Source organism: Zingiber officinale, chromosome 3B (assembly GCF_018446385.1).
Source record: "Zingiber officinale cultivar Zhangliang chromosome 3B, Zo_v1.1, whole genome shotgun sequence".
Lineage (NCBI taxonomy): Eukaryota > Viridiplantae > Streptophyta > Magnoliopsida > Zingiberales > Zingiberaceae > Zingiber > Zingiber officinale.
The window spans coordinates 37,098,836-37,170,924 of record NC_055991.1 but is presented as its reverse complement, the minus strand read 5'-3'; the positions used below and the strand labels follow the sequence as shown (position 1 = coordinate 37,170,924).

At 40.9% G+C, this 72,089-nt stretch overlaps 1 protein-coding gene across 2 annotated transcripts; it reads right to left on the bottom strand.

Annotated features, from left to right (window-relative positions):
* Positions 1-48,076: 48,076 nt before the first annotated feature.
* Positions 48,077-52,282, bottom strand: LOC122056384 (protein ACTIVITY OF BC1 COMPLEX KINASE 3, chloroplastic-like). 2 transcript variants are annotated; one of them, XM_042618311.1, is made up of 7 exons: positions 51,823-52,282; positions 51,524-51,751; positions 51,085-51,420; positions 50,422-50,977; positions 50,099-50,285; positions 49,622-49,988; positions 48,077-48,442 (listed from the first exon to the last, which is right to left on the bottom strand). In XM_042618311.1, the coding sequence occupies exons 1-7, from the start codon at positions 52,171-52,173 to the stop codon at positions 48,317-48,319; spliced, it is 2,151 nt and encodes a 716-aa protein (XP_042474245.1). In that variant the 5' UTR covers positions 52,174-52,282; the 3' UTR covers positions 48,077-48,316. The 2 variants fall into 2 exon arrangements, with proteins under 2 accessions (XP_042474245.1, XP_042474246.1); XM_042618312.1 differs by having other exon boundaries at positions 51,524-51,754; positions 51,823-51,963.
* Positions 52,283-72,089: the final 19,807 nt, after the last annotated feature.

The following is a 72,089-nucleotide window of genomic DNA, read 5'->3' as shown; positions in this document are numbered from 1 at the left end:
GGGATAATAATCTTTCGGGCAAGACTTGTTAAGATCACGGAAATCAATACATACTCGCCATTTGTTTCCTGGTTTAGAGACCATAACAACATTAGCTAACTAGCTAGAGAACTGCACCTCCCGGATGTATCCAGCTTCCATGAGTTTAGCCACTTCCTCCTTGATGATTTGATTTTGTTCGGTACTGAAATTTCTCTTTCTCTGCATGACAGGTCGAGCATCTGGGAAGACATGCAAGGAGTGCTCCATTACTGAAGGAGAAACGCCCGTGACTTCTTTAGGCGTCCAGGCAAAGACATCATTATTTTTCATTAGGCACTAAACCAGCTCGGTTTTCAGCATAGGATCAAGATCGGTCGTGACATAGGTAGTAGCTTCAGGTTGACCGGTATGTATCTGGACCTCCTCCTTTTCCTCATAGATAAGAACAGGTGGCTTCTCTTGAACGGCATTGCCCTCCATTCTTTGAATTTTTCGAGCTACACTAGCTTCAGTCCGGACGATCTCCACATAACATTTATGGGCTATCTTCTGATCACCCCGGACTTCCCCGACCTAGTCATCAATAGGAAATTTAATTTTTTGGCAGAAAGTAGAAACGACCGCCCTAAACTCATTTAGGGTCGGTCGACCCAGTATCACATTATAGGTAGATGGAGCATCCACCACCATGAAGTGAGATCTTCTTGTTCTCATTAGGGGATCTTCCCCTAAAGATATGGCCAACTTTATTTGTCCGAGTGGTTGTACCTCATTACCAGTAAATCCATATAAAGGAGTCACCATCTGTTGAAGTTCGCTCGGGTGAATCTGCAGTTGATCAAAAGCTTTTTTGAAGATAATATTTACAGAACTACCAGTATCTATAAAGGTACGAGAAATAGTATTATTGGCTATCACAGCCTTAATTATTAATGCATCATCATGGGGTATTTCTATTCCTTCAAGATCTTTGGGCCCAAAACTGATCTCTGGATCGGCTGCTCTCTCCATACTGCACCCTACAGTATGGATTTCGAGTCTTCGTGCGTGTGCTTTTCTGGCCCTGTTGGAGTCTCCATCAGTGGGCCCGCCCGCGATCATATTGATGTTTCCCCGGGCGGCATTGCTTCTATTCTCTTCTTGTCGGGCGGTCGTGGCCTCAGGCTGAGTCTTCTCAGGCACCTGAATCGTATCGACCGGGGTTGGTAATACACCTTGTTGAGGCTCGACCGGGCGATATTCTAACTTGAGCGGACTTTGCTGCCTGGGATATTGTTGCTGATAATAATTTTGTCTCTGATATCGATCCCTATTTGCTCTTTTATTTTTCAAAACAAAACAGTCTTCTGTGTGATGACTGCTAGTCTTGTGATAAGTGCACCATCTTCTTGGTGCCTCTTGCTGTATCTCCACATGTTGTACTGCTTGTGGACGATACTCTAGATGACGATGGGGAGGATGAACTACTCGAGGTCCCCTCGGTGGAGGAACAGGAGCGGGGGCCTTCTCCTTAACAGAGGCAGGAGAAGAAGTAGTACCTTCTTTTCTGCGCGTAGCCTGAGCTTCTTCAACATTAATAAACTCAGTGGCACGTTCAATTAAGGAGTCAAAATTGGCAGGGGGATTTCTCACCAGATCTTTAAAGAAATCATTATCATTTAAGCCTTGAGAGAAAGCACTTACTAATATTTCCGTGGTAGCATTGGGCACATCAATAGCTACTTGATTGAATCTTTTAATATAGGCTCTGATGGACTCCTTAGATGCTTGTTTAATTGAAAATAAGCTCCAAGGAGTTTTGTGATACCTCTTGTTGCTGGAAAAATGGTGTAGGAAAACCTTCTTGAAATCCTTAAACTTTCGAATAGATTTTTACGGCAATCTCTTGAACCAACGTTGCGCAGCTCCTCCGAGTGTTGTAAGGAACATCCGACACTTCACTCCATCAGAAAATTGTTAGAATAATGCTACATTCTCAAATTTCAACAAATGATCCTCTGGATCTGTAGTCCCAGTATACTCACCGATCTGTAGATTTTGATACCGCTTAGGAAGTGGATCATCCAGTACACTTTGGGAAAATGAAGAAATGACTCTTTCCGGTGAGCTATCACTAGCTACCATCATCTTAGCTTTGTGCTTTTCTTTGTCTGGCGCCTCGCCAGAGGATTCCTGAAATATAGGCCTTTGTCCTCCCTGCTCAAAAGGAGTACGAAGGAAAGCTCGAGGGCGCCTAGTCGGAGAAGTAGCAGCCGGAGGGAAATATACATGATCTTCTTCTTCCGGCTCCTTTCCCTTCCGATGCTCAGTAGTCGAAATCGCCGGGTTATGAGCTACTGGCAGAGTAGCTCCAGTATGAGCTACCCTTCTCAAGATGTACCCCCACTGGTATTAACCTATCTTTTCTTTAAGGTATTATCCCGGCTAGTGTTGGCCTATATTTTCTTAAGTGTGTTACCCCGTCCGGTATTTGCCTATATTTCCTTAAGCATGTTGTCCCGGACGATATTGTCCTATATTTTCTTAAGCCCGATATCCCGGCCGATATTTACATTGCTTAATTCTGCTATCTCTTTTCTTTCCCCTTTTCACCGGGGACCTACTAAACCTAACCCATATCATCCAAGATAGTATAATTTTTATTTGCCTTGGACTAACCTTTTCTTGCAGAAAAACAATTTGCTAGAAAATGAGCATAGTCTTCCAGATCTTTGAGAGGTTGTTGGTATACTTGTTTACTTCTGCACTTAAGATTATATATTCATTGTATTACTTTTGTAAAAGATTTGCAAACTATTAGTGAATTGCCCACCAAAAGCACTCTCACGTGTGGGCTGTAACGCCCGCCCTTCTTACCCAACCCAAAGGCGGCGCTACGTTCTTATACTACTTACGTACATGCTTTGGTTATACTATAGCAGCGGAAGAAAATTTTTTTAAGAATTTAATTTATTAAAATAAGCATGATATCACAGATTAAATTGCATATATTGAAATCATATTAATCTGTCCGGATCGTTCTTTGCCGAGCCACCACCACACACATCATTATCCGCTCCTCCTGTTGCTCCTCTAGTTCATCCAGTTCTTTTATCTGCGGTACAAGGAAAGTAAGCTGTGAGCACTCATGGCTCAGTAAGTTCCTTTCCTACTCACTAAAACCGAAAATCATCGTATATTAACATCATGCGTAATATCATAATCATACAACAAAGGTATCATATTCATATCATCATGGCATCATATCAAATCATTAGCTAATTCAAGCACATATGCAGGCAATGCATCATGAATTTGAAAACTTATACTTGTAAATACTTGAAATTAATATCATCATCATTGGGATCCCGGTTTGTACCACATACATCATACGTAGGTCCAAGGTAGCAAGTCTTGAATCCTACCATACATACATACTAGGCCCGAGTCTTACTCCATCGACCTAGGGCATCAGAAGCCCATTACTGACGAGGCCCGAGTCTTATTCCATCGACCCCGGGGCGTTTACGGAGCCCACCCTTGGTACAAACCATACAAAGTAATTTATCATGCATAACTATCATATCATATCCCTAACAATCTTTCATGCATTTCATTTTTCATTCTTCTCATTATGTATAGCATTTCATATGCTATCACATATCATGGCATTAACATAATTTCATTCTTCTCATTATGTATAGCATTTCATATGCTATCACATATCATGGCATTTACATACATTTCATTCTTCTCATTATGTATAGCATTTCATATGCTATCACATATCATGGCATTTACATAAATTTCATTCTTCTCATTATGTATAGCATTTCATATGCTATCACATATCATGGCATTTACATACATTTCATTCTTCTCATTATGTATAGCATTTCATATGCTATCACATATCATGGCATTAATCAATCTTTCATATCATGACACCACAAAGGTCTTGAACATATTAACATTTTGTCTAAGCTTTTCTAAGCTATCCATTCCATCATGGCCGAAAACCCTAAGAAAGAATTCATGAAGTTCTAACAATATTCAATGTACGAATCTTTTAAGATCTTTGTATTCTATCACATGAGCATGTTTATTTAAATTTAAGGGTCTTCCTAACCCTAAACCCTTCCTTGGCCGAAATATAGGAGTGGGTTTTCTTTTAGTTCAAACATCTTCTAAGCAAGAAAACTAATTACATGGTCCCTAACATTTTATACGAAGAACCTTGTACTAGTTGAGTAAAACAATGTATTTCTCTAGCCTCTTAAAATATTTTTGGCCGAAATTCTAGGGTTGAGTGCTCTTCTTATCAAGCATCATATAGGTATAAAAACATGAAGAAGAATCCTTTTCCATGGCATAGAAAATCTATCATTTAGTGAAGACTAGTTAAACATCACTAGATTTCGAAAGCTCTTCTTAACCGAATTTTTCTCATACTTGTTTCTAGGTTTTAAAATCCTCATAAAATCATAAAAACATGTAAAAAGCCTTGTACCACAGGTGAGGGGAAACTTACCTTCTTCGCTTAAGTTTCCTAAAATTGAGAACTTGCTTGGACCTTTCTTCTTGCTTGCTAGGTTCGGCACCAATGGAGGGAAAGGAGTGGCTAGGTCTTTTGGTGGAGAGGGGAGGAAGAAGAAGCTTCTTCTTCTTGTGTTGCTCGGCAACAACAAGGAAGAAAGAAGAGGGAGGGAGTGAGGAGGAAGAGGAGCTTCCTTCCTCTTGTGTTGCTTGGCAACAAGAAGAAGAGGAGAGGAAGAGGGGGTCTCGGCACAAGAGGGAGGAGGAGAGGGAGAGGAGTGGAGGATGAATTTGAAGTCACCCCTCCATGCCTATTTATACTAAAATGAGGGGAGGAAATTTGACTTGATTCATCCTCCCCATTTATTCCTCTTCTTTATGATAGGAATATTCTAGAGATATGCCTTGTGAGTTCTCTCTTAATCTCTCTCTTTTCTCTCCTTTAATAAAATTTTCTATCTCTCCTCTTACAATATCCTCTCTTATCCCACTTGGTTAATACATGCATGCATCCACAAGAGAACCAAGGTTCAAAACTTGGTTATGTATATTTTTATTTTTTTTTTTTACTTCCTTTTTATTTTAAGTAAAAAGAATCCTTTCTTATTCTTAACTACTTAATCCTTTCTCTCCTTATCAATAATTCTCCTATCCCCTTTGGTATCCTATACATGTTCCTTACAAGAGATCCAAGGTTCAATCTCTCTTCTAACATTTTATTTTCTTTTGTACATAATAACTCATATATTACAATATTATGCATTATGCATAAATATTTCATACATGTATATATTATCTCATATTTCTTCCTTTTTGTCTACATTAATTCCATACATTATAAATCATGCATAGATGATTTATATTCTCAATTTTATTTTCTTTCATAAAGTTTTAATCATCTAAATCCTTCCCATCTTAATATTCAACGTAGACTATCTACACATTCTTTTCATTACATTCGTACTCTCATTGCCCTTACTTTATCTAGGCTTTCTAGGGGTGTTACAAACTCCCCTACTTATTGAAAGTTCGTCCCCGAACTTAGAATAACAATTTCTGCTCTTCATCTTCATTATTGTCCGAATTCCCTTCCTCGATTTCCTCGAGATCTTCCTCTCCGAACTCGCCGTGTTCCGGAGATTCCGAGTCGCTCTCATAGTTGTCGAAGTATTCCAGCATATCGGGTTCATCCGCGAACTCGAGGTATTCGCCAAAATATTCTACATCCTCGGGATCGTATTCGAATGGGATATAGTCCATTTCTAAAGATTCATTATTCCTCTTATGTTATAGCCTAAGGTTCTTGTATCTAGGCTACCATTCATGCATCCTACTTATCATCATGCACCATTCTCTAGGGTATAGTTTAAGGTATCCTTCCTAGGCTACCATTCATGCATCCTAGAGTATCATACAAACATATAAATAAATTAAGCAACTGTACTTACTTGGAGCGACAGGAAGGAGCTTGATGTGTGTGTAGTGAGCTGGCAAAACTTCGCTCTGATACCATCTGTAACGCCCGCCCTTCTTACCCAACCCAAAGGCGGCGCTACGTTCTTATACTACTTACGTACATGCTTTGGTTATACTATAGCAGCGGAAGAAAATTTTTTTAAGAATTTAATTTATTAAAATAAGCATGATATCACAGATTAAATTGCATATATTGAAATCATATTAATCTGTCCGGATCGTTCTTTGCCGAGCCACCACCACACACATCATTATCCGCTCCTCCTGTTGCTCCTCTAGTTCATCCAGTTCTTTTATCTGCGGTACAAGGAAAGTAAGCTGTGAGCACTCATGGCTCAGTAAGTTCCTTTCCTACTCACTAAAACCGAAAATCATCGTATATTAACATCATGCGTAATATCATAATCATACAACAAAGGTATCATATTCATATCATCATGGCATCATATCAAATCATTAGCTAATTCAAGCACATATGCAGGCAATGCATCATGAATTTGAAAACTTATACTTGTAAATACTTGAAATTAATATCATCATCATTGGGATCCCGGTTTGTACCACATACATCATACGTAGGTCCAAGGTAGCAAGTCTTGAATCCTACCATACATACATACTAGGCCCGAGTCTTACTCCATCGACCTAGGGCATCAGAAGCCTACGAGGCCCGAGTCTTATTCCATCGACCCCGGGGCGTTTACGGAGCCCACCCTTGGTACAAACCATACAAAGTAATTTATCATGCATAACTATCATATCATATCCCTAACAATCTTTCATGCATTTCATTTTTCATTCTTCTCATTATGTATAGCATTTCATATGCTATCACATATCATGGCATTAACATAATTTCATTCTTCTCATTATGTATAGCATTTCATATGCTATCACATATCATGGCATTTACATACATTTCATTCTTCTCATTATGTATAGCATTTCATATGCTATCACATATCATGGCATTTACATAAATTTCATTCTTCTCATTATGTATAGCATTTCATATGCTATCACATATCATGGCATTTACATACATTTCATTCTTCTCATTATGTATAGCATTTCATATGCTATCACATATCATGGCATTAATCAATCTTTCATATCATGACACCACAAAGGTCTTGAACATATTAACATTTTGTCTAAGCTTTTCTAAGCTATCCATTCCATCATGGCCGAAAACCCTAAGAAAGAATTCATGAAGTTCTAACAATATTCAATGTACGAATCTTTTAAGATCTTTGTATTCTATCACATGAGCATGTTTATTTAAATTTAAGGGTCTTCCTAACCCTAAACCCTTCCTTGGCCGAAATATAGGAGTGGGTTTTCTTTTAGTTCAAACATCTTCTAAGCAAGAAAACTAATTACATGGTCCCTAACATTTTATACGAAGAACCTTGTACTAGTTGAGTAAAACAATGTATTTCTCTAGCCTCTTAAAATATTTTTGGCCGAAATTCTAGGGTTGAGTGCTCTTCTTATCAAGCATCATATAGGTATAAAAACATGAAGAAGAATCCTTTTCCATGGCATAGAAAATCTATCATTTAGTGAAGACTAGTTAAACATCACTAGATTTCGAAAGCTCTTCTTAACCGAATTTTTCTCATACTTGTTTCTAGGTTTTAAAATACTCATAAAATCATAAAAACATGTAAAAAGCCTTGTACCACAGGTGAGGGGAAACTTACCTTCTTCGCTTAAGTTTCCTAAAATTGAGAACTTGCTTGGACCTTTCTTCTTGCTTGCTAGGTTCGGCACCAATGGAGGGAAAGGAGTGGCTAGGTCTTTTGGTGGAGAGGGGAGGAAGAAGAAGCTTCTTCTTCTTGTGTTGCTCGGCAACAACAAGGAAGAAAGAAGAGGGAGGGAGTGAGGAGGAAGAGGAGCTTCCTTCCTCTTGTGTTGCTTGGCAACAAGAAGAAGAGGAGAGGGAGAGGGGTCTCGGCACAAGAGGGAGGAGGAGAGGGAGAGGAGTGGAGGATGAATTTGAAGTCACCCCTCCATGCCTATTTATACTAAAATGAGGGGAGGAAATTTGACTTGATTCATCCTCCCCATTTATTCCTCTTCTTTATGATAGGAATATTCTAGAGATATGCCTTGTGAGTTCTCTCTTAATCTCTCTCTTTTCTCTCCTTTAATAAAATTTTCTATCTCTCCTCTTACAATATCCTCTCTTATCCCACTTGGTTAATACATGCATGCATCCACAAGAGAACCAAGGTTCAAAACTTGGTTATGTATATTTTTATTTTTTTTTTTTACTTCCTTTTTATTTTAAGTAAAAAGAATCCTTTCTTATTCTTAACTACTTAATCCTTTCTCTCCTTATCAATAATTCTCCTATCCCCTTTGGTATCCTATACATGTTCCTTACAAGAGATCCAAGGTTCAATCTCTCTTCTAACATTTTATTTTCTTTTGTACATAATAACTCATATATTACAATATTATGCATTATGCATAAATATTTCATACATGTATATATTATCTCATATTTCTTCCTTTTTGTCTACATTAATTCCATACATTATAAATCATGCATAGATGATTTATATTCTCAATTTTATTTTCTTTCATAAAGTTTTAATCATCTAAATCCTTCCCATCTTAATATTCAACGTAGACTATCTACACATTCTTTTCATTACATTCGTACTCTCATTGCCCTTACTTTATCTAGGCTTTCTAGGGGTGTTACATGGGCCTTGGTGTAGGAATCAACGAAGGCTCCGAACCAAGTAAAATTTAGTTTGTTAGCGTTGTTTTCATTATTATCATTCCACTGCGTACTCGATTTAATTCTCGATTTTCAATGATCGCTATTCACCCCCCCCCTCTAACATTCTTTTCGATCCAACATGTGATATCAGAGTGGGTACTGCTCTGATTTGGTGCAACCATCAATCAGGCAAAGGGGGTGAAAATTTTTGTTTTCTCATTTTTCGGTTCCAAGTTTTTTGGCATAATTCAAATTGGTACTATTACCTCTTTGGAAACATTTTCTCTTAGAAAACCAATCTGAATTGGTGCAACACCAATTTAGTTTTAATATTTTTATTTTTATCCCACACTACTAATCCAAGACCAAAAGTCTTGGGAACATCTCTCTTTTTCTTTATTGTATGCAAGAGCAATGGCCTAAAACGAGAGATACAACACTGTCCGTCCTCCCCTCTTCAACGGTGACGACTTCCCATATTGGAAGAAGTGAATGGAGGTTTATCTGAAGACCGACTTCGACCAGTGGTTCAATCTCACCAGAGGCTACAAGGCTCCCATTGATAACTCTGAAAATCCAATGGACCCGGAACATTGGAATCTAGAAATGAAGAAGAAAGCCTAGACTGACTTCAAATCTCTCAACACACTATAATGCGAGCTAACTAAGGAAGAGATGAACCGTGTGGGCCCACACGAAAATATGAAAGAACTGTGGGACAAGCTCATCAAATTGCACGAGGGAACCAACGACGCGAAGGTAACCAAAAGAGACCTCTACTTGAATAAATTATTTAATATAAAAATACAGGAAGGAGAATCTGCGAGTCAACTCCATGTGAGGATAAAGAACATCCTCAACGGGCTCCACACCATCAGCCACCAAATGGAGAACTGCGACTTAATAAGGTATGCCCTAAATGCATTTTCTCGAAATGCACTGTGGGCATCCATTGTGGATGCTCACAAGATTTCAAAGAATCTTTCTAAATTAAAACTTGATGAATTATTTTGTGAACTCGAACTCCATGAGCAGACTAACTCAAAACAGGTCAAGAAAGGTATTGCCCTTTTTGCAGGTTCCTTAAAGGAAAAGTCAAGAACCAAACTTGAACCTGAAGGTGAGTCTAACCAAGACTCAGAAGACGAAGAATACCTAGTGAACTTAGAAAAATGTTCACCAGGAGAAAAAAGAACTTCAATAGAAATGACCTGCAGAAGATCAACTCCACCACCGATCATAACAACAAAAATGTGACCTTCTTCGGATGTAACAAAAAGGGTCACTACAAGAACGAGTACCCAAAGCTGAAGAACAACAAATCTAAGACAACCAAGAAGAAAGAACTCAAGGCAACGTGGGACGAATCTTCTTCAGCTAAATCAGATGTTGAAGATCAGAAGCACCGAAGCTACCTCGCACTGATGGCCCGTAAATCAGAATCGGAGGACTAATCAGAAGACGGGTCCAAATCCGAATTGAGCCACGAGCTCGTACTCATTTTCGAAGGTTCCGATGAGGTATACCTTAATCTAAACCAAAAAAAATTCAAAATCATTGCATGCTTAAATAAAAAATTAACCAAAAATCAAAATCAAAATAAAATGCTCCTTGAGGAAAATCAACGCCTCAAGGAATAGATTGAAAATTCTAATCCAAATTAAGTTGTAAAACTTGAGGAAGAAAACTCAATATTAAAAATTGAAATTAACAAACTTAAAGGACTGTTAGAAAATTTTACAACTAGATCCAAAAATTTGGATCTAATCCTTAAAAATCAAAAGGTTGTATACAACAATTCTGGGCTTGGATACAAGCCCAGTTCAACAAATAAATCATTTATATCACTAGTAACTCAAAATAAAACACAAACTAAAGCTTGGGTTCCAAAAGCGTGCCTAACCACGCAAGTAGGAATTAACCAATACTATATACCCAAAAATTAAATATATTATGTAAAATCAAATAATCCAAATCTAAACCTAAAACTAAATCAACTAAACCAAAGTCAAACCATAGAAAGAACTACAGAACCAACTCAAACTCAAACTATCATCAAGTTTATTATAATTACAAAAGTAACTAACATAAACCCAAAACCAAAACATAAGAAATCTATATCAATAATTCAGGAGGAGGCTCGAAACTAGTTGGCACATCCAAAAATAACCTACCTGTCAAGGTAATTAGGATTAGCTTAAAAAGGGACAAAAAGTTTAACTTGACCTATGATACTGGTGAAGTTTTAGATGATAGTAGGTTAGGGAAGCTCTGTCTATGCATGTCTAGGAAGATATGGCTTTGACCTGGTGCATTAGGCTTAGTGGAACTAACTGAAACTACCCCTTACGAATTCTAACTAGTTAGACCAAAGTTTTGTACTAAGTTCAGTGAATGAGACTATTTGGAAAATCTCGAAGGTATGGTTACTCTAATGATGTCCAGGTGACTCACCATATCCTAGAAGTTTATCCAAAGAATATCTATTTGTTGAGCCTAAAGCTAAACCTGAATCAAACACAAGTTAAACCAAACCCAGAAATTGAACTTAACTTATCTCACAAAAATTATAGGAGCCCCTGATTGAAAACATATATCGGGTGAGATGACAAGGACTTAAATTAAAATTAAAGTTAAAATTAAATTAAATTAAAGTTAAATTAAAGTTAAATTAAAATTAAAGTTAAATTAAAGTTAAATTAAAATTAAAATTAAAATAAATTAAATTAAAATTAAATTAAATCAAATCAAAATTAAATTAAAATTTAAATTAAATTAAATTAAAGTTTATATTAAATTAAATTAAAACTAAAATAAATTAAAGTTAAATTAAATTTAAATTTAATCAAAATTAAAGTTAAAATTAAATTGAATTAAATTAAAGTTAAAATTAAATTAAATTATAATTAAATGAAAATTAAAGTTAAAATTAAATTAAATTAAATTAAAATTAAATTAAATTAAAGTAAATTAAAACTAAATTAAATTAAAATTAAAATTAAATTAGAATTAAAGTTCAAAATTAAAACTTGAAATTAAATTAAACTTAAAATTAAATTAACTTACAATAAAACTGATCTTAACTCCTACCTGTTGTAAGAAACCAAGTGGATATTGGGCAGTGGTTGCTCCAAACACATGACTGGGGATCATACCAAATTCACTCAATTAACCTATAAAAGCTTAGGAACAGTGACATTTGGAAACAACGGCAAACTCAAGGTAATTGGGATAGATAATATTGAACTCAAAACCGATTTCATTATTAAGAAAGTATTACTTATTGAAAAACTCAAATACAACCTTCTTAGTATAAGTCAATTGTGCGATTCTGGATATAAGGTTAGGCCTCTTTCCTCTTAATGTTTAATTAAGCACTTATATAACCCTACTATAAGCCTAAAAGGGTTTAGAAAGAATAATATCTATGCAATTAACCTAATCTCTTCCTCACTTGAGTGTTACTTAACACAAAATGAAGAACCTGGCTATGGCATAGAAGAATGTCACACACAAAATTTATAAATCTAAGTAAATTAAATGGATTAGTTAGAGGCCTACCAAAATTACCTAACTTAGACTCAACAATATGTAATGCTTGTCAACAAGGAAAATAAACAAAATCTACTCACAAATCAATTAATCAACTTCAAATAGATTCAATACTAGAACTATTACATTTAGACCTATTTGATTCCCATGGAGTCAAATCAATAAATGGAAGCCTATATTATCTAGTAATAATAGATGACTACTCTAGATTCACCTGGGTAAAATTCTTAAAAAATAAAGATGAAACATTTGAAATCTTTACTAATTTTTGCAAACAAGTTGAAAATGAAAAAGACCTAAAAATTAAAAGAATTAGGAGTGACAATGGAGGAGAATTTTAAAATCATAACTTTAACCAATTTTGCCTTGAAAACGGTTACCATCACAAATATTCATGTCCTAAAACACCTTAACAAAATAGAATAGTAGAAAGAAAGAACATAAGCCTACTTGAAGCATCTAGGATAATGCTAAATGAGTATAACCTACCAAAATACTTTTGGACAGAAACTGTTAGCACAGCCTGCTATGTATAAAATTGAACTACAATAAATAAAACTCATAATAAAACTTTATTTGAAATGTATTATAACAAACAACCTAATATTAAATACTTTAAAGTATTTGGATGCCCAGCCTACATACTAAATACAAGAGAACACTTAAGAAAATTTGCATCAAAAATAAAAATGGGATCATTATAGGATACTCATTAAACAGTAGAGGTTATAGAATATATAATAAAGTTACACTAAGAATTGAAGAAACTTCAAATGTAAAATTTGAAGAGTCCAACCAAAACTTAGAACAAACCCAGATTCAACAAATTGATTTTGTTCAATGTAACACTAGTCAAGAGGGAGCCAGTGAAAATCTAAGTCAAGAATAAGAAGATCGACCTCAAATAAATGAACCAACTAGAACCATAAGATTCAACTCAAATTATCCAATTGACCAAATAATTAGTAACCCAGACCTAAGAGTTCAAACTAGGTCATCCTTCAAAAACTTAAGTCAGATATCCCTTATCTCAAAAATTGAACCTAAAACAATAGGTGAATCTTTACTTGACCAGACTGGATCATAGCTATGCAAGAAGAATTAGCCCAATTTGAGAGAAATGAAGTCTAGGACTTAGTACCACTACCTAAAAATAAAAAGATAATAGAAATAAAATGGGTATTTAGAAATAAATTAAGTGAAAATGGAGAGATTATTAGAAATAAGGCTAGACTAGTTGCTAAAGGGTTTAGTTAAGTAGAGGGACTTGACTATGATGAAACATATGCCCCAGTAGCTAGACTAGAGTCCATTAGAATGTTACTTAGCTATGCAGCCCATAAAGGATTTAAACTTTATCAAATGGATATAAAATCTATCTTTTTAAATGGGTTAATAAAAGAGAAAGTTTATGTAGGTCAACCACCTGGGTTTGAGAGTTTATATCATCCTGACCATATATTTAAACTTAAAAAGGCCTTATATGATCTTAAACAAGTACCTAGAGCATGGTATGTGATCCTGTCCGAAAGCTGAATCAACGGACGCTGGGCACGTGGCGCTCCCCTGGTCGATGACGTGGATCTTCGACTGATTGCACGAATCTCCGGCGAACCTGCACAGAAGTCGGGCCGGGAAGGGGTTCCCGGTGGCGACCCTCCGACGCTCAAGTCAGGCAAGCAAGCAGTGAAAAAAGTGGCTCCCAAGGTGTTGAACGCGTACCTCCGGCGAAGTATGAGACTCTTTATATAGAGTGGTGAGAGAGCTCCTGCACGTCCACCGAGGCGCATACGTGTCCGCAGCTCATACCTCGGTATGTGTCTGTCAGAAAGCTTACCTGATGCCATACTGCTACAGTCCAAGCACGTCTTCGATGGGACAACAGAACACCTCATTGTCAGACTTGAAGTATGGCCTAGCCATAAGACTTGACAGCTGTCAGAAGATGTTCTTGTCCTTCTATACCCACCACAGGCCGGGACGTCCGTCCGTCCGGCTGGACGGGGAGTTCCTTCCGGACGGCCCTCATCTCACGCGCCGGCCGGACGGCACTCCCATCACGTCTGGACTGCCATTTGCATCGATATGCTGGGGAGAATTTCGGTAGGGTGCTATGTAAGGACTATTAGCACTATGTTACCTTATATCTTCGGCCAAGCATGACTTCCGCTCGGCCCCTCGTTACTGTTCCATTGAGCGCCGGCTCTCGACTCCTATCCGTCCGGCCGGGAGGTCGGCCCATCCCTCTTCGGTCAGCCGCCGGGTCCACCTAGCCTTTTGACTTCCACGTGGCGTCGACCCCTCAAAACGGGGGCCCCCTGTTCTATCCGCCGGATCACTTGCCTCCCCCTCAAGTCTAGTCGAAGGAGGCGAAGTCCGACTGACTGGACTGCCGATCTGACTGAGTAACGACCGCTACATTAGTCCGCTCGGCCAGGCTTAGGGATGCTCATCCGTCCGGCGGTATCTTGTTCATGTCTTGTATTCTCTTGGAATTCATGCCCAATTCTCTCCCCTACTGCCCATCACGTGTGCTGCGCACGGTAAGGGGCGCTCATTAAATGTGACCAGTATCTTGCCGACACATGGCGATCATGCGCTTGTCAGCGTATGGCGGTGGCGTCACCTCCGATGGGACAGCCGCCGTTTGAAATGAACGACTGGATGATGACCTCGTTCTTCGCGACCTGCATCGGACGGACACGGTCGTTCGACGCTAACGTTATAAGTTTCGCGGCCACTTCTCTCCGCCGCCTTCTTATTTCATCGACCTTCTTCTCCACGCTGCTCTTTCTGCTTCGACGATCCTTATTCCCCGTCTGTTTGGTGCGCTCGCCATCTTCTTCCTCTCCTTGATCTCTCTCGTACCCGTAAGCCTTCCTTTTTGGCTCCCCGTCTCCTGTATCGCTTCCTTTTACATTCTGTTAGCCTTTTCTTTTAGTTTTTCGGTCAATATTTCTTCTGTTTCGACCATGGCGAGTACTTCTACGCCTACAGTCGGCGCTCCTAGTCTCTGGTATACGACTATGGAGAGCCGATTCGATGAAGAAGACGCATTGCGTCTCATTTGGACGTATGAAATTCCGACCGACCACGAGATAGTTGTAGCCACTCCTTCCGATCGGCCCAATGATCTGCCGCCCGACACCATTTGCTTTTTCCGTGATCAATTTTTGGCCGGGCTGCGCTTTCCTCTACATCCGTTCATCATCAAAATATGCAACCACTTTCGCCTCCCGCTCAGCCAATTAGTCCCGAACTCGATTAGGTTGCTGAGCGGGGTGACAGTCCTTTTCAAATTGAACGATATCCCCTTGGACCCCCAAATCTTCCACTATTTCTTCTACCCAAAACAATCCGAGTGGGGGACCTTCATATTTCAATCTAGGTCGAGTTTCGTTCTATTTACCAACATGTCGAGCTCCAATAAGCAATGGAAGGAGCACTTCTTTTTTATGCGTCTCCCCGAGCGGCCGGCCTTCCGAACGAAGTGGCAGACGGCGGTGCCGAATCAACCGGGTCTTGGCAAATTCAAGAGCCATCCGGCGTATCTTCATGCGGCCAACCAGCTGGTCGGCCAACATTACGATATCGACAAGTTGCTCCTTCCTGGAGTAATGTACATATTTGGCTTGTCTCCCATCCAAGCCGATCTGCCTTGCAGCATGAGTAAGCGATTCTTATCCCCCTTTTTCTTTTGTGCTAACTGATTTATTCTTTGTTTATGCAGCTGAAGTTATGTGGCGCGCTAAGGCAACCGAAAAGATCAAGCTCAAAGCCGCAAATATTGAGGCGGTGAAGGACAAAGAGGTAGCCAAGCGGGGTTTGGTGCTGACCGGCTCTGCAACTGAAGGGAGCGAGGGAACTCAAGTTGCTCCCGAGGCATCGGCCGCCCGCGTCTCCACTGACGAGGCCGCGGTCAATGTAACAACATCTGCCCAGGGCGAGGAGGAAGGTCGATCGACTGACGAGACACCTTTGGTGACTCGAAAGCGCCGTTGGCTAGAGCAAGCCGCTCAACAGCCTTCACCGAGGGAGCAACTTTCCGAGCGGGGCGATGATGCTCAAGCGGTTTTTGAGGCGGTCTCCTCGGAGCACACTCCGACTCAACTTGACTTGCCGCCGACCATCCCTGAGGCGCAACCTTCCACCTCTCAAACTTTACGTCGTCTTAGGCGACTGGGCGACCGTCCGGCCTCGATCGGCGAGTCCTCTGGCCCTGCTGCTGCATCTCAAGATGATTCGAGTGGCCCGAGGGTGATTAAAACTGTTCTATGATTTCCCTCGGAGGAATACCTACTGGACGTCGATCGGCCATCGGTTCCCGAACAGCAGATCACCCTCACCGGTCCGCTTGCCAAAGTTTGGGAGGACGCGCGCGTACGCGTCGCGCTCATGTCCCCCAGTCAGCTAGGGGACAGTAACCTGCAGCAGGCGACCGGGGTATGCTTTTCTACTTCACTGATATTTTTTGTTTTAGCTTTTAACTTAGCTGCCTTCGTTCGCAGTGTTGGGTAGAGCAGATTGCGGTCAGCAATCGACTGGCTGAGCTGGAGGAAGAAATGAAAAAACTCAAACTTTCGGAAGTGAAGCAAGGGCAATCCACGGCTGCTCTGGAGAAAAGCAAAAAGCTTTTGGAAGCCGAACGGAAATGAGCTTCCGATCTAGCGAGTGAGGTCGCTCAGCTTGAAGCGGTGGTCAAACAACGGGATAAAGAGATCAAGACGGCGACCACTCGGAAGCGCAAAGCCATCGACGACATGGACCTAATGAAGGTGGAGATCAGAGGGCTAGAGCAACGCATCAAGGATCTGGATGCCCTTCTGGCCACCGAGAAGGAGAGCCGCTCGGCCGATCGGCTTAAATCTGAAGGGGATTTAAAGGATCTCCAGACCGCCCTTGATGCCTCCCGAGATGCGCTTAAAGGATATCAAGACGGAGAATCTGCCCGTTCAGATGAAGTGAGGAAGGCCTTCGTCCGCTCAAATGATTTTGGCGAGAAATTCAGCGACAAGATTTCCCTCACTTTCGAAGAGGCCATCAAGGTGACGGTAGATCATTTGAAGAACAAAGGCCACCTCTCCGCCAAGCTGTCCGTCCCTCCAGAAGACTTAGCTATCATGATGGGCTCTATCCCTGACGCCCTTTTTGATTTTGATGTGTGAGGAGTGTTTTCTATCAACTTTTTTGTATCCTTGCCGTTCGGCACAACTTATTTTAGCTGTAATTTCCTTTGTTTGCCCAGTGTTTGGCGTAAACAGATCATCATCTTTCTGTTTTTGCAACTTTTGTTTTGGCGAGAAATTTTTCTTTCGTCATGTTTAAAGTGTTCTTTAAAACTCCTCCGCTCGGCTTCATACTTTAACATGAGCTCAAGCCGATTGTTTTCAAAAAACGCCTTTCGCCATGCGACTGCATAGCCGCTCGGACGTTTATAGACGCCGGCTTGTCTCTCGATATTTAACGTCGGAGCTTGACGGTCTTCCGTGTTGGTGCAACCTTAGGTCAAGGTTGACCTGGTTGACCAGACTCGAGTTGACTTGACTCGAGTTGTGTTTTGATGTTTGACGAGTTATGTTTGACAATGGTTGACGTAAACAGAAAAGTTGTATCTTGATGTTTTACAAGGATACAAGCTTGGGAGATTGTGGGTGCAACCCGTGATCAAGGTTGACCTGGTTGACCCGAGGTGAGTTGACCTGACTCGGAAAAGTCCAAGCAGGGAGCTTGGCACGGGAAAAGTCCAAGCAGGGAGCTTGGCATGAGAAAAGTCCAAGCAGGGAGTTTGGCATGGTGAAAAGTCCAAGCAGGGAGCTTGGCACGGGAAAAGTCCAAGCAGGGAGCTTGGCATGGGAAAAGTCCAAGCAGGGAGTTTGGCATGGTGAAAAGTCCAAGCAGGGAGCTTGGCACGGGAAAAGTCCAAGTATGGAGACTTGGCACGGAGAAGTCCAAGTATGGAAGCTTGGCACATGGGAAGTCGGAGAGGGCTCGGTAGCTCGATCTCCGGACTATGGTCAGAGAGGGCTCGGGAGCTCGTTCTCTGGACCGGATGGAAGTCAGAGAGGGCTCGGTAGCTCGTTCTCCGGACTGTGGTCAGAGAGGGCTCGGGAGCTCGTTCTCTGGACCGGATGGAAGTCGGAGAGGGCTCGGTAGCTCGTTCTCCGAACTGTGGTCAGAGAGGGCTCGGTAGCTCGTTCTCTGGACCGGATGTGGAAAGTCCTGGAGAGTGAAGCCAGATGTTGATAAGTCTGACCTGGAAGTTAAGCTGTGGACACTGAGTGAAGCTGTATCAGATAGTGAACCCAGTTAGTGACTAAGCTAGGTTGACTAGGTTGACCTGAGTGAAAAAGTCCTATGGGAAGCCAGGCAGTTGGAAAGTCCTGGTGAGTGAAGCCGGGCAGATTGGAAATCCTGGTGAGTGAAGCCAGGTGAAAACCCTAGTGAGTGAAGCTAGGTGAAAGTCCTGGTGAGTGAAGCCGGGCAAGGAAAAATCCAGATGGATCAAGGGTGATCGGACATCTGGTGTTGAGAAGGTCAAGTAGGTCAAGGGAGTGACCGGATACTTGACACGAAGAGAAACGTCCAAGTGGGTCAAAGGGATTGACCGGACACTAGGTGGGGAGTCTTAGCAGGTCAAGGGAGTGATCGGATACTAAGCATGATGTACCAAGAGGTCAAGGTTGACCGGATATTGGTTTGGACTTGGTTTGGGCAAAAACCAAGACCTGGATCGGTCTGGAGACCGATCAGAAAGCGATCAGTGTGCCTCTGTGAGCTTACTGATCGGTCTGGGGACCGATCAGCAGGAAGCCTGATCGGTCCCCGGGACCGATCAAGGTACGCACAGAGAGTTGGGAAACTCTCTGTGAAAGCGTTCTGATCGGTCTGGGGACCTGATCGGTCCCCACGACCGATCAGATCAGCCCCAGACCGATCAGGGTGATGCTTGATCGGTTTGGCCCTAGCCGTTGGCTCACAACGGCTAGTGTTCTGTCTTCTGTTCTTCGCAGGTGCAGTGCAGGTTGAGTACAGGTTATAAAAGGAGATCGAGGGCTTCTACAGTGTCTACTGCTTCTCTTCTTCTTCCTCCTTTGAACTGAGCTACTGTTCTTCTGAAAGTTGTGCTCTTGAGCTTTGCTGAGCTCCGAAGCTTCGGGTGAGCTTCTTTGACTGAGTTGCCTGTTGGCATTCGTCCGTGAAGTTGTTGCTTCATCCGGGACTTCAGTCGACGAGAAGGCAAGCGAGTATTTGTACATTCATTGTGTATTTTGTTCTTGCTCTTCTTTGTATTTCCATATTGCTGTTGCAAGCTATTGTGGCGAGGTTTCTCCACCCACAAGGAGTATTTATTAGCCGGTTCTCCGGGGACTAATCCACCGACGGATTGATAGGCTTCGTCCACCTTACGGGCACGCCGAGGAGTAGGAGTTTCATCTCCGAACCTCGTTACATCGTCGAGTTCGAGTTTGAGGTTTGATCTTTCCTTTTTGCGTTTCTATTTAGTTATTTCCGCTGCGCTAACCCTAATCGTAGGAAGAAATGCGAAGAATTTGGGGTCGGCTATTCACACCCCCCTCTCTAGCCGCGATCATCGGTCCTAACAAGTGGTATCAGAGCGAGGTCGCTCTTCGCCGGATTAACACCCGAGGGAGCACAAGCTAGAGATGGATCAACTCGGAGAAGACGTCACAATTCCACCTTTCTACGATCGCGACGACTTCGCATTTTGGAAGGTAAGAATGAGGTATTTTCTTATGACTAACCTTGAAAATTGGAGTTGTGTTCAATTAGGTTTCAAGCCTCCGATGGACAAGAAAGGAGAAACCCTAGAGAAGAAGGAGTGGACCAAGGAACAAGTCCACCAATCCCTAGTCAACGATGAGGTATTGAAAATTTTTGAATTTTCTTTACCTAATGATGTTTTGTGTAGGATAGGTGGATATAACGATGCCAAGGAGTTGTGGAACAACTTGGCAAAGTTCCATGAGGAGAACTCCACTTCAAGTCATGAAGAGGAGTCAAGTGAGCCAAGTAGCTCACTTCATGGAGGAATGGATTTAGAAGTTGAGGGGCACTCAACATCTAAAGAAGAAGAGGAGGAGAGTTCTTCTTCAAGTTCGGATCAAGAAGAAGAAGCTTCTACCTCCGGAAGGGATGAAGGAGAGAGCGTTCATCCATCCTCAACTCTAGGTAACTCAAGCCATTTAGTTTCTAGAAAATTACACATAATGTGCTTTGAGTGTAGGGAATTTGGACATTACAAGAGTAAATGTCCAAAGAGGGTTAGAAAGACTCCACCGGAGCCAAAGGTCAAGGAAGCCGGAGTCCCAACACGCAAGGGCAAGGAGCACGTGGTGTGCTTCCAATGCAAGAGAAGGGGACACTATAGGAGTCAATGTCCGAGGGGGAGGCAACCTCACAAGGACAAGAGATCGAGCACGTCAATAGGGGGAGCGAAGGCAAACCCTAAGGTAACATTTAAGTCTCACTCTTGCAATAAGACACATGCTAGTAGTTTTGTTGCAATTGTTAATAATGATAAGCATGTTAACTTTAGGAACCAATATATGTGCTTAGGTGCTAAACATGTTAGCCTAGGTAAGGACAACACTAGGAAAGCCAACCCTAGGATCAACTCATCTAAGGTTAAGGATAACCTAGGTAGAAATCCCAAAACAACTAGACATATGCCTAGGAATACCTCAAAGACAAATGACAAGTTAAAACTTGAGGCCTTAGAAAAGGAGAATCAAGTCTTGAGGTCAAGACTTAATACTTTAGAAAAGACCCTTAAAAATTTAGAGAAGCCAACTATAGGGTCTAAGGGGCAAAAACCAAAGCCCAAGGACATGAAAGGTTTGGGTCACAAACCTAAGTCCCAAGTGGTCAAGCCCACTTATCACAATGTTCCATTAGATTATGGAACAAAATCTAGGGTAAGGAAGACCATCACCAAGGTCACAAGGGGAGTCACCCCTAGAGTTGATCTTGATGAGTCCCAAATGACCAAGGCTTCAAAGCCTAGGAGGGTCATTAGAAGGGTTGCTAGGGAAGTCATCCCTAGTGAATATTTAGTGAACCCAATGAGCTCAAATAGGTATTGGGTTCCTAGGAGCGTGATTTCATCACGCTAGATTAGTTAGGGTGTGCCAACCTTACTTGAATAGGTAGTTAACCTAATCATGGCAAAAGGTGGCACTTTAGGAATTTTCAAGGTGCAATCAAGCCTTGAAAATGAAATTGAAAATTATTCCTAAGGTGATTAGGATGTGCCAATCACATTTGAGGAGTTCTCTTAGGTCAATTTAATTGGCACATAGTGATCTAAACATCCTTGGTATGTGATTTTAGGTCTATTACACTTAGGAATATAGAATTTATGGCAAAATGATCAAAATTATCAAAAATGGCAACTAAGGCTAGAATTAGGTATTTTCTATACCTTGACATGTTATTTGTCATATATTGTTTGCCATATGTCATGTCATGATATCATATTTAATCTATGATCATTTGAAATGTCATGATAATGCTTAGGTTATTTATATGTTATGCTTTATTTAAGTTTCATACTTTATGCCATGACATCATGGCATTGGCACATGTTATTGTGTATGATATCATTTTATGCCATGTCTGTTAGGATCCTTCGTACGGCTAGAGAGGGGGGTGTGAATAGCCGACCCCAATCTTTCGCGTTTCTTCCTACGATTAGGTTAGTGCAGCGGAAATACAACGTAGAAAGAAAACAGGAGAAGAAAGACAAACCATATAACGAGGTTCGGAGATGAACTCCTACTCCTCGGCGTGTCCGTAAGGTGGACGAAGCCTACCAATCCGTCGGTGGATGAGTCCCCGGAAACCCGGCTAATAGATACTCCTTGTGGGTGGAGAAACCTCACAACAATCTTTGCAACAGCAATAGGAGTACAAATAGGAACAAGAAAACAAGAATAGAAATGTAAACAACACTTGCTTGCCTTTTTGAAGTCAGCAGGAACCCTGGTGAAGCAGCAGCTTCTCGGATCCAAGCCTAGCTAGAAAACCAGCAACAGGAAGAAGCTCACGCGAAGCTTCAAAGCAGCTCAACAAAGCTCAAAAGGAAGCTTAGCAGCTGAAGAGAACTTCGAAGGAAGAAGAAGTAGCTTGAAGAACTTATCACCAAGTCCCGTAGCCCTCTTTTATACTGCGAAGAAGAAGAGAGACTAGCCGTTGCTACGCAGCGGCTAGTGCGTGGACCGATCAGGCTGAGGTCTAGATCCTCTCTGATCGGTCTTGGGGACCGATCGGGACTGTGCTGATCGGTCCCCGGACGATCAGTTTTCCTGAAGAACTCGTCCAAGTTCTTCGATCGTCTCTGATCGGTGCGTGGACCGATCGTAGGTATGGATCGTCCACGCATCGATCCTCCTTTTCTTTGCCTTCGCTTCGATCGGTCGCAAACCGATCGGAAGAACCTCGATAAGCCAGCGATCGTTATCTGATCGGTCACCGGACCGATCAGATAAAGACGTCTGGATCGATCCACGATCGATCGAGCTTGGTTTTGCCCAAACCAAGTTCCAAGTCTTCCAAACCAATATCCGGTCAACCTTGACCTATTGGTATCTCATGCTTAGCATCCGGTCACTCTCTTGACCGCTAAGACTCCCTACCAAGTGTCCGGTCAATCCCTTTGACCCACTTGGACTTTTCTCTTCGTGTCAAGTATCCGATCTCCCTTGACCTACTTGACCTTCTCAACACCGGATGTCCGATCACCCTTGATCCATCTGGATTTTTCCTTGCCTGCTCACTCACCGGGACTTTCACCTAGCTTCACTCACTAGGGTTTTACCAGCTTCACTCACCAGATTTCCAATCTGCCTGGCTTCACTCAGGACTTTCCAACCGCCCGGCTTCACTCATCGGATTTTCACCGGCTTCACTCACCGGGACTTTCCCACTGCCTGGCTTCACTCACCAGGACTTCCACTTTCACCTAGCTTCACTCACTAGGATTTTCACCTGGCTTCACTCACCAGGACTTTCCACACTGCCTAACATCCCAGTTAGGACTTTCCCATTTACCAAGCTCCCTGCTTGGACTTTTCCCGTGCCAAGCTCCCTGCTTGGACTTTTCCAGTGCCAAGTCTCCATACTTTGCGTGCCAAGCTCCCTGCTTGGACTTTCCCAGTGCCAAGTCTCCATACTTTGACTTTTCAGGTCAACCAGGTCAATCCTTGACCTAGGGTTGGACCAATAAACTCCCAACCATCTATTCTTGTCTCACATCAAGAATAGAACTCTCTCACGACTGTCAAACATCAACATGCAACTCAACTAGGTCAACCTTGACCTAAGGTTGCACCGACAATCTTCCCAAGTCAAACATCAAAATACAACTCGAGTCAAGTCACCTCGAGTCGGGTCAACCAGGTCAACCTCGACCTAAGGTTGCACCAACAATCTCCCCCTTTTTGATGTTTGACAAAACCCATAATCAAGTTAGGTTAACCCGATAACCTAACTTAGGTTTTTCACTCATCTTCCAATGTCCAATGTTCTTTCCTTGAACATTCTCTGGACATTCTCCCCTTAGGTTAACCCGATAACCTAACTTGGGTTCTCCAATAATTCTCCCCCTTTATGACACACATCAAAAAGAATTCCAATGTTCTTCCTCGAACATTCCTTGACATTCTTCCCCAAGCTTAGGTTAAACCCGATAACCTAACTTGGGTTCTCCAATAACTCTCCAATGAACACTCTCCCCCTTTTTGACACACATCAAAAAGAAAAAGGAGGGTATCAAGGTCAAAAGTTTCTTCCTAATGAAAGTCCCATACCTTTCATTGAAACTCTTAATTTCCCCCTTGATACTAAACTCAACAATCAACTTAGTGATAATCCCATATCACTAATCCTCAAAAGTCTTAAGGAGTAAAACTCCCCTAAAAGTCAACTCCCTTGACAATTAGGTAAACTCCCCTAAAGGTCAACTCCCTTTGACCATTGCACCAACAATGTCTTTGAGAGTTCCAAACCTTTAGAAATCCAAAATACCACTTCCATAACTGAAATTTCAGACAAATGAAAAATCAGAAATTAAGACGCATACGATCGGTCCCCGGACCGATCGCCCTTCACCGATCGCACTCGTGCTCGAACTCACGGATCGGTCTGCACCGATCCACACATCTGGATCGGTCCGCACCGATCAGATCTTCTGGATCGGTCCCGGACCGATCCACCATCGAATCGAGATTTCTGATTTTCTCCGGAGAAGTTCGAAACTCACGTAAAATTACAGAAAATTCCAAAATTACGAAACTTTGAGGATACATTCCTCATATCATACACTATCAAGGAAAAATAGTTTTCTATGAATATAGTTTCCATTTTTCAATCTTGATACAAAGTTCAAAACTTTGAAATAGTTCAAGTTTAACTCAACTTTGTATCACAATGTTCAATGATGAATGCTATCACTAGGAAAGCTTCATCAAGGTTTTTCAAATCAATTTTAAAATGCTTTTAAAACCATTTGAATTTGGGACCATAATCTTAGGGCTAGATGTACATGACTTGTACACAAGCTTTCCCTACGATCCTCAATTTCTTGAATTAGGGTCATCTAGGTACAAGGACTATGCACCTTGATCCTAACTCATGATCCTAATATCTCACACACATCTAAGGTGTATCAAACCACATTCAAGTCAATTTGATGTGAGATATGGATTAAGGTCAACTTAGGCTAAGTTCTCATGCATTTTCTAAACTCAAATTTGATCTCAATATCAAAATGTGTTTTTCATCCTTAAATCAATTTCATTGATCATTAATGCAAGAGATGATGACATGGCATAAAATGGTATCATAAATGAAAATATGTGTCAATGTCATGATGTCATGGCATAAAGTTTGAAACTTAAATAAACATGACATATAAACTAGCCTAAGCATTATCATGACATTTCAAATGATAATAAAACTAAACATGATGTCATGACATGTGAGGGCAAACAATTATGGCAAGATTTAGCATAAATAAATATACCTAGATTACCTATCTAAGTATCCTTAACCACTTTGCTAACCTAGAATTTAACCCTTGATTGCCCTAAAATGCCAAAATCCTAATTTTGACACTTCTTGAACTCTAGATTAATTCATGCCACTTAAAGATCAAATTTATCCTCAAAACTTGGCATGTTTCATTTTTCCTCGAAAGTTCTCTAGATTTTCCCAAATTGTGCCAATTAAAATCATTCTTTTCCATAATGGCACATTTTACTCTTCCAAGGAGTAAATGATAATTCCATTTCATTTTCAAAGGTTCACAAAACCTTGAAAATGCTCCTTGAGTGTCAATTCCTCAAAGTTGGGTTAACTACCCTTCTTATTGGAGTTGACACTCTCTAACCCATTTATGGGGTAGAGAAGATGCTCCTAGGAACCCAATACCTATTAGAGCTCATTGGGTTCACTAAATATTCACTAGGGATAACTTCCCTAGCAACCCTCCTAATGACCCTCTTAGGCTTTAAAGCCTTGGTCATTTGGGTCTCATCAAGGTCAACTATAGGGGTGACTTCCCTTGTGACCTTGGTAATGGTCTTCCTAGCCCTAGGTTTTGTTCCATAATCGAATGGAACACTATGATAAGTGGACTTGACCACTTGGGACTTAGGTTTGTACACAAGTCCAATTTTCAATGTACTAACCTAATCGTAGGAAGAAACGCGAAAGATTGGGGTCGGCTATTCATACCACTTGTTCTTCTCGAAAGGTTTTCCTTCTTTATCCATCGGAAGAGTGAAACCTAATTGTACACAAGTCCAATTTTCAATGTTAGTCATAAGGAAATACTTCATCCTTACCTTCCAATACGCGAAGTCGTCGCGATCGTAGAAGGGTGGAATGGTGATTCTTCTCCGAGTTGATCCATCTCTAGCTTTGCTCCCACGGGTGTTGATCCGATGAAGAGCGACCTTGCTCTGATACCACTTGTTAGGATCCTTCGTACGGCTAGAGAGGGGGGTGTGAATAGCCGACCCCAATCTTTCGCGTTTCTTCCTACGATTAGGTTAGTGCAGCGGAAATACAACGTAGAAAGAAAACAGGAGAAGAAAGACAAACCATATAACGAGGTTCCGAGATGAACTCCTACTCCTCGGCGTGTCCGTAAGGTGGACGAAGCCTACCAATCCGTCGGTGGATGAGTCCCCGGAAACCCGGCTAATAGATACTCCTTGTGGGTGGAGAAACCTCACCACAATCTTTGCAACAGCAATAGGAGTACAAATAGGAACAAGAAAACAAGAACAGAAATGTAAACAACACTTGCTTGCCTTCTTGAAGTCAGCAGGAACCCTGGTGAAGCAGCAGCTTCTCGGATCCAAGCCTAGCTAGAAAACCAAGAGGGGAAGAAGCTCACGCGAAGCTTCGACCCAACGAGCTCAACAAAGCTCAAGAAGAAGAAGCGAAGCTTGAGAGAACTTCGAAGGAAGAAGAAGTAGCTTGAAGAACTTATCACCAAGTCCTGTAGCCCTCTTTATACTGCGAAGAAGAAGAGAACTAGCTGCTACGCAGTCAGAAGCCGATCGGTCCAGATCTCGATCGGTCTTGGGGACCGATCAGGCTGATCGGTCCCCGGACTCGATCAGCTCTCTCAAGAACTCGTCCAAGTTCTCGATCGTCTCTGATCGGCCGCGGACCGATCAGGTATGGATCGGTCCACGCACCGATCCTCCTTTCTCTTTGCCTTGTTGCTTTCGATCGGTGCAGGGCCGATCGAAGAACCTCGATAAGCCATCGATCGTTATCCGATCGGTCACCCGATCGATACCAACAGATCGGATCGATCCAGCGATCGATCCGAGCTTGGGTTTTGCCCAAACCAAGTTCCAAGTCTTCCAAACCAATATCTGGTCAACCTTGACCTATTGGTATCTCATGCTTAGCATCTGGTCACTCTCTTGACCTGCTAAGACTCCCTACCAAGTGTCCGGTCAATTCCTTTGACCCACTTGGACTTTTCTCTTCGTGTCAAGTATCCGGTCACTCCCTTGACCTACTTGACCTTCTCAACACCAGATGTCCGATCACCCTTGATCCATCTGGATTTTTCCTTGCCCGGCTTCACTCACCAGGACTTTCACCTAGCTTCACTCACTAGGGTTTTTACCTGGCTTCACTCACCAGGATTTCCAATCTGCCCGGCTTCACTCACCAGGACTTTCCAACCGCCTGGCTTCACTCATCAGGACTTTCTCACTGCCTGGCTTCACTCACCAGGACTTTCCCACTGCCTGGCTTCACTCACCAGGACTTCCACTTTCACCTAGCTTCACTCACTAGGATTTTCACCTGGCTTCACTCACCAAGACTTTCCACACTGCCTAACATCCCAGTTAGGACTTTCCCATTTGCCAAGCTCCCTGCTTGGACTTTTCCCGTGCCAAGCTCCCTGCTTGGACTTTTCCAGTGCCAAGTCTCCATACTTGGACTTTTTGCGTGCCAAGCTCCCTGCTTGGACTTTCCCAGTGCCAAGTCTCCATACTTTGACTTTTCAGGTCAACCAGGTCAATCCTTGACCTAGGGTTGGACCAATAAACTCCCAACCATCTATTCTTGTCTCACATCAAGAATAGAACTCTCTCACGAGTGTCAAACATCAACATGCAACTCAACTAGGTCAACCTTAACCTAAGGTTGCACCGACAATCTTCCCAAGTCAAACATCAAAATACAACTCGAGTCAAGTCACCTCGAGTCGGGTCAACCAGGTCAACCTCGACCTAAGGTTGCACCAACAATGTCATCATTTCTTGCATTTATAATAAATGAAATTGATTTAAGGTTAAAAACACAATTTGATATGGAGATCAAATTGATGTTTAGAAAATGCATGAGACCTTAGCCTAAGATAACCTAAACCCATATCTCACATCAAAATTGACTTGGATGTGTTTGATACACCTTAGATGTGTGTGAGATATTAGGATGATGAGTTAGGAACAAGGTGCATAGTTCTTGTACCTAGATGAGCCTAATTCAAAATTGGGGATCATAGGGAAAGCTTATGTACAAGTCATGTACATTTAGCCCTAAGATTGTGGTCCTAAATTAAATGGTTTAAAATCATTTCAAAATTGATTTGAAAAACCTTGATGAAGCTTTTCTAGTGATAGCATTCATCATTGAACAAGTTGATACAAAGATAAGTTAACTTTGAGCTATTTCAAAGACTTTTGAACTTTGTATCAAGATTGAAAAATGGAAGTTATTTTCATAGAAAACTATTTTTCCATGATAGTATATGTTATAAGGAGTGTATCCTCAAAATTTTACAATTTTTAGAATTTTCTGTGATTTTCTAGAGATTTCTGAATTTCTGGAGAAGAAATCAGAAATCAGAAATCAGAGTTGTGGACCGATCAGAGGGGATTCTGATCGGTCCAGGGGTGCCTAGATCGGTCACCGTGACCGATCCAGGGAATCCCTGATCGGTCTGGTGACCGATCAGGGCGTGCCAAGTTGCTGAATTTCAACTGTTGACTGAAATTTCAGCTACGGAAGTTGGTGGTTTAGAGTTATAAAGGTTTGAAACTCACCAAGACATTGTTGGTGCAATGGTCAAGGAGGAGTTGACCTTTAGGGGGAGTTTTTACTCCTAAAGACTTGAGTGATATGGGATTATCACTAAGTTAATTGTTGGACCTTAGTATCAAGGGGGAAATTAAGAGTTTCAATGAAAGGTATGGGACTTTCATTAGGAAGAAACTCTTGATCTTGATTCACTGTTTTTGATGTGTGTCAAAAAGGGGGAGAGTAAAAAGGAGAATGGAGAATGTCAAGAGAATGTTCAGGGAAGAACATTGGAAAACCTAAGTTAGGTTATCGGGTTAACCTAACTTGATTATGGGTTTGATTATGGGTTTTGTCAAACATCAAAAAGGGGAGATTGTTGGTGCAACCTTAGGTCAAGGTTGACCTGGTTGACCAGACTCGAGTTGACTTGACTCGAGTTGTGTTTTGATGTTTGACGAGTTATGTTTGACAATGGTTGACGTAAACAGAAAAGTTGTATCTTGATGTTTTACAAGGATACAAGCTTGGGAGATTGTGGGTGCAACCCGTGGTCAAGGTTGACCTGGTTGACCCGAGGTGAGTTGACCTGACTCGGAAAAGTCCAAGCAGGGAGCTTGGCACGGGAAAAGTCCAAGCAGGGAGCTTGGCATGGGAAAAGTCCAAGCAGGGAGTTTGGCATGGTGAAAAGTCCAAGCAGGGAGCTTGGCACGGGAAAAGTCCAAGCAGGGAGCTTGGCATGGGAAAAGTCCAAGCAGGGAGTTTGGCATGGTGAAAAGTCCAAGCAGGGAGCTTGGCACGGGAAAAGTCCAAGTATGGAGACTTGGCACGGAGAAGTCCAAGTATGGAAGCTTGGCTCATGGGAAGTCGGAGAGGGCTCGGTAGCTCGTTCTCCGGACTGTGGTCAGAGAGGGCTCGGGAGCTCGTTCTCTGGACCGAATGGAAGTCGGAGAGGGCTTGGTAGCTCGTTCTCCGGACTGTGGTCAGAGAGGGCCCGGGAGCTCGTTCTCTGGACCGGATGGAAGTCGGAGAGGGCTCGGTAGCTCGTTCTCCGAACTGTGGTCAGAGAGGGCTCGGTAGCTCATTCTCTGGACCGGATCCTAGTTCACATAAGCGTTGGATAAGTCACAGAGTGAAGCCAGGCAAGGGAAAGTCCTTGTGAGTGAAGCCGGGCGGTGGAAAGTCCCGTGAGTGAAGCCGGGAAAATCACGGTGAGTGAAGCCGGGCGGTTGTGAAAACCCTAGTGAGTGAAGCTAGGTGAAAGTCCAGTGCGTGAAGCCGTGCGGTGGAAATTCCTGGTGAGTGAAGCCAGGCAGTTGGAAAGTCCTGGTGAGTGAAGCCGGGCAGATTGGAAATCCTGGTGAGTGAAGCCAAGTGAAAACCCTAGTGAGTGAAGCTAGGTGAAAGTCCTGGTGAGTGAAGTCAGGCAAGGGAAAATCCAGATGGATCAAGGGTGATCGGACATCTGGTGTTGAGAAGGTCAAGTAGGTCAAGGGAGTGACCGGATACTTGACACGAAGAGAAAAGTCCAAGTGGGTCAAAGGGATTGACCGGACACTTGGTGGGGAGTCTTAGCAGGTCATGGGAGTGACCGGATACTAAGCAAGATGTACCAAGAGGTCAAGGTTGACCGGATATTGGTTTGGACTTGGTTTGGGCAAAAACCAAGACCTGGATCGGTCTGGAGACAGATCAGAAATCGATCAGTGTGCCTATGTGAGCTTACTGATCGGTCTGGGGACCGATCAGCAGGAAGCCTGATCGGTCCCCGGGACCGATCAGGGTACGCACAGAGAGTTGGGCAACTCTCTGTGAAAGCGTTCTGATCGGTCTGGGGACCGATCAGCATAGAGCCTGATCGGTCCACACGACCGATCAGATCAGCCCCAGACCGATTAGGGTGATGCCTGATCGGTCTGGCCCTAGCCGTTGGCTCACAACGGCTAGTCTTCTGTCTTCTGTTCTTCGCAGGTGCAGTGCAGGTTGAGTGCAGGTTATAAAAGGAGATCGAGGGCTTCTACAGTGTCTACTGCTTCTCTTCTTCTTCCTCCTCTGAACTGAGCTGCTGAAAGCTGTGCTCTTGAGCTTTGCCGAGCTCCGAAGCTTCGGGTGAGCTTCTTTGACTGAGTTGCTTGTTGGCATTCGTCCGTGAAGTTGGTGCTTCATCCGGGACTTCAGTCGACGAGAAGGCAAGCGAGTATTTGTACATTCATTGTGTATTTTGTTCTTGCTCTTCTTTGTATTTCCATATTGCTGTTGCAAGCTATTGTGGCGAGGTTTCTCCACCCACAAGGAGTATTTATTAGACGGTTCTCCGGGGACTCATCCACCGACGGATTGATAGGCTTCGTCCACCTTACGGACACGCCGAGGAGTAGGAGTTTCATCTCCGAACCTCGTTACATCGTCGAGTTCGAGTTTGAGGTTTGATCTTTCCTTTTTGCGTTTCTATTTAGTTATTTCCGCTGTGCTAACCCTAATCGTAGGAAGAAACGCGAAGAATTTGGGGTCGGCTATTCACACCCCCCCTCTCTAGCCGCGATCATCGGTCCTATCATTCCGCTCGGACGTTTATAGACGCCGGCTCGTCTCTCGATTTTTAACGTCGGAGCTCGACGGTTTTCCGCTCGGACGTTTATAGACGCAGGCTCGTCTCTCGATATTTAACGTCGGAGCTCGACGGTCTTCTGCTCGGACGTTTATAGACGCCGGCTCATCTCTCGATATTTAACGTCGGAGCTCGATGGTCTTCCGCTCAGACGTTTATAGACGTCGGCTCGTCTCTCGATATTTAACGTCGGAGCTCGACGGTCTTCCGCTCGGACGTTTATAGACGCCGGCTCGTCTCTCGATATTTAACGTCGGAGCTCGACGGTCTTCCGCTCGGACGTTTATAGATGCCGGCTCGTCTCTCGATATTTAACGTCGGAGCTCGACGGTCTTTCGCTCGGACGTTTATAGACGCCGGCTCGTCTCTCGATATTTAACGTCGGAGCTCGACGGTCTTCGCTCGGGCGTTTATAGACGCCTCGTCTCTCGATATTTAACGCCGAGCTCGACGTTCTTCTCGGACGTTTATAGACGCCGGCTCATCTCTCGATATTTAACGTCGGAGCTCAACGGTCTTCCGCTCGGACATTTATAGACGCCTGCTCGTTTTAACGTCCGAGCTCGGCGGTCTTCCGCTCGGGCTTATAGACGCCGGCTCGTCTCTCGATATTTAACGCCGAGCTCGGCGGTCTTCCGCTCGGACGTTTATAGACGTCGGCTCGTCTCTCGATATTTAACGTCGGAGCTCGACGGTCTTCCGCTCGGACGTTTATAGACGCCGGCTCGTCTCTCGATATTTAACGTCGGAGCTCGACGGTCTTCCGCTCGGACGTTTATAGACGCCGGCTCGTCTCTCGATATTTAACGTCGGAGCTCGACGGCCTTAAAGGCAAACTTGCACACAGCCGCTCGGTGAACACATCAGCCATCCTTTGAATTAATTTTGCTTCCTGCATTACAAGGGCACGGGCGACCAAAATATATGCAAAAATGAATTACATTAGCGCACCTTTCACCCAGCCCGATAAGGCTGGAGATGATTCGCGCTCCACGGCCGATCCAGCTAGCGCTCGTCTTCATCCTCCAAATAATAAGCGCCCGAGAGGAGCTTTTCGATAACCTTGAAGGGGCCCGCCCAGGGAGCTTCCAGCTTGCCGACATCGCCGACCGGCTTGACTTTCTTCCAGACAAGGTCGCCGACCTGGAATGATCTGGGGATTACGCGCCTGTTGTAGTTTTGCTTCATTCGTTGACGATACGCCATCAGCCGGACGGACGCCTTGGCTCACTCCTCCTCAACCAAATCCAGCTCCATGTTCCTTCGCTCGGCATTGCCCTCATCGTAACACTGGATCCGGACGGATTCGACACCTACTTCGACAGGAATCACCGCTTCGCCGCCGTATACCAGATGAAAAGGCGTCACGCCCGTTCCTTCTTTGGGAGTCGTTCGGATGGCCCATAGGACGCCCGGCACTTCATCCACCCAACTTCCTCCCAAATGGCTGAGCCGAGCGCGCAGCACGCGAAGAATTTCCTGATTGGTTACTTCGGCTTGACCGTTGCTTTGGGGATAGGCCACGGATGTGAAGTGTTGCTCTATGCCATAGCTTTTGCACCAATCCTCGAGCAACTTCCCTGTGAATTACCGCCTGTTGTCAGAAACCAGTCGGCGAGGGACGCCGAACCGATAGATGATGTGTTGCCAGATGAATTTTTTGACCATCTGTTCGGTGATCTTGGCTAGCGGCTCGGCCTCCACCCACTTAGAAAAATAATCGACCGCCACTAGCAGAAATTTCCGCTGCCCGGTCGCCATAGGAAATGGACCAACAATATCCATTCCCCACTGATCGAAAGGACATGAGACGGTTGATGCCTTCATTTCCTCTGTCGGTCGGTGGTAGAAGTTATGGTACTTCTGGCACGAGAGGCACGTCGACACTGTCCGCGCGGCGTCTGCTTGTACGGTTGGCCAGAAGTACCCAGCTAATAGGATCTTCTTAGCCAGCGAACGTCCGCCCGGATGCCCTCCGCATGATCTTTGATGTACTTCTTGGAGGATGTAAGCCGAGTCCTCCGAGCTCACGCATTTCAACAGCGGGCGTGAGAAAGCCTTTTTATAAAGCTGATCGCTGATGAGTGTGAACCGACCGGCTCTTCTCCTTAACAGCTGGGCTTCGTTCCGGTCGGTCGGTGTGGCTCCCGAGCGTAAAAACTCCGTGATGGGTGTTCTCCAGTCGCTTGGAAATGTGAGGCCTTCCATCCGGTCGACGTGCGCCACTAAAGATACTTGTTCAATTGGCTGCTGGATGGCGATCGGTGTTATTGAGCTCGCAAGTTTGGCTAACTCATCGGCCGCTTGATTCTCGGCTCGGGGTATCTTTTGGATAATTACCCCTCTGAAGTCGACCTTGAGTTTTTCGAAGGCCTCGGCATAAAGTTTGAGCCGAGCGTTGTTAATCTCGAAGGTACCTGTGAGCTGCTGAGCAGCCAATTGAGAGTCTGAATGCAGCATTACCCGTCCAGACCCTACATGTCGGGCGGCCTCTAAGCCGGCTATAAGGGCCTCATACTCTGCCTCATTATTTGTAGTTCTATAGTCAAGCCGGACAGATAGATGCATCTTCTCTTCTTGGGGAGACAGCAATAATACACCAATACCGCTCCCGAGCCGAGTGGACGATCCATCCACAAATATCTTCCACATGGCCTCGGGCTCTGGCCTTTGTACTTCGGTAACGAAATCCGCCAAGGACTGCGCTTTTATCGCCGAGCGAGGCTGGTATTGGATGTCAAATTCACTTAACTCCGTCGTCCATTGGATGAGCCGCCCGGACGCTTCTGGATTCAGTAATACACGCCTGAGCGGGCTATTAGTTTTGACAATGATGGTATGCGCCAGGAAATATGGCCAAAGGCGCCGAGCGGCGAGGACCAGAGCAAAAGCCAGCTTTTCGAGCCCAGTGTAGCGAGATTCAGCATCTTTTAAAATGTGACTAAGGAAATACACAGGCTCCTCTCCGCTCGCCCTCACTAGTGCCGAGCCGATTGTCTGCTCGGTCGAGGATAGGTAGATACAAAGTGGCTCACCCGCAGCCGGCTTGGCTAATACCGGGAGAGAATTCAAATATGCCTTTAAATCTTCGAACGCCCGGTCGCATTCTTCGTCCCAGTGAAATTTAGTGGCCTTGCGCAAGATTTTGAAGAAAGGAAGGCTCCGGTCGGCGGTTTTAGATATAAATCTGGACAAAGCAGTTATCCGACCGGTCAAACGCTGCACTTCCCTCAGATTTCTTGGGGGCGACATGTCTTGTAGGGCTTTTACTTTACTGGGATTTGCTTCGATACCCCGCTCGGTCACTATGTACCCCAAGAAACGCCCTCCTTTTGCTCCGAACAGACACTTCTGGGGATTTAGCTTGACTCCATATTTGCGTAGCGTTCGGAAGGTTTCTTCCATGTCCTTGAAGAGATCGGCCGCTCGGACGGACTTGATGAGAATGTCGTCCACATACACTTCCAGATTTCGCCCGATCTGCTCCCTGAATACTTTGTTCATCAAGCGCTGATATGTGGCCCCCGCATTCTTCAATCCGAACGGCATCACATTATAGCAATAGGTACCATCGGCCGTCACGAAGCTGACTTTTTCTTGATCTTCACGGGCGAGCGGCACTTGATGATAGCCTTGGTAAGCGTCGAGCATACATATTAATTCGCAGCCGGTCGTAGAGTCTACCAGCTGATCTATCCGGGGCAGAGGATAAAAGTCTTTCGGGCAAGCTTTGTTGAGATCCCGAAAATCTATGCATACTCTCCACTTGTTGCCCGGCTTGGAGACTAATACTACGTTAGCCAGCCAGCTCGGGAACTGCACCTCACGTATATGGTCGGCTTCCAGAAGCTTCTCCACCTCCGCCCGGATGATGGCACTCTGCTCGGCGCTGAAATCCCTTTTTCTCTGCTTCACAGGCCGAGCGTCCGGTCGGACATGTAGCTCGTGTTGTGCTATGCTCGGCGAAATTCCGGGCAGCTCATGCGTTGACCAGACGAAGACATCGCAATTTCTCTGGAGGCATTTGATAACTTCCTCCTTCTGGTTGGCCTTCAGATCAGACGCAATAAAGGTCGTGGCCTCCGATCGGGTTGGGTGAATTTGCATTTCCTCTTTTTCTTCATAAATTAAAGAGGGTGGCTTTTCAGTGATGGTGTTTACCTCGATCCGGGGCGCCTTCCGAGCTGAATTGGCTTCTGCTCGGACCATCTCGACGTAGCATCGCCGAGCTGCTAGTTGATCCCCCCGTACTTCACCCACTTTATCCTCCACGGGGAACTTGATCTTCTGATAGAAAGTGGAAACGGCCGCTCGGAACTCGTTGAGCGCCGGTCGTCCCAAAATGACGTTGTAGGACGAGGGAGAGTCGACCACCACGAAGTTTGCTGTCCTCGTCCTTCTGAGCGGCTCTTCTCCCAACAAGATAGCCAGCCGGATCTGTCCGACCGGCTGAACTTCGTTACCCGTAAACCTGTATAGGGGGGTTGTCATGGGTAGCAGCTCGGCTTGATCAATTTGTAGCTGATCGAACGCCTTCTTGAATATGATGTTGACTGAGCTTCCTGTGTCAACAAATACGCGGTGAATAGTGTAATTGGCTATTACCGCTTTGATGAGGAGAGCGTCGTCGTGGGGTACTTCAACTCCTTCCAAGTCCCCAGGCCCGAAACTGATTTCGGGTCCGCTCGCTCGCTCTTGGCTGCAGCCGACTGCATGGATTTGGAGCTGTAGGATGTTCGCCTTCCTTGCTCGGTTAGAGTCTCCTCCGGTCGATCCGCCTGCTATGATGTTGATCTCGCCTCGGGAAGCATTGCTTCTATTTTCTTCTTCTCGAGCGGACGAACGGGGACGTTCCCTAGACTTCCGGAGATTCTCCCGTCTCGGAGAGCGATGCCGCTCGGGAGTCTGTTGTTGTCGCCTGTCAGCTACCGTCCGTTCGGCTTCGCGAGGCCTCTGTTGTCTGTCGGCTGATGGCGACCGACGCCCGCTACCTCTGGGAACAGGATGGGCGATTAGTGGAAGACTACGGCAATCCCTGGTGTTATGTGTGTCCGTCCGGTGAAAGGAGCAGAACATTGGAGTCCATCTCTTCTTGGTCCTGGGCCACTCGGCTGCTACTTCTTGAACATGAGGTCTTGGATGAGCACGAATTATTTCGGCCCACGGTCCTCTGGGTGGCTGATGAGCAGCGTGCGACTTCCGTTCGACAGGGGGAGCCCGCTCGACTGGAGTTTCTTTTTTCCGGGCCGCTTGCGCCTCTTCCACGTTGATGTATTCGTTGGCCCGGTGTAGCATGTGATCGTAGTCTCGGGGCGGCTTCCGAATGAGCGATCGGAAGAAATTCCCATCCACGAGGCCTTGTGTGAAGGCATTCATCATGGTCTCCGAGGTGGCCGTTGGAATGTCCATGGCCACTTTGTTGAACCGCTGGATGTAAGCTCGGAGCGATTCACTGGCTTCTTGTTCGATGGCGAACAGGCTCACGCTCATTTTCTGGTAGCGCCGACTGCTCGCAAAATGGTGGAGGAAGGCCGTTCGGAAGTCTTTGAAGCTTGAGATGGATCCGTCTGGCAATCTTCGAAACCACCGTTGAGCCGACCCAGAGAGGGTGGTAAGGAAAACCTGACACTTCACCCCATCTGTGTATTGATGCAGGGTTGCCGTGTTATCAAACTTGCCCAAATGATCATCCGGATCGGTGGTTCCATTGTATTCGCCGATCGTCGGAGGCACGTAATGCTTGGGCAGAGGATCTCGTAGAATAGTCTTTGAAAATTGGCGATTAATCCGCTCGGGCGATGAGTCCGCTCGAGGGGCTTTTCCTTTTCTGTCTTTTCTAGGCATTTCATCCGAAGAAGATCCCCGATCTCTATTGGTTGCTGCAACTTCGGGGGTGCGGAATAGGGCCCGATGAAATGCAACGGTGGGCTGCGGTGCTTCTGCTCGACCACCAGATGCGGACGTTGCTTGCTGCTCCGGCCGCTCGGCTGCTACTTACAGTTTTTGCTCCACAAGCTTGGCGGCCCTCAACTCGATCAGAGCGTCGAGTTCGTCCGAGGAAAGCGTCACCGTGTGTTGTCGTCCAGCCTCGTCCATTGTTTCCGTTCAGATGTAGGAGCGTTCCCACAGACGGCGCCAAATTGATCCTGTCCGAAAGCTGAATCAACGGACGCTGGGCACGTGGCGCTCACCGGGTCGATGACGTGGATCTTCGACTGATTGCACGAATCTCCGGCGAACCTGCACAGAAGTCGGGCCGGGAAGGGGTTCCCGGCGGTGACCCTCCGACGCTCAAGTCAGGCAAGCAAGCAGTGAAAAAAGTGGCTCCCAAGGTGTTGAACGCGTACCTCCGGCGAAGTATGAGACTCTTTATATAGAGTGGTGAGAGAGCTCCTGCACGTCCACCGAGGCGCATACGTGTCCGCAGCCCATACCTCGGTATGTGTCTGTCAGAAAGCTTACCTGACGCCATACTGCTACAGTCCAAGCACGTCTTCGATGGGACAACAGAACACCTCGTTGTCAGACTTGAAGTATGGCCTAGCCATAAGACTTGACAGCTGTCAGAAGATGTTCTTGTCCTTCTATACCCACCACAGGCCGGGACGTCCGTCCGTCCGGCTGGACGGGGAGTTCCGTCCGGACGGCCCTCATCTCACGCGCCGGCCGGACGGCACTCCCATCACGTCCAGACTGCCATTTGCATCGATATGCTGGGGAGAACTTCGGTAGGGTGCTATGTAAGGATTGTTAGCACTATGTTACCTTATATCTTCGGCCAAGCATGACTTCCGCTCGGCCCCTCGTTACTGTTCCATTGAGCGCCGGCTCTCGACTCCTATCCGTCCGGCCGGGAGGTCGACCCATCCCTCTCCGGTCAGCCGCCCGGTCCACCTAGCCTTTTGACTTCCACGTGGCGTCGACCCCTCAAAACGGGGGCCCCCTGTTCTATCCGCCGGATCAGTATGAAAGGTTAACCTCTTACCTAATTTTCAAAGGGTTCAACCAAGGATAAATTGACCCAACTCTATTTGTCAAATCAATCAACAAAGATATTTTATAGCTCAAGTATATATAGATGATATAATCTTTGGGTCAACCAATTCATAATTTTTATAAGAATTTATAACCCTAATAGAACAAGAATTTGAAATGAACCTAGTAGGTAAACTAACTTACTTTTTAGGGTTACAAATTAAACAAACAAATGAAGGCAATTACATTTATCAACAAAAATATATTAAGGAATTACTTAAAAAATATAGAATGGAAAACAATAAAGAAATAAGGACACCTATGGAAACTAACACAACCTTAGATGATGACCCAAATGGAAAATCAGTTGACCTAAAATTCTATAGGAGTGTCATAGGTAGCCTTTTATACTTAACTGCAAGTCAACTTGATATTTTATTTACAGTTACTATGTGTACTAGATACCAAACCTGTGCTAAAGAATCACATTTGACTAACGTGAAAAAAATTTTCAGATATCTTAAAGGAACATCAAATGTAGGAATCTGGTATCCTAGAACACCCAATTTTAAACTCATACTATGCTGGCTGTAAACTGGACTGTAAAAGTATAAGTTTTAGGTGTCAGCTACTTGTCTATCACTTGTCAGCTGGTTTAGTAGGAAGCAACACTGTGTTGCCTTATCCACTACTGAGGCAGAATATATAGCTATAGGAGAATGTATTGCCCAATTATTATGGATGATGCACACCTTAAAAGACTTCAATTTAAAGTTTACAAATACAAAAGTACTAATTGATAATGTCAATTCAATTAGTTTAACCAAAAATCATGTGCATCATTCAAGAACTAAACACATTGAAATTTGACATCACTTTATCAGGGATCATGTCATCAAAGGCGACATTGAACTGAAATACATTGAGTCTAAGTCAAACCTAGCTGACATATTCACTAAACCCCTCCCTGAAAGTGAATTTAGTAACTTACGTCAATAATTAGGAATGTGTTTAATAGACTAGGACTCTTAATTTCAAAATTACTTACAAAAATTTTTTAAAAAATTCTAGGGTAAAATTTGTTATTTAATTTTCTCAAAACTTCCCTTATTTTTAGAATTTTCAAAATTACTTTAGCCTTAGTCTAGATCAAACTCCTAGAAAACATGATCCTATAGATCTAGGACTTGAACATCTCACCAACATACTAGGGCTACCTTGTTTGTGTATTGCTAAACTTAGAAAGGGATGAGATACATAGGCAGATTTCTTAGACTTAAGATACTGATATCAGTGCATCAATACAAGTCTGAGCGTCAAAAACCAAACTAACAGTAATCAAATTAAGTTCTTTATCTTAGTCAAATACTAACTGGAGAAATTATCTTAACCTGACTAACCAAGTGAAAACTGCTATCTTCTGATAGTTAGTAAGTAACAAATAGTTAGACAGTTAAGGACACATTTTAGTTATTTATTTTGAAATGATGTCAGGTTCAGGAGGAGGATTAATAACTTTAAATATTTTTTTAAGGGTTTTCAAAGCGGTAAACTTTTATCCTTACAAATTTCAAAAGTGTTTTAAAAGATAACTTTTAAAAATCAGTTGGACAACTATTTAAGTTTTGAAATATTACTTTAAAAGATATTTTTGAAAACAACTTGACAACTATTTAAGTTTTGAATTATTGCTTTAAAAGATATTTTTAAAAACAACTTGGCACAGTTTTTAAGGAATTTTAAAATCTTACTTCAGTTTTACCATTGTATTCATCCCTTATATCTTTTTCAAAATTCCTTTTCTTGAAAAAGGTTTCCAAATGTTTTGAAAAAGTTATCTTCAAATCCTAGCTATTTTCAAAATATTCATTTTGTTGTTTTGCAAAATACTTTTTATCCTCCAACTTTAATGTTATTTTCTTGCAAAACTCTAGAATTATCAAAATTTTGTATCTTTTGGAAAATTATATTTTGAAAACTTAGTAGATTTTGAAAACAATTTCAAAATCACCTTATTTTTGGAAATCTTGACATAAAGTTTTTTCTTTTGGAAATCACTTTATAAGATATCTTTAAAGATTTTCTTCAAGTAAATTAACTTATTTTCTAAGTTAACTCCCCAAGTAATCCTGAAAATTGTTACTTTTAAAACTTTACTTAGCCAAATTTTTTCCTTAAATTCTCTATTCCTTTTTTTTATGAATGTCAAAAGGGGAAGGTTAGATGGGATTAAGTTAGCAAAATATCAAGCATAAATCAAAATATGACTAACTTAAGCCATGTCATTTATTTTTGCATATTTTTCCTAACTTAACGCAGGTTGTCATTACATCAAAAAAGGGGAGATTGTTGATGCAGGTTGCACTAACGGTCTAACTCAGGTTTTAATGAATGAAAAAGTAAGTTAAGTTAGGTTTGTTATGATCTAACGATGTAACTAAATGTGCAGGAGAAGTCCAGATAGGTCAACGGGCTAACTAGATATCTGACAAGAAATCCAGCTAGATCGACCGGCTGACCGGATAGCAGGTACGAAGTCTAGATAGGTCGACGGGCTGACCGAATATCTGGCACGAAGTCCAGTTAGGTCAACGGGTCGATTGGATAGCTGGCACGAAGTGCAGACAGGTCGACGGGCTGACCAGATGTCTGGCAAAGCAATAAGTTAAGGTAAGTCACTGGAGGAGAGTGACTTGGTGAGGACGTGTTCCCCGTTTAAGGGAACAATAGGCATCGATCCAACTTAGATCTATTTTGGAAAACTAAGTTGAGATCTTGACTAGATTCTGGTCTTAAGGAGACAGAATCTAATTACTACTCTACTTATTGTTGTGCTAACTTTGTTTTGCAGGGTAGTATAATTTTTATTTGCCTTGAACTAATCTTTTCTTGTAGGAAAATAATTGCTGGAAAAGGAGGTCTGGGCACCCAGAAGGGATCCTGGCACCCGGAATGGCCAAAGCTTATCTTGTCGCCAGCTTGGAGCACGCTGATTGGTTGGCTGACATCACGGTCCAGGTGCCCGGAGAGGATCCAGGCACCCGGAACTGCCTATATAAGCAACCTTCCACTAGGAGCATAAAAGAACAAGTTTCTTCTATGATTACTTTCTTGAACGCTACTCCAAAGATGCTCCTACAACTCCATGACGCAACTCCAATGGTCGAGTGACAATGCCCCGATGATCGAGCAACACAACTCTGGCGATAGAGTGACGCAATTCCAACAACTGAAAGCACAGTCTTCCAGATCTCTGAGAGGTTGTTGGTATACTTATTTACTTCTACACTTAAGATTATACATTCATTGTATTACTTTTACAAAAGATTTGCGAACTATTAGTAAATTGCCCACCGAAAGCACTCTCACGTGCGGGCCTGGAGTAGAAGTCGACGAAAGCTCCGAACCAAGTAAAATTTGATTTGTTAGCGTTGTTTTCATTGTTATCTTTCCACTATGTACTTGATTTAATTCTTGATTTTCAACGATCGCTATTCACCCTCCTCTAGCGTTCTTTTCGATCCAACACCTCTCTGGTTGTGAATCAAGTAAATCTTCTAAGTCCCTTTTATTTTTATGTTAATTATTTTTGATAATTAAATGTGTGTATCATTGCTAAGCTAGAAGCAAGGAAATTAGAATTTTTAATTTGCATGTTATTCACCCCCTTCTAGATGATTTATCCGATCCAATAAGGCCAAGATGCCTTGGTCGAGATACAGAGGCCGAGATGCAGAGGCTGAGATGCCTTGGTTAAGATGCCATGACCTAGATGTAGAGTGAAAGAGATTTTGAGGCCTGTGATGAGCGTAGTTTCTTTAAAATAGATTCATCCTCCTCCTTCAGTGTTTTGAGATTATGATGAATGTTTGTTTCCCAGGTTACAACGGGAAGACTGTTGGATTAGGTGGACTGGCTAGAAAGGGGTGAATAGCCTGCAAATCAAAGTTAAACCTTCTCTTGCTACTTATTTAGTAAGGACACACTAATTAATTAATAAAAAGAAATGACATGAAAGAAAGTAGGGGACTCAGAATTTTTAGTTGGTTTGTAACTGGAAAGGTTGCTAATCAAGGCAAAGACAGTTCACTAGCTAATCCAAGGCAAAGACAGTTCACTAGTAGAAACTCCTTTTTCAACAAGGTCAGAGCAGAGAAACCCCTTATAGTAGTTGAAAGCACAAAATAGGATTACAAAAATGAATATAAGGTGTAGTGCTTTACAACTAGGACTAGGGCACTATTTATAGTGCATTGGTTGAAATGATCATTTTGCTGATGTGGTAATTTGGGGTTCTTCCATTGATCCAGGGTGAATCCAACAGGATAAAGTTTAACAATGTTCTTATCTAGCTAAACGAAGGCGCCTCGATTCATCGAAGGCACCTCAGTTCCGATAGAGGTGCCTCAGTGTGGATGATGTGGACTCTACTGCTTATCCCTGTGGTAATGACTCCAATCTCATTTGGGGTGCCTTGGGTTAATCTGAGGTGCCTTGGCTACTGTTCATCCGAAACGCCTCCAATCCCATTTAGGCGCCTCGAGTACTATTCATTCGAATGGTCAATCTCAGCATTAACCATTCTTCGTTCCACTCGCTTGGGTGATGCTTTGATCATCCAGAGTTCAGCTCATCCGAACCCAATTTCTACTTTCTGCTTGAGCTGACTTCCTCTCGGCTTCTCATCCCTCAGAAGCATCGCGTACATCCTTCTCGCTCAATCGTTATACTCTTCCACAACTTCTCATCTCTAAGATGCATCAAGCTCATTAACTTCCTTCTTATGTCATCTTTCTCGCTCGTTGTGTCTTTTGCTCGATTTCTTGTGATCCTAATTCGACATCAAAACACATAGGACCTAACTTAATTTAGTTAATCAATATCCAAACTAACCCGGGATACTTGCAATTTCCCCTTTTTTGATGTGTATTAACTCGAGTTAAAGTTAAGGTAAATAAACAAGAAATTGTATATGGAACAAAAATAATTATAACATTAAATATTGCAATTAAGTACAAGCAATAAGTTTGTAATCTCCCCCTTAACTCCCATAATTTCTCCCCTTTGATACATCAAAAATATAGATAAATAAAGCAAAAAATAGCAAATAAAAATTTGAAAAATTTTCAATGGGATGTATATACAGTATGCAAGTCTGTATATTTTTTTCAAACAATTATTTTTTAAATTAACTAATTTCTAAGAATTAAAATCTAGATTGTCAAAAATAAAATTGAAAATTATTTTTAACTTTTGAAAATACTAACAAGTTTTTATTAATGTGAAACATAATCAATCTGATCATAGAAAAAAATTTCACTAGAAAATTATTCTTCTTTTAGTTAGAAAATATTTTTCTTTACTCACATGGATATTTTTCAAAATAAATACCTAAAAATATATTTAGTTTCAAAAACTCTTGATATATTTTTTTGAACATTCAAAATCTAACCATTATTTTTGGAAAAAAAAAAACAAATTTAAAAAAAAAATAATGTCTGAAAATTTTTTATTTTAAAATTTTATTTTTTTGGTAAAAAATTTATATAAAAAATTATATAACAGTTGAAATTTTTTATAAAAAAATTATGCTAATAGATAACATATTTTTCTATTGAGGAAATAAATTAAATAAAAAATAACTGATTAGAAGGTTTCTGAAAAATAATTTTTTTACTAATGTTAATAATTAAATCAAATTTATTTCTAGCATGCACATAAAAATAATTTAATAGGTTAGAACAAATTTCAAACTCAAGATAGATTTTTACTTATTAGATTTATCAAGTATCTCATAATACCATTTTTTACAACGGTTACAATTTGACCCCTATGATTTCTAATATACCAAATAAGCCCTCTATTAATATTATATATAAAGTCACTTTTGGCACATATGAACTTGAACATACAAAATCTTTTTCTTATTTTAATTTTTCAATTTATTTTTTAATTTTATATTTTCAATTTGAAGTTTATTAAATTCTTTTAATGGGCATACATTTGCTAAGTTAATTCTTAAGTCAATGTTATCCTTTTTATATTTACGTACTTGATTTTGAGTTTGTATAAAGATCTAGATAATAGTTTAATATCTTCGTACAATTAGTTAGAAGGTAGAAGACGTACCTCACTTATTATGTCGGAATCATAGTTTGATGCTCCCACTTCATAACTGCTTTCCTCTGAAGTAACTCCCCCTTCATCGATGTTCTCCTCCTGGTAGTCGACCATTAGTTCTAGTTCAATGTATTCTTCGTTCTCGAACTCTTCAGATGATGATTCACTCCAAGTTACTTTGAGGTTCTTGTTCTTGGGCCTTCTTGTCCTCTTATCTTTTTCTTTCCCCTTATTCTTTAGTTTAGGGCAGTTGTCCTTAATATATTCTTCTTCATCATAATTATAGCACCTCACCTTCCTTTTCCTGAAAAAGCTTCTTTTGCTTATGTCTTATTAAACTTATTAGTTTTAAAAAACTTATTGAATTTTCTTACCGTATATGCTTCTTCATCTTTGTTAGGTGATGACTCTAAATATGGTTCATTCTTCTTAGCTTTTAATGTGATGTTGTTGTTTGACTTTTTTGTATCTTTAAATCCTGCACATCGAGATTTATGTAATTCTAAAGTCGAAAAAAAACTCTTCTAAATTACTTACCTCCAAGTTATTTGAGATATAGTAGGAATCTACTATTGATGTCCAGTCAGGGGTGTTTGGAAGTGCATTGAGTGTATATCTAAGTGAGTCTCAATTTATTACCATTTCTCTGAGGTTGTTGAGCCCAGAGATTACCACTTTCAGCTTTACGTGCAATTGCGCGACTGTTTATTCTTCTTTTAGCTGTAGGTTGCTCAGTTGATTTCGGAGTAAGCCTCATCTTGCTACTTTAGCCTCTGAGGTTCTTTCATACAACTCTAGGAACTTCTCCCAGAGTTCCTTTGCAGAGTTGTAGGAGCCAATTTGGTTAACTTCTTGAGGTAGCAGTACACTCAAAAGGTGGAATTCTTCTTACCATTGGCTACAAAGTTAGTTTGTTGCCTTTTGTTCCAAAGATACGCCTCCATTTCTTCATCATCCTTGTTCCTGGGCACTTCGAAACCAAGTTTTATACAAAGCATAATATTAAAATAGGTTTTAAAAAATACCTTCATTTTCTTTTTCCATATCGTGAACTCACCCTTGAACTTTGGTGGGTAGATGCTAGATTCGGCCATTTTTCTTGTTGCAAGTCGGTGGTAAGTCCTTCTAAAGTGGTTGGACTCACTTATTAGATCGGGTGGACCGACTAGAGGAGGTGAATAGCCTATAAGTCAAAGTTAAACATTCTCTTGTTACTTACTTAGCAATGGGGCCTCTATTAATTAATAAAAAGAAATGACATGAAAGGAAGTAGGGGACTCAAAATTTTACTTGGTTTGCAACTAGGAAGGTTGCTAATCTAAGGAAATGATAGGTCACTAGAAGAAACTCCTTCTTTGACAATGTCGGAGGCGTACAAGCCCCTTACAGTAGTTGAAAGCACAAAATAGGATTACAAAAATAAATACGGGGTGTAGTTCTTTATAACTAGGTTTAGGGCATTATTTATAGTACACTGGTTGAAATGACCGTTTTACTAACGTGGCAATTTAGGGTGTCTCCATTTATCCAAGGAGCCTCCAATAGGATAAAGTTTGCCAACATTCAACTGATCTAGCTAAACGGAGGCACCTCGATTCATTGGAGGTCAATCGCCTTAATGCGGTTGACGTGGACTCTACTGCTTATCTCTGCGGTAACCACTCCAATCTTATTTGAGGCACCTTGGATTGATTTGAGGCGCATTAGCTACTGTTTATTTAAGACGCCACCAGTCTCATCTGCGGCGCCTTAAACATTGTTCATCCGAATGATCAATCTCAGCATTGATCATTCTTCATTTCACTTGCTTGAGTGATGCTCTGGTCGTCCGGAGTTGAGCTCACCCAAATTCAACTCTAACCTTCTCCTTGAGCAGATTTCCTCCCAGCTTTTTGTTCCTCGGATGCACTGTGTGCGTCCTTCTCACTCCACCGGTGTACTCTTCTACAACTCCTCGTCTCTTGGATGCATCGAGCCCGTCGATTCCCTTCCTGTGGCATCCTTCTCACTCGTTGTGTCTTCCGTTTGACTTCTTGTGATCCTAAGTTCTTGCACACTTAGACACAAAATATCAAAATACACAGAACCTAATTTAACTCGATTTGTCAATATCCAAACTAATCCGAGATACATACAAAGACCACGTCGACAACCAAACAATAGTTGTTCATGACAAACTGAGAGGGTATTTGAACGCTACCACAGATAGAGTTACCGAGCGAGTGCATAACAAATAAGAAAGACTAACAAATAAGAAAGACAAGGAACAAAGGTGAAGAATTCTCTTTTTGCTATTGCATCCATTTGTTCTCAAAGTCATGGCCTCCTCTTATAGGAGGAGCATGCCTTTACTGCATTGAATGACCAAGTAATAGTTATTCATTGCCTCCAATCAATCAGTCATCAATAGTGATCATTTCAAATTGACGGTTACGAATTTTCAATTAATCAACGATTAATTCATTCATTACACATCAACAACAAATAAAAGGATTATTCACGTAGTAAAATATTAGTTGTTCCACTTAGATAAATTTTATCCTGACCGGTCTGACATTCAATACGTACAAGTCGTGCTCGAACATGAGTCAACTTAATTTAGTACAAATCCATGTCTTAAATTTATAGTACTATACACTGATGCATGAAAGAGAGTCTCTCTCTATGTATTTATTCATAACTACACTACTTATAAAATAATATAAATCAATAATATATCTTGAAACTCTCAAATATGGGATTAAAGTCATATTATGAATATTCATAATAGTCTTTTTCTTCTCCAACACTTTGTATTCACATATATCCAACCAAAAAAAAACCACCTCTGCTGCCAAATATCAAAGTTAATTATGTTTGACTTGGTAATGGAATAATCATTTGGTTCTTTTGTTTGACTTGGTATTTAGGAGTGCAAACTGTCTTGGTTAAACTTAATAAGATAATTGAGTCAAATTACTGAATATAAAATATCATAGAGTATGTTAAATTGATATAAAATCGAAGGAATAGATCAAATTAAAATTTTAAATTAAATATATGTATAAAGTTTATATTAGGTTTAACAATTAATGCTAAAAAAATACAAATTAGAATTTTACATTTAGAATAACTTGTATGACCATCACTTAAGCACTAGTGCATTTTTAAGTTCTAACTGCTCTCGGATTCTAATTTTTTGTTGCACTTTTTTATGTTTGTAAGATTTGCCTAATAACCAAATTTTTTTGTAAAATCGGCTATGAAGTAATTTTAAGGAATCTCTTATAGAAGGAAAAGAAATCATAAATAAATAAATAAAAAATTCTAACGACACTTTCTCTAATTTTTTTTTAGAAAATGAGACAGAAAAGAAATATATAATTTTTTATAAAATTTCTAATTCCATCTTTTGCTAATTAGTGAGATTAGTTCGACATCAGAAAAGAACAAATAATTTTTTTGGATAAATATAAGATCTCTAGGTAGGAAATAGAACACAGGTTATGCATGTGTGTATGGCTATCTGAATCTTTTAATTACAAAAGCTAACAGAGTTAACGAAGAATTTGTATTTATGACAAATAAATTCATAGCCAGAACTGAAATCATTCTTTTAGTAACTGAAGCAGATCAATATCGCTACACAGAGTTTCAAAGAATAGATATGAAAAATAGAATTGGACTTTTTCTGAATCATGAACTTGAGAGAAACTATAAATGATGAGTTTCTAATTGAAACACGGCTCGTGTAAACGTTCGAGTGTGGATGTGCCATTAATAGCTGCTTTATCTGGTCATTTTGGAGTAACAGCAATGGCAGGAGATCTGAGAACCTGTTGTAGCAATCGGGCCAATAGGCGTTGAGTAAGTCCTCCAAAGATGTGGCTGCCAAGATTACGAGCTTCTGGTTCTTCCAAAACCTATACAACAATTATTCTCAGTGACTGCATTCAAAAACATGTAGTAAACCTTTTGAAAAGGTATGAGAGAACACAAGTCCATACAAAGCATATATTTCATTCTTTGTTGCATAGCTGATCCAATCACCAGATTATTTATTATCCAACAATGGACTTTATCTAGAATTTGACTAATAGTTCATTTGCTGCTAATGCAAAATGTAAAAGATAATGACTTGGAGCTCAACCTTGATCAAAACATAATTCTACTCATTCCTTGAACTTCCAAACTTTATAAGAAGGTGACACAACCTACTATATTTACAGATCAAAGAATTAGGTAGCGAGCAAACAAAAATAGGAAAGTAATAGAAAATAAAAAAATTGCCAACATGATAGATTGAGCGGACGGAGAAACTTTAGCTAATGAAAATTAAAAGTGATTTGGAGAGATAAGATACATGTAACCAACCTGAACATAGTCGGAACTAGCACAATTTGATGATGATGTAAACTACAATATTTATGGGAATAGGCCAAGATGGTTTGGATATGTTCCAAGACAACCAATAAAGTTTAGAAATAAAAGGTGAGGAATAGAGGGACTAGAGAAACTTTAGCTAATGAAAATTAAAAGTCATTTGGAGAGATAAGATACATGTAACCAACCTGAAAATAGTCGGAACTAGCACAATTTGATGATGATGTAAACTACAATATTTATCCATCCATTCCTACGACTTAAATTATATCTAGTAGCAAAAGACAATGTTCACTGCTTGAGCTTTCCACTTCAGTTGATAGGTTGATAGCCTACTTGTCATAAATATTTCTGCCTATTTAAATTTTCTCAAGTTCTACTTACACAATGCGTGATAAAGATCTTGACACCACCAGTATTTTATCTTAGATATTTAAAGATTTTTAAATACTATTTTTTTATTAATTGTCGAATATGCTTTTGAAATTCTCAAATAGCAAATATAGAATGTTGTGTTTGCTAGGTAAGTATTCAAGTTGCTGTATATCATTACTATATAAAAGATTATTATAGGAGATGAGACTAAAAATATATATTTTCCCTTTTTGGGTAATAATACTACAGCTAGTACTATAAAACATACAATCCTAACCCCACATCTAAATCATTTTATAATTGTAAAGGCAATAAAAAAACATCAAAGATACATTGTGCAGTACCTGCAGAAGCGATTGCAAGAGGCTTGGATCAAAGCTATCTGAGGATCTCAAAAGACTCCATACTTTGAGCACTCTATCTCGAAGTTCTAGCATATTTCTTTTTTCACTATCACTTAACTTAAAGCGTCCATTTGCATTGCTGTTACGGACCACAACCTTCATAAAGCCAGGCATGGAATCATATGCATCTATCATAGAGCCAAAGACAATCACTTCAGTTATCCGAACTGCCTCTTTCACAACAAGAGCTCGTAATTCTTCACCACCAGGACCCAGAAGTAGTTTCAAAACAGGTTGCAAAGCATCTTTGGTAGTAAAATCTCGATCTTTGCGGCCTTGAACAAGGAGATTTTCAAGCCTATTCCATCTTCATGTTAGGTAGAGATACCAAGCAAGTTAATCAGACAAGACACCTGATACAGAAAGGTCTGACCAAAAAATTATTTCAAAAGATAAACAAGAAATGCTGGTGCCTACCTAAATTTTCCATCTTTGAACAACAATTCAATGAGAGCATCTCTAAGATAAGGATTTGGATCAGTCAGAAGCCTTTTAGCAAAATACGGGTATGAAGCAGCAAGCACCTTAAAGTTTGGATCAACATAAAGAGCTAGGCCCTCCAACACGGTCAGTGACCTCAATATCAATGCATAATATGCAGGAACTGCAAGAAAGCACACCAAAGAGTTATTAAAGTTGCCAATGTTAAAAATGTGTAGTTTTCTAGATATCTAAATACTAACTGTAGCATATTGAAAAATGAGATTTACATTCAGATACAAGGAGAACTCACCACTCACCATTAAAAGGATATTGATACATAACATTTCCTAGACCATCCACAATGGTCTTAAAATTGAGCTCACTTACAGTTGAATTCAGTGCATCATCAAAGAAATTCCTGAGAGCAGGTACAATTGGAGATACATCTACATCAGGTGTTAGAAATTTTAAAGCATAGTAGTCATGGGCCATGGCATCATAATCCCTGTTAACAAGGTGAACAATATGACCAATTATAGCAGATCTCGCTTCTTCTGGTGTTTCACTCATCATGCCAAAATCAATGAAAGCCAATTTCCCGTCAGGTGTGGCTAAGAGATTACCAGGATGCGGGTCAGCATGAAAATAACCATATTCAAGCAACTGCCTCAAGCTACACTGGATACCTATTTCAACCAAATTTAACAGTTTCAAACCTCTCTTCTCAATGGCTTCTTGCTCAGTAAGCTTAATGCCTTCCACCCAATCCATTGTTAGTACATTTGCACTGGTGTAATCCCAATATATATCTGGAACGTAGATTTCTTGGTTGTCAGCATATAACTTCTTAAATCTCCTTGCATTTTGGCCTTCCTGAATCAAGAAGTAAATTCTTAAATGGGGAAACTGAGTGTTTTCTACTGCCTAGATAGCATTTTTAAAAATAAATTTTAAAAAAAGTTCATGAAAACTGTTTTCACCTGAACGTAATTAAGCTCCTGATAGACTCTTTTTGCAAATTCATCGATTAGAACAACAACATCAGTGTAGATGAAATCAACATACTTGTTCACAAGAAAACCTAGACCTCTAAGAAGGTAAAAATCCAATCCAATAGTTTCTTCAATCTCTGGTCTTTGCACCTTGACGGCTACAACCTGACCTGAGTGCTTAAGCTGGGCTTTGTAGACCTGGCCTAGACTGGCAGCTGCAACTGGTTCTGGTGATATAGCCGAGAACACGGAACCGAGAGGTGCTCCTAGTTCACTCTCGATGCAGGCAAATGCATTCTCATTCGGAAAGGTAGGAAGTGCATCCTGCTCTCACCGGTAATGTCAAACAGCTGAGAATTGATTGATAATTACGGTTTAACAATCAGGAAAAAAGGACCAAGTGAAATCTTTTAGCAGGCAAGCAAACCTGCAACTGTGAGAGCTCCTCGATATATTCTGGCGGGCAGATATCAGGCCGAGTGGACAAACCCTGCCCGATCTTCACAAAGGTCGGCCCCAATCGCGTAAAGATTTCCGTAAGCTCCGCCGCCCGCTGTCGCTTCCGCAGCTCGAGCTGCCCTCGCCTCTGGTCCACGGCCAGTTTCAACGCGAAGGATCCCAACCCCGTGAAGATCTCCAGCATCCTCGAGACCACCTACTGCCGAACACTAGCGACATTAGACGAACGGGAGACGAGAAGGAAGAGCCCTCCAACCAGGGGCTCACCTTGAAGGGGCGAGAGGAGTATTTCGCGGAGAGGATCTCGGGGTGATATTCTGTAGCATTCGCTGCCCTGGCCAGGGCTCGCACCTCCGCTTGCATGTCCTCGGCGCGGTCTTTCGGGGGGATGGAGAGACGAGCGTGGAGATCAACGTTTACGGCAGCGGACAGCGTCCTGGACTTCGACGTTAGCTGCACGGCGCACTGCTCGCCTCTTCTGACTCCGTCGCCGCTAGCATCGGACTTAGTACCGGAGATGGGGCGGAACCCGACGATGGCAGCGCGGTGGTGACTCGGCGGTGGCCTCCTCCGGTGGGCCAGCGACCGGGGAGAGGGGAGGGAGACGGAGACGGCCATTATGATCGGAAGCTTCCAAAGGGGTCGGGGAGGGAAGCACCACCTGGCTGTAGCATTCGGTGCGACGGACGCTCGAGTCGGCCCGCTGCTGCTTTTGTCTTGAGCCCTTTCACGTGCTTGGGATTTGAGAGAATCCTCAATATGTTTTTTATTTTTTATTTTTTATTTTTTATTTTTTATTTTTGGCAAAAACCCTAAAAAGAGTTTGGTTTTGTTTTTGCCCTCGTTAAAATCCCTTTTATAAAAAAAATCAAATAAAATATTAAATTTATGAAATTTCAAAATTGCCTTGATTCTGTCACCGGAATATCCGCTAGAATATTTCGCCAACGATTGGCCAACTGCAGGAGACGGGATCATTCATGGTCCAACGTGTATGGGTAGAGATTAATCATCTAATTTTTATATTAGATCTCTTAATTCATTTAAAAATGAATTAGAGGATAGATCATTTATAATTATATTCATATTATAATTATGATTCGATCGTAATTAATTATAATATCTTTCTAAATTTATTGTCCTCTCAGACTATAATTTGGATATGGACGGACTGTCAGAGGTCGTCCGGAGGCCGTCAAAGGTGAGCATGTGGTCAGGCTACTGGGCGCCAAGCAGGAGCGTCCTCCGAGAAGCCTCCGAGCGCCTGACCGGATCCATACTATATCCTGGAGGAATGATGAATCCAATCAATTACGATTAGATCACGACTATAAACTCACCATAATTACGAGTGGTCCTGTAGGATCGTTGCGGCCCGCTAGGAGGGGGTTGTTGGATATCCTGCTAACACAAAAAGAAAAACAAACCCTCCTCGAACTCTTTAAGCTAACACTTGCATAAATAAACTAAGCAGTAAATTAAAAGCATAAAGAAAAGGCGAGGCAGAAGTATTTACTTGGTTACAACCGATGTGGTTGTTAATCCAAGGAAGATTAAGCTCAATAAAAATCTCCTTCAGGCGGAGAAGCCTCGTACAGTAATGTAGCGCAGAAAACAGAAGCTTAGACTAAAAGAGAGCATGCAAGCACTGGATTTACAATCAGTGAGTTCATTTAAAAGCTTCTTGACCAAGGATATATTTATAGCCTTGGTCGGGGTGCCTGGAAGGGTTCCGGGCGCCCTGGGGGGATAAAACTTATCCCCCAACGTTCAGATCGAGTCAAAGCTCGATCTGGTCAACATTACTGCTCAGGGCGCCCCGGAGGGTTTCGGGCGCCCCGGACCCCAAAAGTCAACTCTGGTTGACTTTTTCCGTCCGGTCGCTCCGCTTCGGTTCAGCTCGTCTCGGTCCGGGTTTTCTGTTCCGGCTCCACTAGCTTGGGTGATCTCGGCCATCCGGAATAGGGCTCACCCGAACCCATGTTCCGACCTTCTCCTCGAGCAGCCTTCCTTCCCGGTTTCTCGTCCCTCGAACGCCGCGCACGTTCTTCTCGCCCACCGGTGTACTCTTCCGTGGTCACCTCGTCCCTCGGACGCACCGAGCACGTCGGCTCTCTCCCCGTGTCGTCCTTCTCGCTAGCCGCGTCTTCCGCTCGACTTCCTGTGTTCCTAAGCTCCTCCACACTTAGACACAAGGGTTAAACAAACGCAGGACCTAACTTAGCTTATTTGATCACATCAAAACACCTTGGGGTTCCAACAATCTCCCCCTTTTTGATGTAAGCAATCCAAGTTAAGTTAGGGTAAACATATGCAATAAAAATAATTTATATTCAAATAAGTCCAAATATTTTTCAAATGAAAAAATTATATTACTTCCCCCTAGACTTAACATACCTTCTCCCCCTTTGATCACATAAAAAATGGGGTTGCAAGAAAAATAATCTAAGGGTTTGACACAAAAAAAAAAAATTATAGAAATCTATTTCAACGTTTTCGGAGAAAAAGTATTTCCAGGTTAAAAAAATTTCTAAGTCAAAAAATGACTTTTAAAAAATTTCTATGTTTTCACCAAAAATAAATCTTTCTAAGCCCAAAAATTTATGCAAGAAAATTTAAGAAAATTGATAGCATTAAAAAAAATTTTCTATGCATTTATTTATTTATTTTATACTGATACTTATATCAGCAAGTTTTAAATTTCCATTTCAATTTTTCATAACTTCTCAAATTACACTTTTTCAAATTTAAAGCCACATATATTAAACATGCAATAATTTGTATCATGTTAATTTCTATTATTTTTTGAATTGCAACTTCACAAAAATATTCAAATAGCATAGATTCTAATTTGATAAAAATTTTCGACAATATAAAAAATTCTTTCGGCAATGTGCAAAATTCATTCGAAAGAATATTTTGTAATTTGCAAGAATTTTTTAACAACAAAAATTCTAATTTACAGGAATCTATTACAATAGATTTCTTAATCCGAAACACCTTTTCGGTGACTCAATTTCTAAATCGCAAAATTCTTTAGAGAGAGTAATTTGTAATTCAAAAAATTATTCTAATTTGCATAATTCTTTTGTCAAAATATTTTTAAATTTGCAAATTTCTTTTGATAATATTTCTAATTTGCAAGACAAATTTGACAATTGATTTTCTAATTCAAAAAACTTTTTCGGTAATTCAATTTTTAAATCGCAAAAATCTTCATGCAATTTTTCTATTGAATTAACTGGTTGTTCAGAAGGTAGAGACCATACCTTACTTACCTCGTTGGTCGTTGGTTCTCCCCCTGTTGAATTAATTTCTTCCAAAGATTCTCTCCCTTCATCGATCTCAGGATGTACTTCGGCTGTTGGGTTTGTCTCAGTAATTTCTTCCGTCTCGGATTCTTCTGATGACGGCTCGATGTCTATTGAGGGGGCGGCTTCAATCGGTTCTTCGTAGAGTTTTAAGAACTTTTCCCAAAGTTCTTTTGCGCTGTTGTATTCGCCAACCCTATCAAAGTCTTCGTTTGGTATTGCGATTAAAATGTAAAACTCTGCCCGATCGTTTGCCATTGACTCATCACGTTGCTTCTTGTTCCATAGGCGTAGATCGAGTTATTCTCCATTCGTTGTCTTTGGTGCTTCATAACCTGTTTTCATTATTAGAGAAATACCAATATCAGAGTTAAGAAATACCGTCATTTGTTGCTTCCAAGAAGCAAGCTCCCCCTCGAATGTTGGTGGGTAGTCGCTAGCTCCGGCCATTGTTTTGTTGCTTTAGACGGCGGTTAGTCCTTCTGAGGCGTACTCGGCTCTGATACCACTTGTAGGACCGTTGCGGCCGGCTAGGAGGGGGTTGTTGGATATCCTGCTAACACAAAAAGAAAAATAACTCGAACTCTTTAAGCTAACACTTGCATAAATAAACTAAGCAGTAAATTAAAAGCATAAAGAAAAGGCGAGGCAGAAGTATTTACTTGGTTACAACCGATGTGGTTGTTAATCCAAGGAAGATTAAGCTCAATAAAAATCTCCTTCAGGCGGAGAAGCCTCGTACAGCAATGTAGCGCAGAAAACAGAAGTTTAGACTAAAAGAGAGCGTGCAAGCACTGGATTTACAATCAGTGAGTTCATTTAAAAGCTTCTGGACCAAGGCTATATTTATAGCCTTGGTCGGGGCGCCTGGAAGGGTTCCGGGCGCCCTGGGGGGATAAAACTTATCCCCCAACGTTCAGATCGAGTCAAAGCTCGATCTGGTCAACTTTACTACTCAGGGCGCCCCAGAGGGTTCCGGGCGCCCCGGACCCCAAAAGTCAGCTCTGGTTGACTTTTTCCGTTCGGTCGCTCCGCTTCGGTTCAGCTCGTCTCGGTCCGGGTTTTCTGTTCCGGCTCCACTAACTTGGGTGATCTCGGCCATCCGGAATAGGGCTCACCCGAACCCATGTTCCGACCTTCTCCTCGAGCAGCCTTCCTTTCCGGTTTCTCGTCCCTCGAACATCGCGCACGTTCTTCTCGTCCACCGGTGTACTCTTCCGCGGTCACCTCATCCCTCGGACGCACCGAGCCCGTCGGCTCTCTCCCCGTGCAGTCCTTCTCGCTAGCCGCGTCTTCCGCTCGACTTCCTGTGTTCCTAAGCTCCTGCACACTTAGACACAAGGGTTAAACAAACGCCGGACCTAACTTAGCTTGTTTGATCACATCAAAACACCTTGGGGTTCCAACAGGTCCATCTCTTGATCCACTTTTTTGTGAACCAAGAGATCTAGTCTCCACTTATTTTATAGGTAGGGACCATCAATCCCCATTAATATATGTAAAGAGATCACCCCGGGTCTGTAAAATCCACTGAACTGTCAAAACTGACTAAGTTCTATCATTGGCACCGACATTGGCTAACGTTCATCCAATGGGGTTATTATAGTAATTAAATATTATATAATATAAACTTTTATCAGTTTTTTATCTAACTATTTTCAAAATATCAAATCACGTATCATAATTTTAAAATTATCAAATTGTATACTCACTTCTCATTTTATCCTCATCGTCAAATCAATTCGATTGAAAAAAAAATCAATTGACTATTTTTTCAGTCGAATTATTTCTTTCAATATGTTTGAAAAAATTCATTAGTCGGTTTCAGTCAAAATCAATTAATAGATCTAGAGATCTTAAAATGACATGAAAGTCGTTCTTATGTATTCATCTAATTTTCCTGATTGTAAAAAATACTATTAAATATCAATTTGACACAATTTATTGAGAGCAATGATTTTGTAAACACGAATATGTTTAAAAACTAATTCATGTTTAAAAAATCAATGTTCTCAATATATTCGGTCAAATTGATGTTTGATAACATTTTTACAATCAGGAAAACTAGACGAACACATACGAATTAATTTTATGTCATTTTGAGGTCTCTAGGTCCATCAGCCGATTTCGGCTGAAATTGACTGATGGACCTAGTGACCTCAAAATAACATGAAATCAGTTCCTATATATTTGTCTAGTTCTCTTGATTATAAAAATACTATCAAACATTAATTTAACCGAATATATTGAGAGCATTTTTAAACATAAATGTGTCTAAAAAAATAATTTGTGTTAAAAAAATTATTACGTTCAATATATTACGTGAAATTAATATTTGATAAGACTTTTATAATGGAGAACTAGACGAACATATAGGAATTAATTTCATATAATTTCAAGGTCTTTAGGTCTATCAGCCGGTTTTAACCAAAATCGACCAATGGACCTAGAAATTTCGGAATGATATGAAACTAATTTCTATGTGTTTATGTCGTTCTCCTGATTATTAATATACTATCAAACATCAATTTGCCCAATATATTGAGAGCAGTGATTTTTTTGAATATAAATGTATCTGAAAAATTAATTCATATTCAAAAAATCACTACTTTCAATATATTAAGTCAAATTGATGTTTGATAGTATTTTTACAATCAAGAGAACTATGTGAATATATAATAATTGATTTCAAATTATTCTGAGATCTCTAGGTCTATTAACTAGTTTTGTTCGAAATCAGTTGGTAGATTTTTCAAAAAAAATAAAATTGATTCGATTGAAAAAAATTCAGTCGACTGATTTATTTTTCTAATCTAATTGATTTGAGGACGAGGGTAAAATGGAAAATAGGTATGAGATTTGATAATTTTAAAATTATAAAATATGATTCGAATATTTTGAAAACGGGTTTGGTAAAAAAACTGAAGTATTCATTAGATTATGCTTCATGCTTAGTTACACCTGATTAAATTATTTCTTAATTTTGTTTTACACTTTAAATGATAGTGATATTCGTTCACTTTTCCTTTTGTTGGTCATTCTTAGTCACTAACACAAATATAATACAACGTAGATGGATTGAAAGTCTGCCACTTTCATAGTGGGACAATTAGATCGATACAATTTTCAAATACTAAGCAACCTGCGCTACATCCACATTATACTTGGAATAATTTCTTTTATAGCGGGATGATTATTTTTTTTTTTAATAACAACAACAATCAAACTTATCCCACTAGATGGGATCAACTATATGAATCTTTTTATGTCATTAGACTTTATCTCTTAATATATCATCATCTATATTTAAATAAAGTTTATCTTGTTTTATTATTGCTAACCAAATCTTTTTTGGTCTTCCTCATCCTCATTTGATATGCATGTTTATCATAGTTTCACATCACCTAACTGGAGTATTTATTGGTCATCTAAGTACATGTCTATACCATCTTAGCTTAAACGTGTCTCTCGGAGTTTTTCCTTAATAGATGGAACTCCGACTTTCTCTCTAATACTCTCATTTTTTATTTTATCCATCCTCGTATATCCACACATCCACCTTAACATCCTCATCTCTGCAACTCTCATCTTCTGCTCATATGCTCGAGTCATAGCCCAACATTCAGCTCTATATAACATAGCAGGTCTAACTACGATTTTACAAAATTTACCTTTAAGTTTAAGAGGTACTTTACGGTCACATAAAACACTTGACACTCCTTTCCATTTCAATCATCTTGTTTGTATTCTATGTAAAACATCTCTCTCAATCCCTCCATCGTTTTACAAAAAAAAAATCCTAAATATTTAAATCTCTCGGTCTCGGGCAACTCGTCCTCTCCTATCTTAACAATTGTTGCATTACTTCTATTATTGTTAAACTTAAATTCCATATATTTTGTCTTTAATCTATTAAGCTTAAAACATTTTCCTTCTAGTGTTTCCTGCCAAGATTCTAGTTCAGCATTTACTCTTTCACGTATTTTATCTACTAAAATAATATCATCTACAAATAACATGCACCACGGTACTGTGCCTTGAATGTGCGCAGTGAGTTCATCCATAATTAGTGTAAAAGGATAGAGACTTAGAGTTGATCCTTGATGTAACCCTATCTTTATTGGAAATACTTCAGTTACTCCGCATGAAGTCTTTAATCTGGTCGTTACATCCTCATACATATCCTTAATTAGGTCAATATATGTTACGCTAACCTTCTCTTTTTTAGAATTCTTCATATAATTTCTCTTGGGACTCTATCATAAGTTTTTTCTAAGTCGATGAATACCATGTGTAGATCTTATTTTTGCTCCCGATATTTTTCAATTAATTATCTAAGAAGATGTATAGCTTTTATTGTCGACCTTCCAAGCATGAACCCAAATTATTTTTCGATCACTGTGATCTCCTTCCTTAATCTTTTTTCTATTATTTTTTTCAAAGTTTCATAGTATGACTCATTAGTTTAATACCCCTATAGTTTGCACAATTTTGTACGTCTCCCTTGTTTTTATATAAGGAAACTATAGTACTTATCCTCTATTGATCAGATATTTTTTTTATTTTCAATATCATATTAAATAATTTTATAAGTCATTCAATACTCTGTTTCCCTAGGTACTTCCATACCTCTATCGATATATCTGCTGGTCCAACAGCTTTTTCATTGTGCAACTCATTTAAAGTTTGTTCTACTTTTGAAGTTTAAATTCTACGATAAAAATTAAAATTTCTATGCTCATTTGACGTACTTAAATTAACTAAGATAAGTTAGTCACCTAAATCTTCATTAAAAAGTTGATAAAAATACATCTTCCACTGCTCTTTTATTTCTCCATCGTTTACTAATACCCTATTGCATTCATCTTTAATACATTTTATTTGGATAAGATATCTTATTTTCCTTTCTCTCACTTTAGCTATTTTATAAATGTCTCTTTCCCTGTCTTTTGTATCCAAGTTTATAATCGTTCAAAAGTTTTATTCTTTGCTTCACTCGCTACTTTCTTAGCTTTTTTCTTGGCTATTATATTTTTTTAAGTTTTCCTTGTTCTTACAAATATATAATTCCTTATAAGTTATTCGTTTTTTCTTCACTTTCTCTTGTACTTTCTTATTCCACCACCAAGATTATTTAGTGGTGCATGTCTCTTTGACTCACCGAGTACACTCTTGGCTACTATTTTCAACTTTGATACTATATTATCCCATATTGTATTAGAGTCATCATATATTTCACCTAATGCTTGTACTTCTACCTTTTCCTTAAATATATTTTACTTCCCATCCTTTAACTTCCACCACTTAAATACTTATATATTTTCTTTCTATTGATACTATGTTTGAGGCGTATATCCAACACTACTAACCTATGTTGGGTAGTTAAGCTTTCTTCAAGGATGACTTTGCAATCTTTACAAATTTTTCTATCCTTCTTCCTAACCATAAGAAAGTCAATCTACGATTTATTATTCCCACTTTTGAATGTGAGTAAGTGTTCTTCTCTTTTCTAAAAAAATATATTAGTTAATATAAGGTCATATGCTATCGCAAAATCTAATAGAGTTTTTCCTTCCTTATTTCTCGTTCCAAACCCATAACTCCATGTACCCTCTCACATTCCTCATTTTTCACTCAGACATACCCATTTAGATCACCTTCTATTAAAATCATTTCATTTGGTGGAATATTTTTTAATATTTCATCTAAGTCGTTTCAAAACCATAATTTTGTAGCTTCATCTAATCCTACTTGCGGTGCATATACGCTAATTATGTTCATAGTTTATTTCACCACTATTATCTTAAGGGTTATAATTCTATCCCCTTTTCTGACTACTCCTATAACTTCACCCTTTAACAAACTATTTACAATAATACCCACTTCATTTCTTGCTTTACTTTTGTTGGAATGTATACTAAAAGCCTAGCTTTTTATATAAACATTTACTTAGAAATAAGAATCATATTGGTCAAATATCTACATTTATAAGCTAAGTGTAGTTGTTCAATTAATTTATATTATAGATAACATAGAGTATGGTATCACACACAGAAGATTATGCTATCAGTTCTTTATAAATTATTAACAGTTGCTCACGACTAAGATGGATAGAAACAAACCATTGGAATAGTCGTAGTGCAATTTAGTATTAGTTTATTTTGACTATAAAATTACACTAGTAAACTCAGAGTGTATTGAGTTGGACCATTTAAGGTAAGTTCTTTTTATACTGACTGAATAAAAGAACAAAACCTTTATTATTATGGAAATATGTTCTCTTAATCATGATATAATAACAAGCACATATACTTAATATTCATTTCTTTGATTTATCAAAGGGTGCGATTTAGTTCGATAAATCAATAGGCTCGATAAGTTGGGAAATGGTATTATTTATATGGTGTGTTGTTGATTATAGAATGAAACTGTGTCCTAGTAATCTAGGTTGATAATGTCGCCAAGAGGAGCTCATAAGGATTGTCATGTTAAACCCTGCAAGTGGACTTAGTCCGACATGACAATAAGGTTGAGTGGTACTACTCTTGGAATTAGATATTAATTAAATGAGTTATCAGTAACTCATTTAATTAGTGGGCATTCGATATCTTAAACACAGGGAGACTTACACACTCATGATAAGAAAGAGCTCATATAGTAATATTGGATTGGTGCGGTAGTTCAATAATAACTCTTTAGTGGAATGAGATATTATTGATGAACTCGAGTTGGGTGTTCGGGGCGAACACGGGAAGCTCAAGTTCATCAGGATACCAAAACCAATTCCTCCTCTCGGTCTCTATCGTAGCCTCTTATTTATAAAGTATTATACCCACCTTAAGGTGGCCGACCAAGCCTACCTTGGAGCCCAAGCTAAGGTCAGCCAAACCAAGGTGAGTTGGTTTCAAGTGGTGGTCGGCCCTAGCTTGAACCTAAGCTTAGGTGACCGGCCACAACACAATAAAAGGATTTTAATTTTTAAAATATTTTCTTATGTGGAAGCCATGGTTTTAAAAGAGAGTTTAAAATCTAAATCTTTCCTTTTATAGTTTTCTACAAAAGATTAAGAGAACGGTTTGATATCCTTATTTGTAGTTAAAAGGAAGATTTTAATTTTTAATAAAACTTTCCTTTTTTAACCATCCTCATGATTTTAAAAGAGAGTTTTAAATTTAAATCTTTCCTTTTATAGTTTCTATAAAAAATTAAGAAAATATTTGATATCTTTCTTTATTTGTAGATTGAAAGAAAGATTTTAATTTTAGAGAAAACTTTCCTTTTTGTAAATCATCCACATGTTTTAATAGAGAGATTTTAATTTATAAAAGTTTCCTTTTATAACCAACCATGAAGGGAATTTTTAAAAGAAAAATTTTATTTTGAAAATTTCTGGAAACAAATTAGGAAGTTTTAATTTTGTATTTAAAACTTTCCTTGTTTGGAGGAGATTGTAGGGGCCGGCCATTAGAGGTTTGATAAGGAAATTTTAATTAAATTTTCCTTCTTAAACATTAGCAAGGAATATAAGGAAATTTTATTTATAAAACTTTTCTTATTTGCCAAGACCAAGGAATATAAAAGAGAGGGTAGAGGTACCTCACCTTATAACACATAATCTAGTATTCCTCTCTTCTATTCCTTGGTGGTGTGGTCGACCCTCTCATCCTTCATCTTCTCCTATTCTTCTTCCTTGGTGGTCGGCGGCATCTCATCTCAAGGACCTTGGTGGTGGTTGGATCTTGTTAGAGGAAGAAGGAGAGATAGGAGGCTTTGTTTCTAGCATCCCTTGGAGCTTGGTGGTGGTGGTCGAACCTCATCTTCTCTTGGAGTTCTTGTGGTGGTCGAAACTTGCTTGGAGAAGAAGGAAACTTGGGTGGATTCTCGTCTCGGTAGATCGTCGCCCACACGACGTCCGAGATAAGAAGAGGAATACGACAGAAGATCGTGAGGTCTATAAGCTATAAAAGGTATAACTAGTTATTAGTTTCCGCATCATAACTAGTTTATCTTTTTATTTAGATCTTGAAATACCAAACACAAGAGGCTAATGAATCTAGGTTATCGAATTTATATTTTTGATTTAGTGTTTCTTTTGAATTTGTGATTCGATTGTTCTTTTTGGTTAAACCTAGGGTTACTATAAGGAAATTAAATATTAAATTTCGTTGAAAGGCTTTGTTTAGGAAGTGGTAGATGCTCCCATACCCAAGAAGGCCTAGTGTCTCGCCATGTTTAACCTGGAAGCCGATCTCTGAAATTAATATTTAATTGAATTTGTAACATAGGTGGATTTCGATCAATAATGTTAAGCATCATTTGCGATCTAAGTTTAAACCTTTAAGAACAGATAAGTTAAATTTGGAATCAATAATGTTAAGTTCCATTTGCAATTCCAAATTTAATTTCTAAAGAACACAATAGGTTGTTAGGAATGGTTCAGGACTTGTACAAAATTTTTGTACAGAGGAACCGGTACGATATTCCAAGTATCAACCAACAATTGGTATCAGAGCTAGGGTTTGCCTCTGTGTGTTTGGTTTTCAATTTAATTATGCGCATGTCATACATATTTTAGGCAGGATAATAGTAGGATATGCTAACTCTGTGGTTGCATGCTCCAACTATTATGGCTTAATGTGATTGTGTGTGATTAGACCCTTGGACATGTCAAGGGCATTTTATGTGTGTGCATGATTGTATTTATTAAATACAGCAGGAGCTATATTAGCCCTAGGATTTTACCTTTTTGTTCGATCTAGATTTTATGTACATTCCCTTGTGAAATATAGGATCGATATATGTAAAATTTGATTTTATTTTTGTCGCGGATCGTATCCTTGCGAGGCGTGGTGCCATTGGAGGACCAGAGGCGCAGCGGAAAAGGAAGCTCGATGGACCCGACGGCATGAACCCTAGGGATGGCAGCACGCGAAGGACAGTGATGGAAGAAGCCATAATAGTTGGAAAATTAATTTTCATATTTATTGCTTTTATTTACTGTGATATGTGTTTGCATGTAATGTATGCTAGCATAGGTTAAAATTCCTCACCTTAAATAACTAAGTGGGAGAGAGTTTTTTAAATAAATTCCATGGTCTCCGTTACTGGTTTGTAAGTGATGCAACAAGCTTGCGTGTTGGCTCTGAGTGCCTCCCTCCACAACGGATGGGTTTGTTGCGGATCACTAGATCAAACTTCTTTTATGGATGGTTATAGGAAATTATTTAGGAACGTGTGATCTTCTCCAACTGAAGGGGCACAATCCTATTTAATGGACTAAGTATCAAGTAATGGTATACACTTAGACGCATTCAATAGTATCCTCCCCAACGGAGTCAATGCTATTGTTTTCCGTGACCAAAAGAATACCAACTATTAATTTGTCATAAAGTTAGGTAAAACTCCCCTCTTACAAATGTTTGAATTTGTATACGTCCACACTAACATGACATACAAAATTCACGGTGTTTAAGGTAATTTTATTTGTCATAAAGTTAGGTTGACAAAATAAAATGGGTAATACCTCCTCTTACAAATAATTGAATTTGTATACGTCCACACTAACGTGGCATACAAAATTCATGGTATTTGAGGTAATTTAAGGTTGACAAGATAATTAATGGGTAAAACCCTCCTCTTACGAATGTTTGAATTTGTATATGTCCACACTAACGTGGCATGCATAATTCCTGGTGCTTTAGGTGTTGGTGAATTTAAATAATATTGTTTGAGGAATCAATGTTATTTTAAATTCAAAGTTTTAACCAAATATTTGATCAAAGTAAGACCAACTATTAATTTTATTTGTCATAAAGTTAAGTTGACAAGATAATTAAATTAATGGATAAATCACAAGGATTTTGAGGTGTTGGTCTTGACCAAATATTTTTGTGATTCTCGGGATTTCAAATGTTTATTAATCCCCTAGTTGTTATACTATAGAATAGACTTAGTACTCCCAATTATGATTGAAAACAAAACTTGGACATTAAGGTGGACTGTCCTCTCAGCACTAAGAATAATATAGGTGTATTTTATTCATTAGTTGTAGAAACATGTTTAGTGGTGTTATCTACCGGTACCTGGTGTGTAGATACAGGAGCCACTGATCATATCTGCAATTCATTGCAGGGTTCCAGAAAACCTGACAACTATATGAAAGGGAAAATACCATCTACAAGGGCACCGCTATAAAAGTAGCAGTTGTTGCAGTGGGAGATATTTATCCTCTGATAGGAATAAAATATGGATATTGAGAAATTGTCTTTACGCACTAAGTTTAGAAAGAATTTGATTTCGATTTCTAAACTATCAAAGAACTTGATATTCTGTCTCTTTTGATAACAAAGTTATTATCAAGAAAAGAGGGAAGTTATGTTATGGTACGTTGGTTGACAATTTATAAATCTAATAACTCCCATGATGCAAATGGAAATTAATAACACATCTTCTAACTTTAATAAGAGAAAGCAACCTTCAGAGATGAACTAATCATATTTTGGCATCTAAGGCTAGGTCATATTGACTTGAGTAGGATTCAAAGGATAATAGCCGATGAACTTTTTGTTAGGATCGATGATCGCGGCTAGAGAGGGGGGTGTGAATAGTCGACCCAAATCGTTCGTTTCTTTCTACAAATCAAGGTTAGCGCAGCGGAAATAAAACGAATAGAAACGAAAGCGGAGAATAGCAAACCTCAAACTCGTCGATGTAACGAGGTTCGGAGATGAAACTCCTACTCCTCGGCGTGTCCGTAAGGTGGACGAAGCCTATCAATCCGTCGGTGGATGAGTCCCCGGAGAACCGGCTAATATATATACTCCTTCTGGGTGGAGAAACCTTGCCACAATCTTTCTTGCACCAGCAAGAATAGGAGTACAAGAATACATAAGAAGAAGCAACAATATGAATGTAAAAACAAACAATCTTGCCTTCTCGTCGGCTGTTGATGAAGCAGCAACTTCACGGGCCAAATACAGCAGCAACTGTTGGAGACCCCAGCCGAGGAAGCTCACGCGAAGCTTCAGAGAAGAGCTCAACAAAGCTCAAGCAGAAAATACTTCAGCATTCAGTAGGAAGAAGAGGAAGAGTAGCGTAGAAGCCCTCGATCTCCTTTTATAACCTGCACTCAAACCTGCGAAGAATAGAAGACAGAAGACTAGCCGTTGTGAGCCAACGGCTAGGGCTGGACCGATCAGAACATCTCCTGATCGGTCCAGGAAGACCCTGATCGGTCCTGGGGACCGATCAGAGCTTCCTCTGATCGGTCCAGGGACCGATCAGCATGCATGTCCCTTCCTTTTCTCCCGAACTTCTTGCCTTCTGATCGTTGTTTCCTGATCGGTCTGCAGACCGATCAGATAACACTCAGTAGGCTACTGTTTGGTTACTGATCGGTCACCAGACCGATCCAGATACCCAGTGTATCACTGGATCGATCCACTGATCGATCCAGAGCTTGGTTTTTGCCCAAACCAAGTCCCAAACCTTCCAAACCAACATCCGGTCAACCTTGACCTGTTGGTACATCATGCTTAGCATCCGATCACTCCCTTGACCTGCTAAGACTCCCCACCAAGTGTCCGGTCAATCCTTTTGACCCACTTGGACTTTTCTCTTCGTGTCAAGTATCCGGTCACTCCCTTGACCTACTTGACCTTCTCAACACCAGATGTCCGATCACTCTTGATCCATCTGGATTTTCCCTTGCCCGGCTTCACTCACCAGGACTTTCACCTAGCTTCACTCACTAGGGTTTTCACCTGCCTTCACTCACCAGGATTTCCAATCTGCCCGGCTTCACTCACCAGGACTTTCCAACTGCCTGGCTTCACTCACCAGGACTTTCCCATTGCCTGGCTTCACTCACCAGGACTTTCACCTAGCTTCACTCACTAGGGTTTTCACAACTGCCTGGCTTCACTCACCAGGATTTTCCCACTGCCTGGCTTTACTCACCAGGACTTATCCGTCTGTCTGGCTTCACTCACCAGGACTTTCCACATCCGGTCCAGAGAACGAGCTACCGAGCCCTCTCTGACCACAGTTCGGAGAACGAGCTACCGAGCCCTCTCCGACTTCCATCCGGTCCAGAGAACGAGCTCTCGAGCCCTCTTTGACCACAGTCCGGAGAACGAGCTACCGAGCCCTCTCCGACTTTCATCCGGTTTAGAGAACGAGCTTCCGAGCCCTCTCTGACCACAGTCCGGAGAACGAGTTACCGAGCCCTCTCCGACTTCCCATGTGCCAAGCTTCCATACTTGGACTTCTCCGTGCCAAGTCTCCATACTTGGACTTTTCCCGTGCCAAGCTCCCTGCTTGGACTTTTCTCATGCCAAGCTCCCTGCTTGGACTTTTCCGAGTCAGGTCAACTCACCTTGGGTCAACCAGGTCAACCTTGACCACGGGTTGCACCCACAATCTCCCAAGCTTGTATCCTTGTAAAACATCAAGATACAACTTTTCTGTTCACGTCAAACATTGTCAAACATAACTCGTCAAACATCAAAACACAACTCGAGTCAAGTCAACTCGAGTCTGGTCAACCTTGACCTAAGGTTGTACCAACAATCTCCCCCTTTTTGATGTTTGACAAAACCCATAATCAAACCCATAATCAAGTTAGGTTAACCCGATAACCTAACTTAGGTTTTCCAATGTTCTTCCCTGAACATTCTCTATTCTCCTCAAACCTACACTCTCCCCCTTTTTGACACACATCAAAAAGAGTGAATCAAGGTCAAGAGTTTCTTTCTAATGAAGGTCTCATACCTTTCATTGAAACTCTTAATTTCCCCCTTGATACTAAGGTCAATAATTAACTTAGTGATAATCTCATATCACTCAAGTCTTTAGGAGTAAAAACTCCCCCTAAAAGTTAACTCCCCCTTGACTAATAGGTAAAATTCCCCCTAAAGGTCAACTCCCCCTTGACCATTGCACCAACAATGTCTTGGAGAGTTTCAAACCTTCAAAATACCAACTCCCGAGCTGAAATTTCATACAACCAATCGAATTTCAGCAATTTGGCACGCCCTAATCGGTCACCAGACCAATCAGGCTCCCTCTGGATCGGTCACAGTGACCGATCCAGGCTCCCCTGGACCGATCAGAAACCCTTCTGATCGGTCCACAAACCTGATAAAGGTCTGATAAGTTCTGATTTCTCTCCACGAAATTCAGAAACCTCTAGAAAATTACAGAGAATTCCAAAAATTGTGAAATTTTGAGGATACATTCCTCATAACATATACTATCATGGAAAAATAGTTTTATATGAAAATAAGTTCCATTTTCAAATCTTGATACAAAGTTCAAAAGTCTTTGAAATAGCTCAAAGTTAACTCATCTTTGTATCACTTTGCTCAATGATGAATGCTATCACTAGAAAAGCTTCATCAAGGTTTTTCAAATCAATTTTGAAATGATTTTAAACCATTTAATTTAGTACCACAATCTTTGGGCTAAATGTACATGACTTGTACATAAGCTTTCCCTATGATCCCCAATTTTGAATTAGGCTCATCTAGGTACAAGAACTATGCACCTTGATCCTAACTCATCATCCTAATATCTCACACACATCTAAGGTGTATCAAACACATCCAAGTCAATTTTGATGTGAGATATGAGTTTAGGTTATCTTAGGCTAAGGTCTCATGCATTTTCTAAACATCAATTTGATCTCCATATCAAATTATGTTTTTAACCTTAAATCAATTTCATTGATTATAAATGCAAGAAATGATGACATGGCATAAAATGATATCATACATAATAACATATGCCAATGTCATGATGTCATGGCATAAAGTATGAAGCTTAAATAAAGCATGACATATAAATAACCTAAGCATTATCATGACATTTCAAATGATCATAGATTAAATATGATGTCATGACATGGCATATGGCAAACAATATATGGCAAATAACATGTCAAGATATAGAAAATACCTAATTCTAGCCTTAGTTGTCATTTTTGATAATTTTGATCATTTTCCATAAGTTCTATATTCCTAAGTGTAATAGACCTAAAATCATATCCTCAAGACTTTTAGATCACTATGTGCCAACTAGATTGACTCTAGAAAATTCCTCAAATGTGGTTGGCACATTCTAATCACCTTAGGAATAATTTTTAATTTCATTTTCAAGGCTTAATTATACCTTGAAAAATCCTAAAGTGCCACCTTTTGCCATGATTAGGTTAACTACCTATTCAAGTAAGGTTGGCACACCCTAACTAATCTAGCGTGATGGAATCACGCTCCTAGGAACCCAATACCTATTTGAGCTCATTGGGTTCACTAAATATTCACTAGGGATGACTTCCCTAGCAACCCTCCTAATGACCCTCCTAGGCTTTAAAACCTTGGTCATTTGGGACTCATCAAGATCAACTCTAGGGGTGACTCCCCTTGTGACCTTGGTGATGGTCTTCCTAGCCCTAGATTTTGTTCCATAATCGAATGGAACATTGTGATAAGTGGGCTTGACCACTTGGGACTTAGGTTTGTAACCCAAACCTTTCATGTCCTTGGACTTGGGTTTTTGACCCTTAGACCCTAGAGTTGACTTCTCTAAATTTTTAAGGGTCTTTTCTAAAGTGTCAAGTCTTGACCTCAAGACTTGATTCTCCTTTTCTAATACCTCAAGTTTTAATTTGTCATTGTTCTTTGAGGTACTCCTAGGCATATGTCTAGTAGTTTTGGGATTCCTACCTAGGTTTTCCTTAGCCTTAGATGGGTTAATTCTAGGGTTGGCTTTCCTAGTGTTATCCTTATCTAGGCTCACATGTTTGGCACCTAAGCATGTGTATCGATTTCTAATATTATCATGCTTACCATTATTAACAATAGCAATAAGGCTACTAGCATGTGTCTTATTATTATTGCAATAATGTGCCTTAGAGATTACCTTAGGGTTTGCCTTAGCTCCCCCTATCGATGTGCTCGGTCTCTTGTCCTTGTGAGATTGCCTCCCCCTCGGACATTGGCTCTGATAATGTCCCCTTCGCTTGCATTGGAAGCACACCACGTGCTCCTTGCTCTTGCGTATCGGGACTCCGGCTTCCTTGACCTTTGGCGTCGGTGGAGTCTTTTTAACCCTCTTTGGACATTTACTCTTGTAATGTCCAAATTCCCTACACTCAAAGCACATTATGTGTAATTTGATAGAAACTAAATGGCTTGAGTTACCTAGAGTTGAGGATGGATGAACGCTCTCTCCTTCATCCCTTCCGAAGGTAGAAGCTTCTTCTTCTTGCTCCGAACTTGAAGAAGAACTCTCCTCCTCTTCTTCTTTAGATGTTGAGTGACCCTCAACTTCTAAATCCATTCCTCCATGAAGTGAGCTACTTAGCTCACTTGACTCCTCTTCATGACTTGAAGTGGAGCTTCCCTCATGGAACTTGGCCAAGTTGTTCCACAACTCCTTGGCATTGTTATATCCACCTACCTTACACAAAATGTCATTAGGTAATGAAAATTCAAGAATTTTCGTTACCTCATCGTTGATTGTGGATTGGTGGATTTGCTCCTTCGTCCACTTTTTCTTCTCTAGGGTTTCTCCGTCTTTATCCACCGGATGAGTAAACCCTACCTGCACACAACTCCAATGAACTAGGTTAGTCATAAGGAAGTACTTCATTCTTACCTTCCAAAACACGAAGTCGTCGCGATCGTAGAAGGGTGGAATCGTGATGTCCTCTCCGAGTTGATTCATCTCTAGCTTGTGCTCCCTCGGGTGTTAATCCGGCGAAGAGCAACCTTGCTCTGATACCACTTGTTAGGATCGATGATCGCGGCTAGAGAGGGGGGTGTGAATAGCCGACCCAAATCGTTCGTTTCTTTCTACAAATCAAGGTTAGCGCAGCGGAAATAAAACGAATAGAAACGAAAGCGGAGAATAGAAAACCTCAAACTCGTCGATGTAACGAGGTTCGGAGATGAAACCCCTACTTCTCGGCGTGTCCGTAAGGTGGACGAAGCCTATCAATCCGTCGGTGGATGAGTCCCCGGAGAACCGGCTAATATATATACTCCTTCTGGGTGGAGAAACCTCGCCACAATCTTTCTTGCACCAGCAAGAATAGGAGTACAAGAATACACAAGAAGAAGCAACAATATGAATGTAAAAACAAACAATCTTGCCTTCTCGTCGGCTGTTGATGAAGCAGCAACTTCACGGGCCAAATACAGCAGCAACTGTTGGAGACCCCAGCCGAGGAAGCTCACGCGAAGCTTCAGAGAAGAGCTCAACAAAGCTCAAGCAGAAAATACTTCAGCAGTCAGTAGGAAGAAGAGGAAGAGTAGCGTAGAAGCCCTCGATCTCCTTTTATAACCTGCACTCAAACCTGCGAAGAACAGAAGATAGAAGACTAGCCGTTGTGAGCCAACGGCTAGGGCTGGACCGATCAGAACATCTCCTGATCGGTCCAGGAAGACCCTGATCGGTCCTGGGGACCGATCAGAGCTTCCTCTGATCGGTCCAGGGACCGATCAGCATGCATGTCCCTTCCTTTTCTCCTGAACTTCTTGCCTTCTGATCGTTGTTTCCTGATCGGTCTGCAGACCGATCAGATAACACTCAGTAGGCTACTGTTTGGTTACTGATCGGTCACCAGACCGATCCAGATACCCAGTGTATCACTGGATCGATCCACTGATCGATCCAGAACTTGGTTTTTGCCCAAATCAAGTCCCAAACCTTCCAAACCAACATCCGGTCAACCTTGACCTGTTGGTACATCATGCTTAGCATCCGATCACTCCCTTGACCTGCTAAGACTCCCCACCAAGTGTCCGGTCAATCCCTTTGACCCACTTGGACTTTTCTCTTCGTGTCAAGTATCCGGTCACTCCCTTGACCTACTTGACCTTCTCAACACCAGATGTCCGATCACCCTTGATCCATCTGGATTTTCCCTTGCCCGGCTTCACTCACCAGGACTTTCACCTAGCTTCACTCACTAGGGTTTTCACCTGGCTTCACTCACCAGGATTTCCAATCTGCCCGGCTTCACTCACCAGGACTTTCCAACTGCCTGGCTTCACTCACCAGGACTTTCCCATTGCTTGGCTTCACTCACCAGGACTTTCACCTAGCTTCACTCACTAGGGATTTCACAACTGCCTGACTTCACTCATCAGGACTTTCCCACTGCCTGGCTTCACTCACCAGGACTTTCCCACTGCCTGGCTTCACTCACCAGGACTTATC

What these genes read in the sequence shown, in the direction of transcription:
- LOC122056384 (XM_042618311.1), bottom strand. Translation starts at nt 52,173, where the DNA reads ATGGCCGTCTCCGTCTCCCTCCCCTCTCCCCGGTCGCTGGCCCACCGG. An exon ending in AGGAGCTCTCACAGTTGCAG is followed by an intron (nt 51,421 to 51,523) that starts GTTTGCTTGCCT and finishes CGGTGAGAGCAG; the next exon opens with GATGCACTTCCTACCTTTCC. An exon ending in GTATCAATATCCTTTTAATG is followed by an intron (nt 50,286 to 50,421) that starts GTGAGTGGTGAG and finishes GCTTTCTTGCAG; the next exon opens with TTCCTGCATATTATGCATTG.